At 36.3% G+C, this 72089-nt stretch overlaps 1 protein-coding gene across 1 annotated transcript; it reads right to left on the bottom strand.

The window, feature by feature from the left end:
- Positions 1-13072: 13072 nt before the first annotated feature.
- Positions 13073-65430, bottom strand: LOC141714770 (E3 ubiquitin-protein ligase RGLG1-like). Its single transcript, XM_074518269.1, is given in 10 exon segments — positions 13073-13247; positions 13337-13464; positions 13546-13651; positions 13734-13813; positions 13937-14034; positions 14118-14231; positions 14373-14435; positions 15157-15272; positions 15357-15432; positions 65391-65430. Coding segments are annotated over 10 exon segments (909 nt in total). The 3' UTR covers positions 13073-13159.
- Between the last annotated feature and the right edge of the window lie 6659 nt (positions 65431-72089).

The following is a 72089-nucleotide window of genomic DNA, read 5'->3' as shown; positions in this document are numbered from 1 at the left end:
ATCGTTTGAGGGATCATACCCGGGATCTTATTACTTGAGTTCCCTTAACCTTTCTCAATACATTATATTCCTTTTATGATCCTCTCTTATAATCCTTGAATTTAAATCCATTTTATCCTGTTACCTTTTACTCAATTCTTTCGGTATCTGGTGGATTTTCGGGAAAAATCAAAGTGTTCGAATTTGGACTCTGACGATCTTTACATACATTTATATACCATATAAAGTATTAATAAGATCTCAGAATAACAATAAAAGAACCCTACAAATTGTGGCATGAAAAGTTTTCTTATTCAGCATAATCAGCAAAATCACTATTCATAAGTGTTATAAAAAGTCCAAAATTTTGGGGTTATTACAGTCTCCCCTCCTTAAAAGGATTCCGTCCCGGAATCAGATAGAAAATGAATAGGGATACTCTCTTAGCATTGCACTTTCTAACTCTCAAGTAAATTTTCCCACATTGTGGTTCTACCATCAAACTCTGACTAGTTTAATAACCCTTCTCTTAAGCACTTGTTCCTTTTCAATCTATAATCCTTCCCGGTTGCTCCATATAGGTTACGTCTGGTTGCATGTCTATGCGCTCGTATGCCCCTATTTGTCTGGCATCCGAATTACACTTCCTTAACATTGATATGTGGAACACGTTATGAACTTGCTACATGTTCGGGGGTAGGGCTAGCTCATATGCTAACTTCCCAATACGTCTTAATATATCCAAGGGTCCAACAATTCCTGGGCTTAGCTTTCCTTTCTTTCCGAACCTCATTCATCCTTTCCAAGGGAATACCTATAACAGCACTAGGTCCCCTACTTCCTATTCTTTGTCCTTTCGTGTCAAATCAACATACTTCTTATGTCCATCTTGGGCTACTATTAGCCGTCCTCTGATTAGATCTAGTATATCCTTGGTCCTTTGGACCACTGCTGGTCCGAGCATCTTGCGCTCTGCAACATCATCCTACCATAAGGGAGATCAACATTATCTTCCCTCAAGGATCTCATAAGGCGACATCTCGATAATGACATATGATCTATTGTCATAAGAAAACTCAATCCGCGATAAATGATCATTCCAAATTCTTTCAAGTCTATTACACAGACTCTCATAATAGCTTCTAGCACTATAGCTTTTGCTTCTCAATACTCCTTATTTTCCAGTTCGTAGTCATTACTATCTTCCGTACATAATATTATACTGGTTACACTTTTGCTCGTTAGCATTCTATAACCTTTTAATAATTGCGTCAACCTTAGTATCATGAACGCGTTAGATTCGGAATACCACCGTACTGATACTACTTCCTTTAGCTGCTTCCATCTTCGAAAGCTTGATCCATTGTATAGAAGTAAAAGATTTTATTGAGTGATCACTATGATCAGGAACACTTGTTCTATTGCATAGTTAGTACAGAAGGTGGCCAACCTTTAGTACTTGACAAGCAATTAAACAACATGTGGTATCCTACTAGGCTTCTATCACACAGATAGATAGTCATTCGGCAATACCTCCCCTTCTGGAAGGGTTATTCTTCTCAGCTTATACAAAATGAAAAGGAGAGAAAAGAACGAATTGAAGAGAATTATATACGAAAATGATACTGCCACAAATTATCTGGCTTGGAATCTACCTCTGAACTATAGAGGTTTGTCATAGGAGAACAAAACATATGTGTATATATATCAACACCAAGTATTATAGCATCGTATTTCACATGCCTAAATATTTTTGCTATTCCGTCCATCATTCTATGGACCCCCGCTCTTGCTCTAGCTTATACACAATCACCTTTGAAACTCCCTCGACATCGAAAATCGAATCTGGGATCGCATTCTAGACATCATCGTTACCAGATTTCTATGCTTGCACCGCAACCTTCCTCGTATAATAATACGACTCTCTATTGATAAGAAGGAATAAGTATTCAATAGGTAGATAATCGACTTTATTAGTCTATCAATGATAACTTATACACCACCACGACCCAATTAGTGGTACTCAATCTCAACATCCATTCCAATACAACTCTCACGGTTGTAAGTAATCAGCTCATTACTCGCAGAATCATTCCTGCATTACTATGGCCCACCGTTGACCTACTGTAGTCATTCGTTTTCCTTGGAATCTTAATAGCTAACCATACGGAGTCCATACCTGTCGTATCGAATTCTTCTAAGGAGGTAACATGATCACCGTTCATGATTCATGAAGAACACTCCTGAACTTGATGTACATATGACATGAAGCAGATAAAATTGCTGAAGAGTTTCAATCAAAGCAACGATAGCAGGTTAATACCATTCTTAATCATATGCCTTCAATAGAAGACTCAACTCAAGGGTTTGTTTAGTCCTTTTTGAAACATGGTCCTGGCTTATTCTCAAGATAGTACCTTCTAAGATAGATAGCCCGCTCATGGCGATTACACGAATTAAACCTTTACCAAACAACTATTACGGTTGGGTATTGTACAGTCATCAGAAGGAATGTCAATCTTCCAAACCATAATACAACCTTCACGGCTTCAACCATTATCACTATATTCCTCTGGCACGAGCGCCTATAATTATCCTCTTATATTTAAAGTTTCGGCCACCTCATTGGCCTTTCCTGATAGTAATAGTTCCTTATAATCAATGTCTTTTGAACGATCTCCAACTAATTTTTTCTACCTAATTTCCAATCACTGCTTGTGTGAAGATGCTCTTCCTTAAGCTTTGGTGAAGAAAAAAATATTACCATTTTTGCATAAGTTATTGCCTCGGTCTTTAGAGGTGATCATTGTCACGACTGACTCTCGATCATACTTAGGACGTCTCCTATATTGGATCCTTCTTGTTTTCACCAATCTCGACCCTCATTGGGTCGATCTATACTTTCTTATGGTTCAACACGTGCCCCACCTGGAATCATTATAATTATGTCATATTTCCTTTATCAAAATTTCTATTCTTGAGAATTTTGAATATTACCTTTCTCCTTGTAAAACCTCTAAGGTTATCCTTCAATCCTTCATCAGGTACACCCTAGGCACAGGGCATATCAAGATACCATTTACTACTACTAGAATCATTGTCTTTATACTTCTGAAAATTTCTCCACTGATCCTTAAAGGTTGTTGTTACCTTAATCCTTTCCAATTCATACTGTCAAAACTCATATTGTCCCTATTAAGGGTGAAATGCCAACCTTTATGCATTCCCCTCAGATTCATCTTAAGTTATTGAGGTTATATCCTTAATTCCACCTTTTAAAAGGTACATGCATCCTTCCATGGATAAATCAAGTCATATATCCCTGATAAGGGTGTCTTATTCAATTATTCCCACCTCGATAGTATATTCTAAAAAAGTGGTAACGATAACAAGGATGTTCTGGAAGATATTGGTCGTGTTCAACATGAACTTCTTCCTAATAATTCCTCATTTACTTTTGTTGTTTATCTCAACAGTCATCTCAATGTTGGGATATCTTTCATACCCGGCGTCTCCCTTCCTGGGTATCATCCCACCGGTCTTACACTTCACATTCTTGAAGGTCACTTCCTTCATCCAATTTTCCTAATTTCTTAACTTCTTGTCTCCTTAGTCTATCCGCGTCTCATTATTCATCCTTTGAACTATCTCAAGGTTTCCTCGAATCCTCCCAACTCACAAGGGATAAAATATATGTACCTCTTATGCCTTAAACCATCAATTTTAACTCACAGTAAATCACCCTCATCCTGACGATTACATACTTTTCTATTTCTAATGCTACTAGTCTTAGGGTTTCCTCATACCCAACTCCCTTATCATTCCTCAAACTGTATTGCCTTTTTATTTTTTCCCACTTCAGTTTCTCTTTATTTTCCTTTCTCTTAAAATCATTTCATTATATTATGGGTTCTTTCTTTCTTGATGGCGACCTCCCTGACTATCACATTCAGGGTTTGCCCTAAATCTTATTCTTCGAACTATGGCTTTCATCTAAGATCTCGTCCTTAAGCCCTTGAACGTTTGGAACCCAAATTCAGTAGGAATACCTCATTATTCCCTTATCATCTTTCTCAGTATTAATCTCTTCTCCAGTCATTGGCTTTCTGCCTTCATTTATCATTTTTTTGCACCATATGATCTTTTCCAATAATTCGGGCTGCATTACAATCTCAAACAGCTTTTCAGTACCGGCTCCAGTTACCTTCACTTCTATTTCCATTTTTTTTCTTCAAAATCTCTTATCAACTCTCCCAAAGACATTTTCATCTTGAGTCTCTCTTTTATACTAAGGGCATTAGCCACCATTTTGGCTTTCCCTGGATGATAAAGAATCTCTTTATCGTAATCCTTGATTAGCTCTAACCACCTCCTCTGGCGCATGTTGAGCTCTTTCTGCGTGAAAATGCACTAGAGCACTTATGGCTTGTGTAAATCTCGCACTTCTCTCCATACAAGTAGTGCCTCCAATCTTTAGGGAAAAACTATTGCCACGAGCCCAAGCTCATGAGTGGGGATATCGAATTTTATATTCCTTTAATTGTCTTGACGCGTACGCGATTACCTTGTTGTGCTGTATAAGAAGCACCCTAATTCCTTATGTGAAGCGTCACTACACATCACAAAATCTCCTTTTCCATCCGGCAACGCCATCGTAGGGGCCTTCACAACCTTTGCTTCAGTCCTTAAAAGTTGTTCTCGCATTTCTCTATCCATTCGAACTTCTCATTCTTACGAGTAGCCGCGTTAAAGGGGCTACTATCTTTGCAAACTTGAACGAACCTACGGTAATAACTGCAAATCCTTTCTCTGGTAGTCACTCTGACTACGGTCATTAATTCCTTAGCGATCACCTCTTCAGTCTTGTTAGGATCCTTCACGGGATCCTCCACAACAACAATCCCTCCTAGGACAATATCCTCAACCGCTACATCCTCAATATGAACATCATCCGGTCCTGCGTTAGGACGCTCTATCGGATCCACAATCCGATCTCCAATTAGTAATAAAACATCATCGCGCTGTTTCTCCTCAACCTTAGGGTTCGGAGTCCCGTTACCATATACGATAACGAACTACGCTTCATTTACGATATTTATAAGGGTTCCCATAAGGGTTTTAACTGTCAGTACTATGTTAGGTATCCCGACTGTGAACTTGGCAAAAGTTCTTATTATCTTAGTGAACTTATTAACTTAATGCCACATCATCTCTGAGGTTTATAACGCTTAGCTCTGATACCATTTCTGTAACACCCCCAAATCCGGGGTCGGGGATCCGGGTTGTCACGAGTTCCATTTCCCTTAATAATACTTAATCTTAATAATCAACCAACTACTGTATACTGTGACCCCACAATATACGCACACACACCACAAGTTATAGTCTCAGAGATGAATACCAAAAATAACACAAGTCATTTTTTCCACAATTCTAAGTCATTACACCTCAAAAGGGCTTCTGAATAAATTTATATATTCTTTGCCATTATTACAATTCATAAATATACATAAGTATGGTACATCAAAAGTTGAAAGCCTAGCCTATTGGTAATTCCTACCTCAGCTACGACGGCATCAACGCTTCCAGAAAACTGCGGAACGTTTCCTAACCGCTTGCAAATTGGAAGCTTGGTCTTGTTCATCTTTTCTATCTTTTGTTGTGTGATGAAAGAAGAAAGCAAGGGTGAGCAACAAGCCCACCAAAATAATACGTATAATAATTTACAATATATGAGCATTCTCATAATACTCATTAAAGTCTTGGTCAAGAAGAAATGAACCGAGTTTGACCTCTTAATGCGACCAAGTCGCAAAATATTTAGTATATATGCATATATACTTTTCAAAATCTTTGAAATCCTCTACCATGCATAATATACGCAGAGTTCCAGTTTATAACTGTATAAAAATATCGTTGCAAGGTGATTTCATATATCTAACCTTGTCTCAACATTTTTCTGAAAATCTATGTCATGTATAAGATAATCATTAACCAGATATAAGTTGAAAAGGTGAAGTTACGAGATACTTCAATATACTTATATCTTTTCCGAATACTACTTGAACTACCACCGTTCAAGGTATAATCCGTTTCAAAAGTTCACCACATAGATGAGACTACAAGATAAGATTTGAATAGATTCAATCCTTGAAATATCATTATAAATAATGAAGTTACGAGATACTTCATTAAGTCCCGATATATATATACACCTATATATATACATTTCATACACTCCTTGAAAACCTCTGTTATGAAAATTATAAATAGAGTTGTAATATCCAATGAATTTGGAAAGGAGAAAACCTTGGCATAAACCTGATATCTTGCTGATCAGGCAAAGATACCAATAATTAACCTTTTCTACTAGTAGATGGATGAATCCCCCACTGGTCATCACCTTGTTCGTATTAGGACCTTATGCTGGACTGCCACTCTGCCACTTACGCATTTGATGGACTCCCACTGAGCCACTTACACTTTCATGGACGCCCATTGAGCCCATGTTGCTTATGCCGACTCAAATAGATGAACCTACTTCCCGAACGATGGGCAAGTAATCAAGATTTTTTCTCAAAACAGCAACCTCGTTGCGAATGTAAAATACACCACTGAGCCGGATCCCTCAGGTTTTGAGCGAGTATTTAAATCCCCTTCGAAAGGAAGATCTTAAATATCAAAATGAGTTTTGGGATCCACTCTAACTTTTAAAAATCATTTTGAAGACTCGAAAACATTTTTAAGAATGTTTGGAGTAATACTGATTTATGAAATAAATCAGTCCCGATATATTAGAAAACATCTGAATATTATTATTAAATAATATTCCCATAAAGGATAATCTTTATAAAAATAATTGAAATAGAAGTTTTAAAAAAACTCATACTTGAAATGAATAATAAATAACCAAAGATATACTTATACGAAAGCACGATCTTTATTTGAATAATCGAAAATAAGTTTGATTATCGAAACATTATTCTTTAATAAAATAAAGAATATTATTTAATAAAATAAGTGGAGTCATAAGTCCTCGAGTGAATATTCAAAATAATATTCATTAAATAAAGTAAGCGGATTCATAAGTCCTCGAATGAATATTCAAAATAATATTCATTAAATAAAATAAATTTATCGAATAAACCTTATTCGATTAATAGTTTTGAAAACTATATCCATATATATATAATATATATATATATTATACTCGGGAACATCTACTCCCGGTTTAGAAAATGTTCACATTTGGGTCCCCTATACTAAGGGTATACGCAACCACTGCTTATCTCTAGCATAGGTATTATGCAACTTATAAGCATTTAAATCAACAATTAGATATCAAGATTATGAAACAAACATGCATATATACCATATCAGCATGCTCCAATATATCGCAAAATTTGCTAATAACAATCATGCACTTATCACAAGATAATGCATATACATATATTTACATCACAACAACAGTATACGAGTAGAAAACTTGACTGAGTGCTCCGGGGCAGACTTAAGCTTAAAGTGAGTCCGGTAACCTATGAACAACAACATAAGCCAGAATTAAACCATGGTCGCTTAAGAAACTAGACTTTAACCAATTGAACCCTAACGTTTGCTTATGGTCATTTCTACGCTTAACAAATCACATAAGTCGTTCGAGTACCCTCGGCTCCACCATTTTTAATAAATTAACCGTTACGAAGTTTAAGGAGACGCTTTCGCGAATACTCTACCAACTGCCTAATCCACTTTACATAATTGTTTCATACCGCAATTAGTCATTTAAGGGCCTTAACCAAGGTCTCAAAGTAAGGTGAGGGGTAATGGTTCGTTCGGAAAATGCCGTTAGTTAAAATGGCCATTTCTCCTAAACCATACATCGGATTCAAGCGTACCACATATCAAAATGAAGCTCGAAACATGAACTATCTAACCATGGCAATGGTCAAAACCTAGCAGTGACTTAAAGGGTCCTGATGTTAAGAACAAAAGCAGTCTAAGGTAAATCAGACATTACGACGGCTATGTTTACGCGATAACCAAATTTATACCACTGCAAACAATTCACAATTCAACCCACAATCACCACTACAACCAAACTTCGTCCATACTTCATTACAACAGTCCCAACATCTCAAGATTTTCCAATTTATACTACCCCTAAACATGAACTAAAGCTATATATAAGTTCATTAACCAATAATCCAAGATTTACAACTCAAACTCATTACAAATCCATCCAAACTCTAAATATACAAGAATCATACTTCTCATGAACCATAGCAATCATAAAAACTCTAAATATATAAAAGTAGGGCTAGGGTATGAGATTATACCTTCCTTGGTGAGTAAAAGTAACTAAGGAGCTTGGAATCACCCTAGAAAATCCTTACCAAAGCTATATCTAAACAAAAACACAAGATCAAAATTCCAAGTTCTTGAAAAACACTATTCACTCTCTTCTTCCATGAATTATAGGAAGAGATTGTGAAGGAATTTGAAGCTTAGACTTATAGGATATCTATATCTATGTACAAGGAATCTTAAATAATTACCTCACTAATTAACAAGGCTTGGAACTTGAATTTGAGTTTTCTTCTGTCTTGAAATGGACAAAGGCCGAGAGCTTCTTTGCTTGGAAAGTGAAAGTCAACTTGTGTTTTGTGTTTTTGATTTGTTTTGGCTTGGTTGCTTTGTTTTTGTTGTTAATTAACCTTTTACCATGGTAAAATTTGTGTGGCTTATAATCAACCAACAATTCCTTCCCATTGTGTCATGCTTATGTCATCCTCTTATGTCATCTTCCCACACTTGTCTTCTTCTTGTTGGTGTGATGACATCATCATCACTAACCTCTTTGATTAACTCCTAATTACTTGGCTAATGATCGCTGATCTGTTATACGGTTCGCTTAACTTTCGTTTTCGTTTATCGTTTGAGGGATCATACCCGGGATCTTATTACTTGGGTTCCCTTAACCTTTCTCAATACATTATATTCCTTTTATGATCCTCTCTTATAATCCTTGAATTTAAATCCATTTTATCCTGTTACCTTTTACTCAATTCTTTCGGTATCTGGTGGATTTTCGGGAAAAATCAAAGTGTTCGAATTTGGACTCTGACGATCTTTACATACACTTATATACCATATAAAGTATTAATAAGATCTCAGAATAACAATAAAAGAACCCTACAAATTGTGGCATGAAAAGTTTTCTTATTCAGCATAATCAGCAAAATCACTATTCATAAGTGTTACAAAAAGTCCAAAATTTTGGGGTTATTACACCATGGGTGGATTTTCGTACTTCATTACTTTCATAGATGATAGATCAAGATTCGGATATGTGTATTTGATCAAACATAAGTCTGAAGCCTTTGAAAAGTTCAAAGAATATAAACATGACGTGGAGAAACAAACCAAACATAGTATTATAACTCTTCGATCAGATCGAGGTGGTGAATACTTGAATGGAGAGTTTCTAGATTATCTCAAAGAAAATGGTATAGTCTCCCAGTGGACTCCTCCATATACTCCACAGTTAAATGGGGTATCTGAAAGGAGAAATCGAACTTTGTTAGACATGGTTCGGTCCATGATGAGCTATGCGAATCTTCCAGTATTCCTATGGGGTTATGCATTGGAAACCTCAGCATATTTACTGAATAAGGTGCCTTCCAAATCTGTTCCTCAAACACCATATGAGATATGGAAAGAAAGGAAACCGAGTCTAAAACACGTTAAGATTTGGGGATGTCCAGCTTATGTCAAGAAAGTTGACCCAGATAAGCTGGAATCTCGATCAGTAAAATGTAATTTTGTGGGATATCCTAAAGAGACTTTGGGGTATTACTTTTACACCGATCATCGGGTGTTTGTCTCCAGACATGCTACCTTCTTGGAAAAGGAGTTTATCCTTGAAGGAAATAGTGGGAGCAAAATTGAACTTGATGAAGTTCAAGAAGCACAAACTACTACGGATCAAGTGGAAACACCTGTTCAGACTGAACAACCTTCTGTGGAACAGCCCATTCGTAGGACAGGGAGAGTGTCTCGCCAACCTGAGAGGTATTATGGCCTTGTCATTGAGAATGGCACTGAGTTGTCAATCATTGATGATGATGACCCTATGACCTATAATGAGGCTATGAGTAATGTTGACTCAGAGAAATGGCATAGTGCCATGAAATCCGAAATGGAATCTATGTATACCAACCAAGTATGGACTCTGGTTGAGGCGCCTGAAGGTGTTAAGCCTATTGGGTGCAAGTGGGTATACAAGAGAAAGATTGGAACAAATGGCCAGGTGGAGACCTATAAGGCCAGGCTCGTGGCAAAAGGATTCAAACAAAGGCAAGGGATTGACTTTGATGAAACTTTTTCTCCTGTAGCCCTGTTAAAATCAATTCGTATTTTGCTTGCGATTGCTGCTTACTACGACTATGAGATCTGGCAAATGGACGTGAAAACGGCCTTCCTCAATGGGGAACTTGAGGAGGAAGTGTATATGACACAGCCAGAGGGTTTTCTTTCCAAGGGAAATGAACACCTAGTGTGTAAGCTGCTGCGAACCATATATGGTTTAAGACAAGCTTCTCGTAGATGGAACATCCGTTTTGATGAGACAATCAAAGAGTTCGGTTTTATCACAAACATAGATGAACCATGTGTCTACAAGAAGGTTAGTGGGAGCGTGATAACATTTCTTGTAATGTATGTGGATGACATACTTCTTATAGGAAATGATATACCGATGCTACAATCAGTCAAAGTATGGCTATCAAAGAACTTCACCATGAAGGACTTGGGAGAAGCATCCTACATTCTCAGTATGAAGATCTATAGAGATAGATCTAGAAGAATAATAGGTCTTACCCAGGGTACATACATCCAGAAAGTGCTTAAAAGGCTTAGCATGGAAAACTCCAAAAGAGGTCTCATACCGATGAACCATGGAGTGTCCCTTTCCAAAAAAATGTCTCCTAAGACACCTGAGGAAAGAGAGCGTATGAGTAAGATCCCTTATGCTTCAGCAATAGGATCTATCATGTACGCGATGTTGTGTACAAGGCCTGATGTTGCTTATTCAATTAGTGTGACGAGCAGATATCAGTCCAATCCAGATGAAGACCACTGGAAAGCAATGAAAAACATCCTTAAGTACTTGCGAAGGACTCAGGACATTTTCTTGTTTTTGGTGGTGAATCTGAGTTAAAAATAGAGGGTTATACTGACTCTAGTTTTCAATCAGAAAGTGATAGCAAATCCATGTCAGGGTACGTGTTTACTCTGAATGGTGGTGTAATTCAGATTGTTGAAAGAGGAGATGTCAACGTCGAGAGAGTTGACACACATAACAACGTAGCAGACCCACTCACAAAACCACTTTCTCAGAGTCACTTTGATCGTCATAAAGACAAGATGGGTATTAGATACCAGAGTGATTGGCTTTAGTACAAGTGGGAGATTGAAAGAGATATGTTCTAAGTCCAATCATGTATGAGGATTTAGGAATAACTTTTATGTAATATGTTTTGATTTCATTGATATTAATAAAAGACTTGTTTTGTTTTTATTGCGGGCTCTATCTATTTAAATGTTTAAATAAGATATACCACAGTTTAAAGTAAAGCTTTTTATGGATTGTGATGAGATCATAATAATGAGACCTAAAAGATGATAACTCTAAACATAAATAGTTCCTGGTCATAGGATTACTAACTGGTAATTAATAATCCGCAAAGATCGGTACATACTATGCTTGCTTCATTATGAAGGATGTCTGTTCTCATAGATATTTGTGTGGTGACCCTATAGCTAGTATGTAGGTGCTTATTATAGAATAAGTTCACTGAACATGACTCACACAGCTGAACAACTGATGAAGTTCACTCACGTGTCAGCAGTTGTTCATATAGTGATAGTTATACAAGTATCCTTAGACTTGAGGTCATCATAGTCATCTTTTATACACTGAACTATGCTTTGGTTTAGTTCTTACACTACTAGAAATATGGGATCAGACATCGGTTCTGAACCGGTGTTAAAAAAAACTGAACTGATGTCTTCGCGTGTGATGTTAAATGTCATCAGCCTTTGACATCGGTTCACAGCCGATGTCTATTACAGTGCTATACATCGGTTTTAAGAAAATTTCTAATGTCTTTGCAACAAATTTCAGCTTATATTACAGTATTTCTAGGTGAATATGAGTATATTATGGGGTAATTATCCATTAAAACATGAAACCTACAAGCTCTAAAAAACATTTTTTTTAAAATCTTTTGAACAAACCGATGTGAAAGTCTAGATCAGACATCGGTTATGTTGTCTAACCGATGTGAAATGGTCCGTCAGACATCGGGTACTTTTATCAACCGATGTAAAATACTGGGTTAGACATCGGTTTCGTTCATTTTGTGATGTTAAATCCTTTTGTTTAACATCAGTGTTTTTTTCTAACCGATGTTTAATCTTTAATATTGTAAAATTTAAGACATCAGCTATTGAAAATTCGATGTTATTTGGCTTAAAATACATTGATTTTTTTACAGAACCGATGTCAAATGACTATTTGACATTGGTTTTTGTAGTTCTTTTTCTTTTAATATTGTTTCACCTGATGTCTTTTGTTCATTTTTACATCGGTTTTAAATTACCATTCTGATGTTAATGTACTATAAATTGCATATGCCATCCTGGTTCTATTAATAGCCCAGGGAACCAATTGCATTTTCAACCAGAAAAATACCAACAATATGCAATACATCCAACCAAATTTATAAAAACATAGAGGTATACATTGATACCAAATTTACTAACATTCAATCCAACAAGAGCTCAATTCGGACATTACTTTCCAAGTCTAAAATAAACATCCCAACTAAAAACAATAAAACCCAAATTCTAAAGTTATTACATCCAACATTCTAAACATATTTTACTAGTTAATATGTACCACCAGATAGTATCTGGAGGTAGTTACTGGAGGTAGACAACAACTGGAGGAAGATTCCTATAATACCAGATCCAACAGTAAAGTGAGAAGTGATACAGTAGGAAATTCCACTAGGAATGCACTTATATTGGCATCAGCTGAAGAACTTGGAGGCTCCCTACTAGGGACGGATGGAGTTTGTTTATATGAAGAAGATCCACTCGGACATAAAATAGTTGACTATGAAGGCTTTGATTCCCCTCGAGATGCCATGCCGTAGTGAGGTGGGAGTAGAGGAATCCTATCTATTGCCTTGCCTCTCTGTGCACTGATGGATAAATGCAAATATAATATGTAATGAAACCAAAAAAAGATAATCTAAAATTATTACTAATTGCGAATAAGTCCAAGTAATACTTCAATATATTATGCTCTAGTGTTGCTTTATATTGGGAAGGTATTTCCATTAAGGCTGCAAGAGCGAACTCTGCCTCTTTCCTGGATCGGTTCAGATTCTTTGACATAATTTCTGTAAAATTGATAAACTATAGAAAATAGAAATCAGTCAGTAACGGAAACATAAATGCAAGCACTTAAAAAGTAGCTAGGAGATTCCTGTTACTTGCCTAAAAGTTGTCAAAGGCTCAAGCAGGTATATTGTCATCAAATTCTCGCATCATGTCCCAGGATCCATCCCCAACACCAACTAATATGATCGATAAGGGGTATTCACTGTAAAAGTAAATGTAAGAACATCTGTAGGTGTTTTGGTATCAAAATCATCATCAAGAAAAAGTTAGACTGCCAAAATCACCTGGCTTTCACAATTGCCTCTACAGTTTTTCTATCCTGATGGCTTAGCTGACCACGTTCAGTATTGACACTTCTTGTCACCTATCATCAAAGGTACATTGTTAAATATACATTAAAACCATATGTCATATATATATTCAGAAAGCAATCATAGACATGTTTGTTTCAATAAATTACAATTCTCGGACTATAATTTTATAATACCTGCCCTTCGGCTAATATCAACGAAACATGATACTGGTCACGACTTTGTTCAATAATAGTAATTTCCATTTCAATAACGGGAGCAAAAGAAGTTGGACCTGTTCACATAAACCGACACCATGTTATAAGATACTAGCGCCAACCAAAAAGAAAACGGATATTAATTTAGTCAAGTTCAAACCTGCAAGTCTGAGTTGTGGGACTAGCTCTCTATATCGTGTCAACACTTCCTCGAATCCATCACAATATTTCTCATCTGGATATAAACTGAACACTTCTTGGTCATGCGTTGAAGCTGTAAATGAATAAATCAGTTAAAGTCCTTGGTTCAGTCAACTTATTTCAACCAACCATTGGTTGAACGCTGCATTGACGACAAACATCATCATAAGTCGTACTTTTAGCACTAACAGTGAAAGAAGAAATAAAGAAATACCATCTCCGAATCCAAAACAAGGAATTAAATTATCTTCACCAAAATCTGATAATAAAATACAGACTTATATAATAAGGTGTACAGAAAAAAAGTGCAATGATAACAGTGTAAAAATAGCCTTCCGGAGAGGAGACAAAGTTCGTGTAGTACATTAGGACTGTCCGTGGAAGATTATCCCATCCTCATATACAGTATTCAACAAAGGATCGGCTGAGTATCACCCAAGCTGAACCTGGATCAGGAATAGACCAACGGACATGTGCATTAAAAAACAGTTGACAAGGTACTAAAACATATAAACAATCAAGGCTTTGCAGACAGAAGAGCATCAAAATCGTACTACAATAAATTGGAACAGCATGATACTGATCAGAAAGGAAACCTTTCTAGCAGTCAAATTTAATAAGAGACAGAAGAATTGTACAGGAGATATTTGATTGACTGAAATAAGCTGAGCTGTACCAATTAATCACATCAAAACTAAAAGTACAATGTTATCTATTGCAAAGATTCAGATGTTTTTGGTCAAAGTGACTAAAGACACCACCGCTTTTATAGCTTTTATAGAGGCTACGGACATGTGAAGAAATATGGCCTACTTAACCAACAAAAAGACAAATTATATGGTTTCTTGCATAAAGTCTTAAACTTCACCATCCTAACAGAGACAAAACAAATATTCCAAACCACCAACGAACCAGTAAACTTGTCCCTAATACTTCACATCAGTCTTAAAAGTAATTACAGCATTCACAGATAATTTGTGAATTGTGTGTTAACTTACCGGTACATAACTTAAAAGTAGTAGAGAGGGATCTGCGCTGAGAAGTCCAAGTAAGGTCAGATTTCTTAGACATATAAAGACCAGGATCAACAATTATTGGCTTTGCCCTATGGTTTCTGCAAGCAAATGATCAAAGGATACATTAATTTACTTTAATTACAGAAAACATGTTGCAGTAGTGAAGTTGTAAGTCTACTTACAGTTTCCACCCAGAAATTTGTGTATGCTCTATAAAATTGAGATTTCTGGATATATTAGAGAACACATGAAGTATATCTGCAGAACAAGAAAACAAATTTAGAAAGGAGACCAGGTTAAATCATTGCGCAACCTCAATCATTTGCAAGACTTGCCAATTAGTGGCCCTCAAATAAACATGTATAGGATATAGAAGCAAATATGGAAGTAAATGTATATAAAAAGCTCTCTTTTTTTCAATTACCTTACTATCACTTAAAAAGGTTAAGAGGAATGCTGCAAAAAAGTAAGGAATCTGGAAAGCGTTTTCCTCTTATAAATTGGGGATTTGGTTTCCCTAGAACCGTATCATTTTTCAAACATGCTCTTGTGAAAAATTCTAATTCTCCCTAAACTAAATAAACAACAACACAGGAAAACTCCTAAGACTCCAAACAAACACCGTATAATATCCCCTGAAAAAATGCTAAATGGAGCCTTAGATTCCAACTGAATTGTTTTGGTTTGCACCAGAAAGTGCTCACCATCTCCACTTCTAGGTTATAATTCAACACAAATCTCCATATGTGGATTGTCATGTAGCAAGGATGTCTGAAGCATCTTTTACTATGCATAGGATTATTTGAAAATAACAGCAGTAAAATAGATTAATACCATTTTTTTAAGTTCCCTTTAGAATGCTTGACTTTTACGCGAAGTACTTTTCGTAGCAATTAATATTGGTGCAAATGTCAACTGGAAATACTTTTAACTCTTAGTTAAAGCAGGAAATTTAGAGTAAATCTATTATAGAGCTGGAAATTCTTTCCAGATAACAATAGTTTAAGATTATTAGTCCTACATACTAGATATGTAAATATAAAATCCCCTTCACTAGTTTTATGATCACTACGAAAGCTTAAGCACATACATTTCTTACTCTGTTCAGCGCCATTCGCTTGATTACTCAGAACAAACTATGGAAGAATAAAGTGATAAAACAAAAACAATATTGAAATCCATATTACTGATCACCACAAGAAATTTGCATAATTTTAGTAGTGAAACCAGAGTAGCTTTTTAAGGCTTCCAGCCTCTTATGCGCACGTCCAAACTTCTATTATCATTGCACCTATCTATAGTTCTGTGTTCACAGACACGTGATCCTGTAGAACAACATCAATTTTATACAACCTAAGCTTGCTCTAGTAGCAATTTTTATTATATATCAACAATTGAATGAGCATGTCAAAGTGCAATGAGTCAACTAGAACTAAGATAACATCAAATAGGAGTATCAATCACTGGGCATACAAGTAATAAACAACAAATGTATCCAAACAAACGGTACCAATCTTTTTTTAGGATCCACAAGTAAAGTGATATTCATTACTTATTTAACCAATCAATTTCACATAGAATATGTAATTTATTATTCATCATCACCAGTTTAATAACAAGCACAATTAAATAAAATATACTCACATCATATATATAGCAAATCCTTTAATCCGTACGATTAAATTACCAAAACTAACAACAAAACACATTATATAAAATGCAAAGAACCTTAAAAATTGTTTTCCACTACACCATAACATCAAAGCACAAAATCCCACGAGGAATCAAGAAACCCCATCTCAAACACACTTACACACACACATTCCAAGAAACACACGCTAAACACCTACCCTTTTCCAAAATCACGTACCTTATTATACTACTGAGTTGAGAGGCCGGGAGAGACTGAGAGAGATTGGGAGAGATGAGAGATAAACTACAGAAGTTGAATAGTAACGCAAGAGAAACTACGTACCTTATTATGCTGTCTACCTCCGGATACTAGCTCCAACCTCCAGATACTAGCTCAATTTCAAGTTTAATTTGCTCTAATTTGAAGCTCCAAATCTTGAATTAGAATTGGGGCTAAAATTAGGGTTTCGGAGAAAAGAGAGAAGAGACGGTTAACAGAGACTAAGGTAAGAAGAGAGAAGAAAGGTAAGAAGACTAAGAGAGAAGGAGGGGAGAGACGAGAGAGATGAGAGAGGCGAGGGTCGGGGAGAGATGAGAGGGTCGCGGGAGGTTTTTTGGAAAAGGGGGGAAAATATGTTAAGTGAATTTTTTGTTAAAATTAAAGGGGGAAGTGTACTGAAAAGCGGGGGGGGGGGGGTGGAAGTTAAGTAATTTTTATTTTTTTTAAAAGGCCATAGACAACGGTTAATAAAATGAACCGATGTCAAAGTTAAAAACATATTTGTGGCCTTTTTAATTTCTGAAGATAGACAACGGCTACTAAGTGAAACCGATGTCAATATGTGTATTCAACATCGCTTTTTACAAAACCGATGTTAAACTGCATTTTAACATCGGGTGCATACATGTCGATGTCTAAGGACCGATGTCGTATCTACTATTTCTAGTAGTGTTAGTCTCAAGGGACAATTATAAGGGCTCTACTGGGTATAGGAATTTGTACACGAAGATAGTGTATGATCAATAAAGGATCTACCCCTTCCAGTGTAGGAAGAGAATGTTCAATGCTGATCCACTTATGTTAGTTCAGGAATTAGAAAGGAGTTTCTAATTTATATTAAATAGAACTAAGCATAGTGAATGGGAAAGCAAGTGATTAAATAAGATAGGCTTGACACAAGTTCCATGCCTTGTATTTAATCGTGACATTGCAGGGTAGAAGGAATTAATTGTACGGTAACTACTCACTGAATAGGTTCTTGGTATTCTAAGCAGTGAATCCGTATTATCCGGATAGTCGCGATATGCTGAGAAGTATCCCTCACGATGTAGAATAAATATAATTAATTAATTAATCATATTTAATGAATTAGAGAATTTATATAAATAATGATAAAATAGTTTTATTATTATTTATTTCTACTACCGGCTTAATATTGAACCTACAGGGTCACACCATAAAAGAGAATGATTTAATGGTGGAGGAATTAATTAATAATGGCTGATAATTATTTATTTATGAAATAAATAATTAATTGGCAAATTTAATAATTGATTAAATGAGATTTAATTGATTATAAATTAATTAAGAAAAGGTTCTTAATATTATTAATTAAGAATTTAATTTTTGGAAATTAATTTAAGTGAGAGAATTATTTCTAAAGAGTTTAGAAAAAAGATTAATAATTAAAAGGTGTTTTAATTATTAGTGAGCATAATAAAGGGTTAATAATAATAATATTTTATGGGAAAATTTTCAGCTTTTGCCTATAAATATACTATTATAAACCCTATTTTTCCCTCAACCAAAAAGATTTACAAAACCCTAATTCTCTCCATCTCCTCCTCCTTCATTAAATTGTTTTGTTGGTGGATACCGGTGGAGTGCTTCACACTTGAGGAGCAGCTGCTAATGATCTCCGTTCATCGTTCTTGGATCGCTATTAAAGACCTCCATATTTCCATTAACGTAAAGCTTCTTAAGGTAAACATACTAAACTACGAATTAAATATTATTTTTTGCATGGATCCTGCGGAGGGTTTCGGTTTTTTTAAGATTAAATTTACGTTTTCGCTGCGTTTATGTGCTAATAACCCTTCAAACTCTTGGCTAGACAAGGCAATGAAAATGCAGAAAAGATGCTGAACTTGGTGCATAGTACTCAATCAATGCAAAGAGCAAAGGATGGTATCACAGCCATGCCACCTAGAGCTTGTGATGTTGTTGACTATGTTACTGGTGAGTCTGCATATTTCTTTGGAGATGATGGTGATGATAGTGAAAAGTTCATGGACATACGGGGAGAAGCAGGCCCTAGCTCCAGATCTGGCATGCCATCATGGGCATTCTCCAAGGAATGTGATATTCAACACTTCAAAACCACTCTCATCCATCAAATTCAAGAGACACATAATGATGTTCAATCCACTACAAATGCTAGCACCAGGAAGCTCTTACAGGCACATCTCAACTCTCTACAATTACATCAGATTCAAGCTCTTCAACACAATCAGGATCTCACTTCTATCAAAACTGAGATTGACCAAGTAAAGAAGGATTTCTCTAAAAGATTGGATGCTAAACTTCCAGATGCAACAATGCTTGACATTAAAAGAAAGCTAAGGAAGAATTCTGATCTTACCACTAAAGTGGATTCCTTGGATGCAGGCTAACTACAATAGAGGTATCTCTCACAGGTATCCAGCTATATCAAGCACAGCAAACTCAGTTGCTGTAAAAGCTGGTGGCTGCACAAACTTCTACCTCCACTCTACTTGATGATAACAAAAATGGGGAGAAAGATTCACCAATCCAAGTCAATCAAGCAGAGCCAACCAGTGAGGGGGAGCATATGGTAAATGTTCATGTCAGTCAAGTAATTGTTCCAGAAATTACTCTTCCAAAGCCACCAGTATTGGACAATATTAATTTGATCCAGATAAGAGCTGATAAACTTGATTCAAAGACAAATCCCAAGATGCTTAATGTTGCAGTTGTTGAGACGAAACTAGATGAGAAATGGAAGAAGATTGATGCAGCTATTCAGGAGAACTTTGGTTAGCTATAGAAGCTAGACAATACTTTTCATCACCATTCTCAAGTCAAACATATCTCATTGCATGAAATGAGTCTAGGCAACTTAGAAAAAGGCCAAACTTTCATGCATCAAATCTCCAAAAGCTAATCTGATTTTAAAGCCTAAAAGAAACTACTCAAAGTTCTCAGACAAAAATCATGTAGATCTAGTGTTTGAGACACCTAGGCCAGATGAACAGAAGCTGTTGGCTAGGTTAATTGCATTTTTCAAGGATTCAACTAATTCAGTACTTAAAAGAAGAATTTCCAAAATTTACAGAAATGGTAAGGAAATCTGTGTGGTGGCTGGAAACCCTCTGTTTGTGGAAGCTAAGAAGGAAGAGAAGGAAAGAATCAGGCAAGAAAAGAAGCAGACTGCCTTAGATGCTAAGAAGCTCAAATAAAAGAAGGAGTAAGCTGCTATCTTGGCCAAACTTCAAGCTGTGAAGACTACAACAGAGATTTCTGCACAACTATCTGTGATTATTGAAGCTAAAGATCAGAAAGTGCAAGATGCACCCCAACAGATAAAGAAACCAAGGTACAAGCAAAGAATCAAGAGAAAATTAGACTTTAGTGATGAGGAAATGGAAGACTACATTCCCAAACAGTGTACATCTACAACTCAGCCATCCAAGCCACCAGTGGTCCAGGAAGAATTCAAGGTAGATCCTACAAAGAACTTTCATGGTGAGCCCATAGTTCCCAAGGATGAGCCAATAGACTGGGAAAGTTTTCCAATTCCTGAACTCAACTTACCTATCTTCAAAAAGCCAAAGAAAACAAAGACTAGAGCAATCAAGAAAGTGAAGCCTGTGACTCTTAGATCCAAGACCCTAACCAAATCTCAACCTACAGTCAACAAGAGAGATCTTTTATACATCTGTGACATTAAGGAGTTCTCTAATATAAACCTCTACTTGGATGAATTGGAAGAAGTAAGAGGGATTGATGCTCACAGACATCTTCCTAAAAGGCTGGTGTTCAAGTACAAGGGAGGGAGAGAAATCACATGGCCACTTCACAGGGTTCTTCAAGAAATCCAATTTGTTCTGATAAAAGTCTTCTCATCCTTCAAAAAGAACTTTGGGTTCATTATAACTGCAAGGAAACTGGTTCTAAAGAAGATAGAAGAACTGAGGAGTAATAAAACCAAAAATGCACTTCCAAGAACTCTTAAAATCCCATTCACAGGAAAGAGAGTGCATTTAAGGCCTTATTAGCTGATGGAATTTATGGATGATAAGGGAGTAAGAAGATTCCTCAGACTGGATGATCAATTGAGTATCTCTAGCAATGAGACTCTATTGGGAATGCAAGAAATGCTGGATCTATTTGAAGCTGATGAACTTGAATTCCACAGACAACTTCAGAATTAAATAGAAGAAAACAACAGGAATCTTGGGAAGAAATCAAGACAATCAAGGAAATAGAATCATCTGCTCAGGCTAGAGGAGCACCTTGAAAATGATTGTGAGAACTCTATGTAGACTTTGCTTTGTTCAATTTTCAATAAAGTTTGTAGCACTTATCAGTTTTATCTACTACTTTTTAATTTGTATTTTTTTGGGTATTTTGTTATCATCAAGTTTCTCTTAATTTATGGCTACAATTACAGTAGACATAAATTGAGGGAGATTGTTAGGAATATGTTGTGAGCTTGATGATAAGTTAAACAAAACACCTTAGTAGATTTAACTTAGTGAATTCTGTAGCACTCGATGGATGATCTAATATAGTCCCGACGGAAAAAATTTACAGTCTCGATGGATGATAGATTAACATCCATCGAGTGAGTAGCTTATGTACCAAATAAGTTCTGTAGCACATTTCTGCAAGCAACATTGTGTAGATTCTGTAGCAGTATATGAGTCAAGTTGACTACTAGTGGATATACAGAATAGGGTGACTAATTATAAATATAAGATGTCTTGTAATTCTGTATAAATGAAGTGGAGTCAAGTGATAGAAAAGACTCCCGACGAATGATCTACAAGACTCCCGACGAATGATCAATAAAGTTCCCGACGGATGATCAGCAATGTCCCGACGGATGATCAAATTCAAATAGCTGTTGACAGTGACAATACAGTCACATACGTTGGGTGTTTATAAAAGGAATGTGGCAGCCTGTTAAGCAGGATTTCGAGAACAAATAAGCATTACCATTTCTATGTAATTGTGAAGATATTTAAAGATGCTGGAATAGAGTAATGAAGTAGCATGGAGTTAGATTGGATATGTTTTGTTTTATTATCTTATGTTATTGTCATGTAAACTTGGTGATATGTAAACCAAGTGTAGAAAGTAGAACAATTTAACTAAGCAAGCTTATTTTCAGGGAAACATATTAAGCTGTATTCAGTAAGCATTTCTATGTAATTTTAGTTGTTTAAACTTGTAAGTAGTTGTGAGCTATTCAAAGGTTCACAGAGTTCTCAATTTGATATATATCTCTGGTGGATACTTTCAAATCCACTAGAAAGTTTTAAAGGCTTGTGTTTTTATTACTTAGTGTTTTGATTTCTATCACTCTTTTATTCCGCACCATTGCTAATCAAACACTGTTATATTTATCAAGTTAGAACATTCTTTAAATTTAAAAAAGTAGCCAGAATTACATTCAACCCCCCTTCTATAATTCTTGTTGTATTGTTAGGGAATAACAATTTCGTAGAAGTTAAGTTTCTATATGCCGTTGCAAGGTATCATTTTTAGCATAAAGTGTGGAGCGACCTATACATTTATACCAATTTTACCTTTCTTGAGGCTGATCATGTTTTTCCAAACTTAAATCACAATTTTTTCAAAGAATGTCAAAAATCTTCGAGAGAGGGTGTCTTGGCCCTTTTAGTGGAACAGATTTGAGCTTCATGATCTATTTAGTTCCCCAAATATTGTCACTCTTATTATCTCAATTACCATAACGGGTAACTTGAAAACACCTGACTATAATATTTTGCCATTTTTCTATTTTTCCTGACTTTTTTTTAAATTTTCTGCTATTTTTTGACCAGGATCTACGAACTGAATTTCAACTAGGATCCTGGTCAAAATTTCAGTCATTTTGTACATCCTGGTCGAAAGAGCTTTCGACCAGGATCCATGACCTGGATTTTGACTAGGATCCTGGTCAAAATGTTGGTATGCTTTTACATCCTAGTCGAATGATTTCGATCAGGATTTATGACCTGAACTTTGAGCAGGATCCTGGTCGAAATTCTTGTCTACTTTTACATCCTAGTCGAATAATTTCGATCATGACTCACGACCTAGATTTCGACTAGATTTCCTGGTCGAAATTATGGTCATTTCTAACCTAGTCAAAATCTAGGTCATTTCTACATTTCTAGTCGATTGATCTCGACTAGGACTTACGACCTAGATTTCGACTAGGTTTCCTGGTCAAAATTATGGTTATTTCTATGTCTCTAGTCGATTGATCTCGATTAGGACTCACGACCTGGATTTTGACTAGGTTTCCTGGTCAAAATCATGGTCATTTCTACGCCTCTAGTCGATTGATCTCGATTAGGACTCACGACCTAGATTTTGACTAGGTTTCGTGGTAAAAATTATGGTCATTTCTATGCCTCTAGTCGATTGATCTTGACTAGGACTCAGAAACTAGATTTCGACTAGGTCTCCTGGTCGAAATTATAGTCTTTCTTACGTCTCTCATAATTTGGGCTTGGGCTGGGCCCATTTCTAAAATGTAACAGGATTTTGGGCTTAGCCCCTTTTACAAATCCTAATTGGAATTGTCCTTGGCCCATTTCCAAATCCTAACTTGATTTTGGGCTTAGCCTTTTTCCAAATCCTAATTGGATTTTGGTCTTGGATCTTTTTTCAAATCCTAATTGAATTTTGGGCCCGACCCAGTAAAGAATTTCTTCGATTTTTTTCAAAATTTTTTGAGATTTTACTAAATTTTATAGAACATTCCAAAAGATGGGCTTTTATTATTATGAGCCACAATTCTATGCCCAAAAATGTTTCCTCTTCTATTTATTGCTTATATAAAGAAGTGACCAGGGTTCACTACCTCACATCACTTTCTCATTTTCCAAATTACTCTAGTTTTCATTTTGCTCTAGTTTTTCAAGGTGATTTCCAGCAATCTCTCTTCCCTCAGTTTTTTAGGATTATGCTGTCAGGAGATTTCCGACAATCATATTTCCAATTTTTTGATTAAAATCTCCAGTTTCTGATTGTCTTCAAATCTTCAAAAAATTTCCATGTACTTTTTTCATATATTCTTGTTTTCCTGCACTTATTGTGGCGACCTCCAAACCCGGGTCAGAAGTTTGGGCTCCACAATACACACACACACACTCCATATATAAACTTGTTTATGATAATAATATATGCAAAGACCCTACGTACCATAACCACGGATCACAACAGTTTAAAGTATGCCCACAATCCACAACCTTATTTATATTACAACGTACCAAATACCAATTTATTTATCTTACAACTAGAAGTAAAACAGTCTTACAAACTTTCAACTCAAACTAAGACAAACACCTTCTGCTATATTATTCCATTTGAACCTGGAAACCTAGCTCGCACACTTGTCTGGGGATCCTCGCTACCACCAGTTTCCTTTTTAACCGGAAAAGAATATAAACAGATTTGTTTTAGTGAGCTAACTAGCTCAGCAAGTCGTAATGATAACACTAAGATTAAACCATGATCAATTGTAATGATATAAGGAATCAAGTTTCTCAATAAGCAATGATTAGATTGAATATTCACTTTTATTTTAAAAACTAAGGTTAGGCTGTTGATCAGTCACGCACTAACCCCGAGGAAGGCTCACAACTCTGCTCTTTATACTGGATCCAAGGCACATATTGACCTATCATGACCACGAATCTAATCCATATTTAAAAGCAATCCAATATTATAATAACAACATGATAAATAATGTAAATCAATAAACTGAATCATAAACAACATTTATCTCATGTCATAGGGTGATTCTTAATACCATGAAAGTATAACAAGGTAATATGAAGATTGGCTTCCATCCTAGGAAAGAATCAGAAAGTAGTAGACCAAAGGTTTAGTGGTTACAAGGTATAAACGTTCGTATGTTAAGCAATTCCATATCAGGGATCTGTATGTGGTATATATGTATTTGTGGAGTAGTATCGTATATGTGTGGTTCGTATCTGGGAATTCAACAATCAATGGTTTACAAAAAATAAGGTTTACGGCTCAAGATCAATAACAAGAATCAGGGTTTAGAGTTAAGTACTTCAAAGTACTTGTAATATAATACAGAACTATCTCAACACATATCAAGATGGTTCACTTTCACTTTACTTATACTTGTCTATTGATTCTCACTCACTGACCACTTACTTTCCTTTTTTACATCTCGCTTCTTCTGTTAGACATCACATGTATTTATCAATACTTATTCTCATCTCATTCTATTCATTACAAGCTTTAATATACCTATTGTTTCACCCAAATCTGACGCACGAATTGAAAGTTACAAATAAAACCGTAAAATAATGCACATACAGGCATATTATACATCAATCAGATCACGTATATCACATAGCATGTAAGATATTCAATCAAAATAATTTTCCAAAGAAGATTCAGGGTAAAAATGATTTTCTATGTATTTAATACGAATTTTAGAACATTTTTTGGAATTAAAACGGGTCAACGAATCTTTTAATAATTAAATAACAAGATTCGAACACCCGAATCTGACTTTAAAATCATTTAATAATAATTATCCACCCTTGAAAACAATTTAAAAAAAAAATTAAAACTCGAAACTATTTTTCAGAATTTTTAAATCAAAAGAAATAATTAAATTTAATTAAATAATCAATTAAAATTAATTAATAACTAATTAAATTAATAAATCAATTAATTTTTAAAATAATTTACTAATTAAATAATTAATTATCAACTAAAGTTGATTAATTAATTAATTTATATTTATTTTCAAATAAAAAGTATTTTTCGGAATGATAAATAATAAAATTTTGGAATTTTAAATAATTGAAAACAATTTTTTAAAAAGAAAATACTATTTTTGAAAATTATTAAAACAATAGGGACTGAAATATAGTTTTTTCCAAAATAAGGGAGTCAAAATGAAATTTGACCACCCCCCTTCTCTTCCACCTCGCCAGCCGGAACTCCATGGCCGCCCACCATGTAGCTTTTCCAGCGGCCTGAAAACACTCCAAAATAAGCCCAAATTAACAGAGTCTATTCTTCTTAACATCGGGAACTCAAATATAAAATCAGAATCTTCAGATAACACAGACTTTGGCCGGAAGAATTGGCCGAACTTTTACGCGGTTGTCGCCATCTATTTTCCGGCGAGCTCAACTAGTTATCGTCTGTTCAAGCCACCTGCATCATTCAATTGCTTAACACGCGATATATTTAATGGTGTATTCAATTTAAATCAATAACCCTTAACAAAGAAACGCCTAAAATTCAATTGAAAACATTCAAAGTATATAAACCTTAATTTCATTATTTCGAAAATCAAACTCATTTTTGTATATGTTATTGAACTCCAAATTCAACATATAATATACCAAAATGACCATGACAAAATTATCTACAAGATACAGTCATCAAATCATACAAACAACATCAAAATCAAAAATTCATATTTTAACCATAAATTAATTCGAATTAAAATAAATAAATAGGAAAATAACCTTGATTTCTTCACTGAAACTAATGGTTAATTCTTAAAGTACTTTTCGAGAGTTTCGATTCGGTTATTCACACGCTTGATTTTGATTTCGGTAACGCCTTCGTTTTTAGGTTTGATTCTCAAGAACGCAGCGAATTTTCGTGTTTTTCTCTGTAAATTATATGTTTTAACTGTTTATTTATGATTATATGAATAAAATAAAATAAGAAAAATGCTATTTATACTTATGGAATATTAATACCCATTGGTTCATATTGGATCCAAAAATAGGTTACTTAGCCGCCAAGTAACTGCAAAAATGATCTAATTTGATATCAGTTTTGGATAATTATCAAAACCGGGGTTCTTATAAAACACTTTACGAGAAAATAATGTGAAAATATCTCGTCTCTCGAGAATACGTGTTTTATTGATCTATTGAAATGACTATCGTATCGAAAATTTTGCGCTGGGATTCGTACGGGTCAAACCGTACTCTGGATCGAAAAAGTCAAAACACGGAAAATGTTCAGAATGATTAGATTAGGTTAGGAAGGAGTTTTCCAAAGAGTTTCGGGTTGTAAAAATGCAAAAACGTTTAAAGTTGGATGATTTCCGATTTTATAAAATATTTTTATAATTATATAGAAAATAATTAGTAAATCCATAAATCATTTATTAATTATATAACAACCTAATAATTACCATAAAAATACCAAAATTATCTATACTTTATTATGGACATATAAAAAATAAAATATTCAAATTTTATCATATATCAACATCCAAACATCAACTCCAATTACCAGATAATTTACCAAAATTCACATAAAAATCACATAATAATTATTTATTGATAAAAATATTTACACGATATATCCAGGATATTACATCCTTCCCCCTCAAAAGAATTCTGACCTCAGAATCTCTTAAGTAAACAATTGAGAGTACTTTTCTCGCATATCGCTTTCTAACTCCCAGGTTGATTCTTCAACCCTTGGGTTTCTCCACCATACTCTTACTAAATTTACAACTTTATTCCTTAATACCTTCTCTTTCCTTTCTAGAATCTCTATTGGATTCTCTACATAAGACAAATCTGCCTGAAGTTCTATCATTCGATTACAAATCTCTAGGTATACTCGATTACATGTCTAGAGTCTGGATTGTACTTCTTAAGCATCGATACATGAAATACATTATGAATGTGCTCCATGTACGGATGTAACGCCAATTCATAGCTACCTTGCCGACACGCTTCAAAAGTTCAAAAGGTCCAACGTATCTAGGACTCAGCTTTCCCTTCTTTCCAAATCTAGACAATCCTTTCCATGGTGACACTTTCAGTAACACTAGATCTCCTTCTTTGAATTTGATATCCTTCCTGGATGGTTCTGCATATTTCCTTTGACGATCCATTTCCACAATTAATCTTTTCTGAATCACTTCAACAACTTCTTTTGTCTGTTGCACCGATTCGGGTCCAAGTATCTTACGTTCTCCGACTTCATCCCAATATACAGGTGATCGACATTTACGTCCATAAAGAGCTTCATAGGGAGGCATTACGATATTGGTGTGATAACTGTTATTGTAAGCAAACTCCACTAAGGGCAAATGCTCATCCTAATTTCCTTTGAAATCAATTGCACAAACCTCTAACATATCCTTAATTATTTGGATTATTCTCTTGCTTTAGCTGTCAGACTGTGGATGATAAGTTGTACTCATTTTCAATTTGGTTCCCAAACATTCTTGAAAAATTCTCCAAAATCTTGAGTAGAATCGTGGATCTCGATCTGATACAATAGACACAGGGACTCCATGACGAACTACTATTTCCTTCAAATACATCTGAACCAACTTGTCCAATGAAAATCTTCTATTAATAGGAAATAAATGAGCTGACTTAGTTAGTCTGTCCACTATAACCCAAATAACATCGTAATTCACATTCGTCCTTGGTAATCCGACTATAAAATCCATAGTAATGTGCTCCCACTTCCACTCTGGAATCTCTAACCGTTGTAATAATCCAATTGGTCTCCGGTGCTCCGCTTTAACTCTTTGACACGTATAACATTTGCTAACCCATTTAGCAATTTCTCTTTTCATGTCTGGCCACCAATAATTCTTTAAATCTCTATACATCTTGGTACTTTCTGTATGGATGGAATACCTTGAGTTATGAGCTTCCTGTAGAATTTCATTCTTTAACTCTGCCACTGGTGAAATCCAAATTATGGAAAAAAATCTGAGAATACCTTGATTATCTTTTTGCATGCACAACTCTTCTCCTACCAAACGGTTGATATCCTGATCCATTACTTCCTCTTGTCATTTCCTTATCTTCTATAACAATTTTGGTTGAAAAGTCATACTAAACATCTTTACTTTATTGGGCTTGCAAATTTTTACTTCCAATTCCAACTTTTGAAATTCTTTATATAATTCCTCTAGTACTGTTAACACGTTCAGTCTTTCTTTTCTGCTTAACGCATTTGTCACTATATTTGCTTTTCCTGGGTGATTATTAATCGTGCAATCATAGTCCTTGATCATTCTAACCATCTTCTCTGTCTCATATTAAGTTCCTTTTGTGTGAATATGTAATTCAAACTCTTATGGTCCGTATAAATCTCGCATCTTTTTTTATATAGATAATGTCTCCAGATCTTCAATGTAAATACTTTTGCTGCTAGTTCCAAGTCATGAGTAGGATACTTCTGGTCATGAGGTTTCAGTTGTCTAGACGCATATTCAATAACTTTATAATGCTGTATCAAAACACAACCTAATCCCTTATGAGAAGCATCACTATAGATTACGAAATTTTCTTGATCATCTAGAAGTGACAAAACATGTGTCATGATCAATCTCTTCCTCAATTCCTGGAAACTTTCTTCACACTTCTCGTTCCATATAAACTTCTCACTTTTCCGAGTAAGCTTCGTCAAAGGCGTTAGAATCTTTGAGAAACTTGTACAAACCTTCGATAATATCTTGCTAATCCCAAGAAACTTCTCACTTCTGTTGGTATATTTGGCCTTTCCCAATTCATAATAGCTTCAATCTTTGCGGGGTCCACTTTGATCCCTTCATTACTTACTATGTGCCCTAAGAATTGAACTTCTTGTAACCAAAACTCACACTTTGAAAATTTAGCATACAATTTCTCTTTTCTCAAAATTTCTAAAGATATCCTTAGATGTTCTGCATGGTCTTCCGTTGACTTCGAGTAGATCAAAATATCATCGATAAACACAATTATAAACTTGTCCAAATATTCCTTAAATATTCTTTTCATCAAGTCCATAAATGTTGTTGGGGCATTAGTCAATCCAAAAGACATCACTAAGAATTCATAATGACCATACCTTGTTCTGAAAGTTGTCTTTGATATATCCTCGAGTTTAATCTTCAATTGGTGATATCCGGATCTCAGATCAATCTCAGAGAAATACTTGGCTCCTTTCAGCTGATCAAACAAATCATCGATTCGACGTAATGGATACTTGTTCTTGATAGTAAGCGTATTGAGTTCTCGATAGTCGATGCATAATATCATGCTTCCGTTTTTCTTCTTAATAGATAGTATCGGTACACCCCATGGGGATACACAGGGCCTAACACTCCTTTCTCCAATAACTCTTGCAATTGCTTTGCTAGTTCCTTCATTTCATCTAGCGCCATTTTGTACGGGGCCTTAGATACTGGTTCCATTCTTGGTGCTAAGTCGATAACAAACTCAATTTCTCTATCTGGAGGAAGTCCTGGTAACTCATCTGGAAACACGTCTGGAAATTCATTTACCACCAGAATGTCTTCTAGTTTTGCTGGCTCCTGATTTCCATCTATCACATAAGCAATGAAATGCTCACATCCTTGTCATAGTAACTTGTTAGCTTGAATCATCGTTAAGAATTTCTTTGCTTGCTTTTGATCTCTAAATGTCAACACTTCCTCATTCGGCGTCTTTAATATTACTTTCTTATTACGATCGTCTATCTGAGCATCATACTTAGATAGCCAGTCCATTCCTAAAATAACGTCAAACTCTCCTAACTTAAATGATATCAAGTCAGCATCAAACTTATTGCCAGAAATCTCAATCTCACAGCCCTTACACACTTGATTAACAGATACACGCTCTTGATTTGCTAATTCTATGGTCATAATATCATTTAGAAATTCAATTGGATAATTTAACTTATCAACGAAATCTTGAGAAATAAATGATTGAGTTGCTTCCGAGTCTACTAGCACTTTAGCACATAAAAAATTCACAGTTAGCGTACCTGCCACAACATCAGTGTCCATAATAGCGTCCTTCACAGACATGTCATAAACTCTAGCTCTGGGAGGTTCATTCACTGTTGGAGTAGCTCCCATGATTCTCAGCGTATTATTGATTGGAACTGGTGTTTTGCAATCCCTTTCTATGTGTCCTGGCTTTCCACACTTAAAACAAGCAAACCCAATTGCTGGAACCTTGCCTGGTTGATTCCCGGTAGGCTGATCCTTATTTGTTGGCTCTCTGGCCGATTGATTACGACACTCCCTTGAATAGTGCCCCTCTGGTTGCATCTATAGTAGAACACATTCAACTTGTTGTAAACTCCTTCATGCTTCTTTTGACATACCTCGCAGTCTGGTAAGACTGGCCTCTACTGGGTTGGCTGGTTCCCAGTGGCTGGACGGTTTCCTTGTCCTATGTCTCTGTATTCTGCCTTCTGAGATTAAGATTCCTTCCGGTCTGAAACTTTCCTTTCCTCTGATTAAAATTTGGAAACTTCCCTGCTTGTGATTGTTCTTCACCTCCCTCAAACTTCCTCTTCTTACCGTCCTTCTCCTTCTGTGACATTTCACTATCCGTTTCCGTGATCATAGCATTCTGCACAACTCCCGCGTATGTATCCAATTCAAATATGGCCACCTTTCCTCGAATCCATGGCTTAACACCTTGCTAAAACCTCTTAGCTTTCTTCCTATCAGTGTCCACGTATGATGGTACAAATTGAGGGAAATACTTCTCTAAGAACAACTCCATAAACCTCTTAGCTTTCTTCCTATCAATGTCCACGTATAATCTGTCACTGACATATTTCCCTGCTTTAACTCCATAAACTTCAATTCCATTTGATCCTGAACAAATTGAGGGAAATACTTCTCTAAGAACAACTCCTTTAATCTATCCCACATATTATCATCTATACCTTTCAATGTCTTAACAGTTTCCCACCAGTAGGTGGCTTCATTCTTCAGATAGTAACTCGCAAACTCAGTTTTATGTTCCTCTCTCACCTTTGTGACGGCTTCAACCCCGGGGTCAGGAGTTGACATCATCAACAACTATAAAATAAACAATTCAATAGTAGGATATATCTACGACCCCTTTACCAAGATCTGTGCCAGTTTTAAGTATGATTTAGGTTACAACTAACACAAACCAACTTACAACAATCATCTCGACGCAGCTAACTTAACCCAGCAACTCAACAGACCACCCTTGATTTAACACAACCATCTCAGAGGAGTCTGACACGAAGGGAACTGGAACTCTGCCCTGACTACCACGGAAGAATCTCCTAGGCATCTGCAATACATATAAAATATTCTGCGAGGGTGAGCAATTGCTTGCTCAGGAGCACCACTATATGAATAACCAGTAAAACAGTTTATGATAAAGTAGTGATAGGAACAGAGATTATAGCTCACTTGCAAATCATGTAAAATATTCCTAAACTGGATATTCCAAAACTAGCATGCTTTCAATAAAACAAATGTAGTAGTGTGTTGTGTACAAATAACAGAGTTTAATTCTAGCATGCCATTTTCATTTCCAAATCCACTGTATAAACTCACTTGTTCCGTTACGAGAATCACAAAGCCAAATTAGATACTTGGATATGTGAAGACAGCTGATTAGGCTATCAACACTGGACAGCTCCCACTGCCATCCTATATACCTGTTCCGGAACTCAGAGACTAGCTAGGTCTCTGACCTGCTGGACTAATCGGTTTTATATTGCGTGCAACCAAATTAGCCTCTTACGTCACCTCAATAGGCCTACTCTGGCCCCAATGTATCCCATATCTGACCGTTTTATCCAGTTTTCAAAACACTTGTACCTATCTGATTTTCAAAATCATTTATTTTACCAGCACACATATAAAATCCATTTCACAAATCATTTCATTCGAGATAGGTACCTTTCGAAGTTACTTTTCCCCAAAACAATTTGAAAACAGTGATTTATAATTACAGGGGATACGTAACTTAAAACATTTCTGTTCCATTATGAAAGTAAAACATTTAGTTATTCATACGTACTGAACCATAAAAGAATGGTCAGGGGTACTTGCCTTGCAGAGCGTTACAACTATCTTTGATTGAACTTGAACCGATTCGGGACACTCGGCTTTATCGCTTTACTATTTGACTATCCTGGATCCGACTTCAACGCTCAGGTCCTTCGCTTGGAACCTCGCCGCGCTAGTCGACTGATCACTAGGTTATCTTTAGTCCAACGCCCACTCTCGGGTTTTTCAACTAGAACCTACATAATCGAAATACCCTATGTTAGATGTCTAGGTATGGTTGACATATCCTCGATACCAGTTCTACCCAATGATATTCAAACCCGACTCGTAATTATGTACATTATAATAACACATGCAACAATTAGGGTTCATGTTCTCGGAAATCGGTTCGGTGTTCGTTTTCGGAAAAATACATATACTCATCATTTTACAAAATTAGGGTTATTTTTTTTGGTAAAACAGTTCACCACAACATAAAATCAGGTTTCGAATAAAATATATGTATATACATGTTTATACTTGCTCGACGTCCCAAAAATTACCGGATACGCCCCCGTATTTCCGTAGTTCGATTTCCCGGAAATTGGGCAACACTTCCTTTATTTATCGGCTAACCCGTCGAAGCAATCCAACGTCAATCACAACAACCCACAAATCACAATCCAACCAAATCAATTACATAATTTCACAATTACAATCCAAATTAACTTGTACGACAAAATTCCGCGGGTACCCGAGTAATTCCCCGGGTTTCCAACGCGAACTTCGCCGATTAATAAAATTAACTTCTCGTAAAATATGATTAATCACAAACTACAATCATTAATACCCTGCAGAAAATTAAATAAAAATTCCCAACAAAACAATCGAACAAGTACAACGGAGGCAACAGTAATCATCACACGCGCACAAAATCCATACGCGTCACCGCCTCCTTGCCGGAAAAACAAGGAGGGCAGCGCAACAACCCTCACCACTGACCACATACATACATGCACACACATAAACATATGTATATATATACGCGCATCAACAAGCAAGAGCAGAGTCGGAGAAATGACCGGAAATGGACCGGAAAGAAACAGAACTGTGGCAATTGAAACAATTACAGCGGCGGTGGTGTTACCACCGGAAAATCACGGCAACAAACCGCGTACAGGGAAGAGAAGAGATCAAAGTAGAGAGAAAAAAAAATGAGACAGGAAGAGTGATGGTGCAAAGTGAAGGGAAAGGAAGAATAAGGATGGTTGGTACCCTTTTCAATCCTTATCAATTAACAGCCAATTACAGACAGACACGAGATAAGAACACGCCCGAGAACAAAACACGTATACTGAATTTCAATTGCAGGCTTTATTGACCCGAACTAGACATTTAACGATATACTTGTGTGAATAAAAATAATCCTGGAAATTCCAAATAAAATCTTAAAATGTCCCGAATAATTCAAAGTTATTAAAAGTAGATTTTTCATAATTCTTAAAGTATATTTGAAACATATCTTGTACCCGCATTCAATGATTAACGAACCGAGCTGCACGCAAAATAATTTCAGAAAATTATGAAAATAGCCTTAAAATGTTACAAATATCCAGAAGTTAATAAAAACATAAATTTCGTAGTTTTAGAATAATTTCTGAAATGCAATTTATACTCGCTTTTATCAATTAAACGAAACAACGTGCGGGTGAAATTAATCCCAAAAATTTCCAAAATAATTTTAAAAATTCTCGAAATATTCCAAACTTAAATAAATAAGAGTTTCATATTTTTTGAAGAATTCGGGAATTAAATACAGATTTTACGAATAAATACAATCAGAAAATCACTCAGGGCTAAACAATTAATGAACTATTGATTTCTAACTTTTATAAAATCCCAAAAATAAATATTGAAATTATAAAGTCATAAAAACAATTTTAGAGATAATACACATATTTACACAAATAAACTTGTATAATATCCACTTTTAAAAGTGAAAGCAATTCAATACAAGTCCGTAATTAATTGCACGAACCACCCTGGACACCATAATTCACACACATAGATAATAATAAAACAACACATAGCGGCCAAAGCCAATACACATATTTGATTTATTTAATCACTCAATAATTACATATTTAGATATTAAAAAAAAATATACGAGTCGTCATATCCTTCCCCCCTTAAAAGATTCTGTCCTCAGAATCTGATTTATCTAAATAAGTGAGGATATTTGTCAAGCATATCTGACTCTAACTTCCAGGTAGACTCTTCTACTCGGGGATTTATTCATCACATACTCGCTATAGACATAAATTCATTACTGAGGACTCACTCTCAACGATCTAGGGTTTGGATCGATCATTCTACGCAGAATAATTTTGGATAAGAACATATTGGCTCCTAATCAATAATTTGATCTGAATCAGATACATATCACCTTAATATTGATACACAAGACACATATTATATATATATATACTGCAACTGCAGCAGCCATGTTAACTCACGACAACTATACCTATATTTATCAATACCTCGAATGATTCACTATATTGAGGACTCAACTTGTCCCTTTTGTTCAACTTAACCAATCTCTTTCAGGGTAAAACTTTCGCCTATATCCCGATCCTCATTCTATATATTCATATTCTCTCGATGCAAATCCGCTTTCTCTCTTTGTCTATCCCGAGCTGTTTGAACTCTTTTCTGAGTCAACACCACCACACTCTGGATGTACTGAATTAGTTTAGGACTTAACACTATCTCTATTCCCACTTTATCTCAATAGAGTGAGGACCCACACTTATGTCTATACACACTTCGTAAATTAACATTTTCTTACTAACATGATAGCTATTAGCATAGAAAACTCAATTCACAGTAGGTGATTACTTCAGTTTCCTTTGTCAACCCAACATATATACTCTCCATATTTCTTATATTGTCCGAATCATCTTCTCACTTTGACCCTTCATCTAAAGATGATAAGAAGTACTTATTTTCAACTTAGTTCCAACATTCAAACACCTCTTACTCATTCTCATCCGTCAGGGCTAGAAAGTAATTTCATATATTCACTTTTTATCAGCTTTCGGTATTCGAATTCCAACATTTACTCTTTTCAAATTCCTCAGAAATCTTAATCATGTTTCAATTCCTTTCTTGTACTCAGGGCATCTATTACTACACCGGTTTTGCTTAAATGGTCGTTAATAGGATAATCAGAATCGTTTGTAAATCTCAGCCAAAATCCATACTTGAAAACTTAATATATATTAGCTTTCCTTGTAATCTTCGTAGGGAAATCATAGGCCGTTCTACCCAGACTTCCTTAATTTTTTTAATAGCTGAAGAGGTTATCAATGAGTACAATTTTCTTACCCAAGGGTACCTTTCATTAATTGGGAGGAAACATGCAGACTTCGTCGACTTATCAACAATTGCCCAAAAGTTCCTTGTCATATCATGGTACGCCCGAATGCTTCCAGGTAAATAGGACCCTAGAAGTGTGGGCTTCTCTTTATAATTTATTCTTCAGCTTAGTCACATTGAAATTTATGAGCTAACGGAAAAATCCAAACATACCTCTACTGTCCTTTTGGATACAACTTTCCTTTCCATTTAAACTATCCAATTCTTGATTCATAACTTCTTCCATTCTCCCGCTAACTCTTCAATAATTTTAATAATATTCAATTTTCTTTTCTACTCAAGACATCTATCCCTGATGGACCCTTCTTGGTGGGTAATCACTTAAACAACCATGGTTCATAATCAGTTTTGATCAAATTCTCATACTTTTGAAGCTTAGTATACAATTGCTACTTCTCAACCTTTCGTAGACATTCTTTAGGTTTTCAACTTGGCCTTCCTTAGCCCTTAGATGGGCGAGGATGTTATCAATAAATACAATGGGATTTTTCCAAGTACTCCTTATACACCATATTCTTTAAATCTATATAGACGACTCATACACTTGTCACTCCACATGATATAACCAACCTTGCAACGCTCATAACTCATCCTAATCACAATCCTTGACATGCCCTCATGCTGTATCTTAAGTCAATCCCATAGAAATCACACACTCCTTGAATTAGGTCACATAAGTAAGTAATCCTTTATAGAGGTTACCTATTCTTATTTATCATTTCGTTAAATTCCCGATAATCAGTACACAATCTCATAATTTTCATTCCTCTCTCCAGCAACATCACTGGTGTATCTCAGGGGTCTCTATCTAGTATACTCACTTCCCTTCCAATCACTTTCACTATCATCGCACTAATTATTTCATTCCAGTGACCTCTAGAGACTCCAGGGCATTTATTTATTACTGTTACGACCGGCATTTTATGTAATATTATTTGTGGATTGGGTATAATATTAAAGTCAAATGAAAATATATTCAATGATTGTACGCTAGTGTGAGTGAAAGTTTCTGCATTATAAATTTACTTTGTGTAGTATATGATTTTTCAAAGCAAGAGTTTATTTAATTTCTTTATTTTTGATTTATAAGGAATATTCTAAGCTTTGGAAAATTTTTCTTTTAAAAGGTATTTTGTTCACAAATTTTGAAAATGATTTTATAAAGTCTCTAAAAATCCAAGTTATTTTATGGTATAAATTTTATAATTTTTGAACTTGTATTTTATTTTATTAAAATAAATCATTATAAATTTTAGTTGTCATATTTATCAAATTACATAAGAGACCATGCATGCAAATCACCCTTCTATTCTCTCAAAGGGAAAACAAGACTTTTCCAACCCCACTAACTCATTTGATTATTACCAAATTACTAACTTAGCCTTGCATGCAAAATGGCCTAACTTTAACCAAGGGACATTTTTGTAAGTTCTCACTTCCACTCATCATTTTTAAACCAAATAACATAAAACAAAGAAATCAAAATGGGAGAAGTCATTCTCATTCCACACTCCAACACACCACAAATTTTCTCTCCTCCCCCTCCCACATTGCTCTCGGCCGAAGGCCAATCCCCCCCTTCCATTTTTCAATTCATTCTTCATCTTCCCAAGTGTAAATCTTTTAGCTACATTCATCTTATATACTTTCCAAGTGTTTTGTGACTTGGAAGTTGAAGTTCCATGGATGTATGTGTAGTTCTTATGTGATCTCCAAAGAGAAACTCTTGATTCTTGTGAATTCAAGAGCTCTCTATGAGATATATTATGTATATGTGCTAACTAAGTGTTTTATGGAGATATCATGCTTTAAAATCCTTTGCATGCTACTGAAATTTCATTATATATTTATGTTTAGCCATGCATGTTAGTTTTAAGACATTAAAGTGATGATCAACCATGTTTTGCATGCTACTCTTTTCGAAATCATGTAGTTATGTTTAAAAATCTATAAATTCAAAATATGTGTGCTTAAAATAGATTGTTTCCATGATAAATTTCTTGTTAATACTTAAAAGAAGTTATATTTCATGATTATTAAGGATGAGCATTAGGTGCAAGTCGATTTTGCAAGCATTTAAAACTTTATGCCTAGCCGAAATCTTGTTATGTGCTTTCCATGAGTTGCATGTTATATATTTAGTTGCATGTTGTTGTTTTTGGGCATGGATGATCTCACCCAAGTTTATTTTAAGAATAAGGGACTTAGTTCAGTAGATTACCATGTATAAGTCTTGGTTTAAGTATTGAGTTGTTGTTAGTTGAGTTTGTCAAGTCAAAACCTTGGAAAATGAGAGTTATAGTTTCTGCAGAAAAATCAGTATAGCACGCTGAGGTTTAGAGTGAGTTTTGACCATGTCATTGGTGTGCACTTTGAGGCCCAAGCTACCAGAAGTTAGTATTGGGAGTATATAAAAGGTTTTAGGAGTTGGTTGGAGGTTTGCATGTCATTTGATTAGGTGCACAAGTAGAATAACAAAATCTGTCCAGCAGGGGACAGTTTTGTTGCAACTTAGAAATAGGGAGATTTGACCATGTCATGGGTAGGCCCTCATTAGGCCCAATTGGGACTTAGTTATAGGGTATGTCAGAGAATTTTTTCCAACTATAGTTCATAGGATATGAGTTAGAACCATGTGTCACAAGTTAATTCAAGTCAGGGCGTTTTCTGCCCAGAAAAACAGGGGAACCTTGGACTTTTAGCTTAGGCCCAAGAAGGCCCAAGCCAGGCCCTTGAGCCACATCAAGTTTGTGAGATTCCCTTAGGTCAGTAGAGTCTTGTGTAAAAGTTTTGAAGGAAAGCTTGTAGTTTAAGAGTGTCTAATGTACTCAAGAAACCATAGTTGTCATTCTGAAATTTGCACCAGTGAGCACTATCACTTATCACATAGTTTTAGAACACTTAGAAGTGAGTATTAGGTCGACCACCATAGTTTTAAGATAGTATAAGGTCAGTAGAGCAAAAGGCACAATTGAGGGTCAATAGGTTTTGGATAATTTAGGAAAGGCACATCGAGTTAGGAAGCCAAAATTAGAAGACCTTGTCTAGTTTAGCGACCAAGTGACTTAAGTTGTGAGTCGAGATCATCCAAGCCTAGTGTTGCATTATGGTATATATGGTGTTAATTGATGTTAATATATGATATGTGAATATGTGGCTATGTGTGTGCAATTATAATTTAAAGGAGAATATAAATTAAGTGCATATAGGCCTAAGTGCCATCCGTGTTTAATTTCGGGTTGTAAATAGGTTAAGATTGTAAGAATATATTATAATGAGGATTATTATTATTTATGTAGGATCTCGAGACGAGGGAAAACTTGCCATAAAAGTCGAGTGAAGCTCCAGTTATTGCTCCTACCAGTCAGACCAGACCAGCCTATCTCAAGGCAAGTGATTCAACCTGACTTTCGTATTCACTGCTAATAGTTCATACATTGTTGCAACTATCCTGAGTCATTTTGATATATTTAAATCAAGCGTATCTTATGTTTATCTTGAATCATATAAAAATGCCATGAACCCTCAAGTACTTATTGCAAGTAGATCAAAAGTCATACCATGCTAGTATACCAAAGTAATGGTGATGCCATGATAAAATAGAGATTTGTTATAATACTTTATTGATCCTTTTAATTATCATGCTATTGATTCCTGAGAAATCTTGATATTGCACCCTGATGCTTTGATTCAACTCTTGAAATAACCTCGATAAAAACTTTATCTTGATACCTAAAAGCCAATCATTTCTTAAATTCATTCATGATTGTTTGATAACCCTATCCTTACTGTAACACCCCCAGATCCGGGGTCGGGGATCCGGGTCGTCACGGTCTTTCTTTCCACAATATCACTTCACTTAATTAATAATAATAACCTTATGCTGTGACCCCACACTAACACACACCACAACCCGTTATAGTCTCAGAGATGAAATTTAAATAAGTACAAGTCTTTGAATCCACAATTTAAAAGTTATTACAACCCAAAATGATTTCTTGATAAATTTACAGTTAATTGCCATTATCTGCCACAAGTTATAATTATACGAATTGATTCTCAAAAGTAGATGGTCTGATCTACAATAGATCTACCTCTGCAGCTATAGCAGCTACAACATCAACGGGAAGATGCAGGACGCTTCCCACGCGCTTGCGCTGGGTCTGCTGGAGTCTGGCCATCTTTCCTAACTGTTGTTGTGTGATGAAGAAATAAAGCAAGGGTGAGCAGCAAGCCCACCAAAATAATATGTATAATGATTTACAATATATGAGCCTACTCATAATACTCATGAAAGTCTTGGTCAAAAGAAATGAACCAAGTTTGATATCTTAATGCGATGAAGTCGCAAAATATTCAGTATATATACATATATACTTTTCAAAATATTGGAAGTCCTCTTCCATGCATAATATACACAAAGTCCCAGTGTATAACTGTATAAAAAATATCGTTGCAAGGTGATCTCATATATCTAACCTTGTCTCAACGTTTTTCTGAAAATCTTTGTCATTCATAAGACAATTATTAATTAGATATAAGTTTAAAAGATGAAGTTACAAGATACCCCAAAATACTTATATTTTTTCCAAATACTACTTGAACTACCACCGTTCAAGTTATAATTAATTTCAAAAGTTCATCCCACTGATGAGACCACGAGATAAGACTTGAATAGATTCAATCTTTGAAATATTATTAAAGGAAATGAAGTTAGGATATACTTCATTAAGTTCTGATATATATATATATCCACATATACATCTTCTTTATACATTTCCTGAAAACCTCTGTCATGTAAAGTATGAACAGAGTTGCAATATCCAATAAATTTGGAAGGAAATGAATTTTGGCATAAACCAGATATCTTGCTGATCAGGAAAAGATACCAATAAGTAACCTTTTCTACTAGTAGATGGACGAATTCCCCACTGGTCATCACCCTGGTCTCAATAGGACCTTATGCTGGACTGCCACTCAGCCACTTATGCATTTGATGGACTCCCACTGAGCCACTTACACTATCATGGACGCCCACTGAGCCCATGTTGCTTATGCCGACTCAATAGATGGACTTACTTCCCGAACGTTGGGTAAGTAATCAATTCATTTACCAAAACTGCAACCTTGTTGCGAATATAAAATACACCACAGAGCCGGATCCCTCAGGTTTTGAGCGAGTATTTAAATCCCCTTAAAAAGGAAGATCTTAAATATAAAAATGAGTTTTGGGATCCGCTCTAACTTTTAAAAATCATTTTGAAGACTCGAAAACACTTTATAGAGTGTTTGGAGTAAAGCTGATTTAATGAAGTAAATCAGTCCCCAGAATATTTAGAAAATGACTGAATATTATTATTTAAATAATATTCCCATAAAGAATAATCTTTATAAAAATAATTGAAGTTGAAGTATTAAAACTTATACTTGAAACGAGTATTAAATAACCAAAGATATACTTATATGAAAGTACTATCTTTATTTGAATAATCAAAAATAAGTTTGATTATTGACATCTTATTCTTTAATAAAATAAAGAATATATCTCAGCAAATAATCAGAGTCATAGATCCTCAAATGAATATTCAAATAATATTCATTAAATAATATAAACTGAGTCATAAGCCCTCGAATGAATATTCAAATAATATTCAACAAATAATATAAAAGAGTCATAAGCCCTCGAATGAATATTCAAAATAATATTCATTTAATATAAAGGAGTCATAAGCCTTCGAATAATATTCGAAATAATATTCAATAATAAAATAAAGTTAAAGTTATAGAATAAACCTTATTCGATTAATAGTTTTGAAAACTATGACCATATATATATATATAAGTATATATATATATATTTATATCCATATATACAAAATCTACTCGGGATCCTTGACTCCCGGTTTTAGAAAATATTTTCACCTTTGGGTCCATATACTAAGGGTATATGCAAATTACCGCTATCCTCTAGCATATGTATTATCAACAATTGTATATGGAAACAATACGAAACAAGCATGCATATATATATACCATAGCAGCATGCTTCAATATATTGCAACATTTGCTAATTAACCAACATGCATCTATCGCAAGATAATGCAAAAACATATATACATCACAACAACAGTTATAACTGGTAAAAAACTTGCCTAAGCGACTTGGGGTGATAAAAGGCTCGGGATGAGTCTGGTAACCTATAAACAACAAGTAAGTTGGAATTAAACCAAAATCACTTGTAAATCTATACTTTAACTAACTTAGACTCTAACGCTTGTTTTGCGCTCACTGATTCGCTTAAGTCACTCGGGTACCCTCGGCTCCACCATTTTTAATAATTTATTCTTTACGAGTTTTAAAGCGATTCCTTCGCGAGTGTCTTACCAACTGCCTAACACACTTACCATAAATGTTTCATACATTAATTAACCCTTATTGGTCTTTAACCTATGTTTCAAAGTAAGGCGAGGGGAAAAGTTTCGTTCGCGAAACACCGTTACTTGAAACGGTCGTTTCTCCTAAACCGTGCATCGGAATCGAACGAACTACATATCAAAACGAAGCTCGTAACATGAGCTATCTAAACATGGTAGTGGTCATAATCTAGCAGGGGGTTCTCGGGTCCTAATGCTATGCACAAAAACAGTCCAAAGAAAATCGGACGTTACGACGGCTATGTTTACGCGATTTCCCAATTTTAAACCATTCAATCCAACCACAATTCAACCTCAAATCAAACACACAACCAACATCCATCCTTATCACATCATAACAGCCCCAATCAATTCAATTCCAACATTTATACTTATGCCTAAGCTTAACTTTAACTATACTTAAGTTCTTTTAATCAAAACCACAAGATTTACCACTCCAACAATACCACAAAACCAACTAATCTCTACAAACTCAACCAAACTTCAAATAATCAAGCATCATGCTTCAAATATACTATATCAAACATATTCATTCCTAATTACTCCAAACTAAAGCTAGGGTTTGTAGTTTATACCTTCCTTGGAGAGTGGAAAGTTACTAGGGAGCCTCAAAGAACCTTGATCTATCCTTATATAACCTTGATCTTGCAAATGAAATCAAGAACACAAAGTTAAAAATTTGAAAACACTATTCACCCTAATCTTTGGTGAATTAATTAGCTATGAAATTCATGAAATCTTGAGCTTAAACTTATGGCTCATTTAAGCTATGAATTATGGAAGCTAAAGAAACAAACCTCTTGATTTTTGAAGGTGTGTAGCTATGGTTTTGAAATTCTCATCCTTGCTTTTTCCAAGAAAAGCCGAGAGCAAAGGCTTGAAGAAGATGAAATGATTTTTGTGTTTTGCTTTGTTTTGCTTTTGGTTGGTTGCTTTTTATTTGTTTTAGGTTAATTACCTAATTAACCTTGATTTTGTGTGGTTATAATTCAACCACACTTCCTTCCCTCCTATGTCATGCTTGCATCACTTTGTGATGTCATCACCCTTCCTTTGTCCTCTTTCTATTGGTTGGATGACATCATCCCCACTAATCCCTTTATTAGCTTTTAATTGTTTGCCTAATGACCGCTGATCTGTTATACGGTTCGCTTAACTTTCATTCTCGTTTATCATTTGAAGGATCATACCCGGGATCTTATTACTTAGGTTCCCTTAACCTTTCTCAATACATTATATTCCTTTTTATGATCCTCTATTATAATCCTTTAATTTAAATCCTTTTTATCCTGTTACCTTATACTCAATTCTCTCCGTATCTAGTGGATTTTCGGGAAAAATCAAAGTGTTCGGATTTGGATTCTGACGATCTTTACATACACTTATATCCCATATAAAGTACTAATAAAATCTCAGAATATCCATATCAGAACCCCTACATAGTGTGGCATGAAAAGTTTTCTCATTCAGCATAGTCTACAAAATCACTATTCATAAGGGTTTCAAAAATTGGGGTTATTACAGTCTCCCCTCCTTAAAAGGATTCCGTCCCGGAATCAGATAGAAAATGAATAGGGATACTCTCTTAGCATTGCACTTTCTAACTCTCGAGTAATTTTTCCCACATTGTGGTCCTACCACCAAACTCCGCCTAGTTTGATAACCCTTCTCCTAAGTACTTGTTCCTTTTCACTCTATAACCCTTCCTGGTTGCTCCATATAGGTTACGTCTGGTTGCATGTTTATGCGCTCATATGCCCCTATTTATCTGGCATCCGAATTACACTTCCTTAACATTGATACGTGAAACACGTTATGACTTGCTACATGTTCTGGGGTAAGGCTAGCTCATACGCTAACTTCCCAATACTTCTTAATATATCCAAGGGTCCGACAAATTGTGGACTTAGCTTTCCTTTCTTTCCGAATCTCATCAATCCTTTCCAAGGGTTTCCAAGGGGATACCTTTAACAACATTAGGTCCCCTACTTCCTATTCTTTGTCCTTTCGTGTCAAATCAACATACTTCTTATGTCCATCTTGGGTTACTACCAGCCGTCCTCTAATTAGATCTATTATATCCCTGGCCCTTTGGACTACTGCGGGTCCGAGCATCTTGCGCTCTACAACTTCATCCTAACATAAGGGAAATCGACATTGTCTTCCCTCAAGGATCTCATAAGGCGATATCTCAATACTGACATATGATCTATTGTCGTAAGAAAACTCAATCCGTGTTAGGTGATCATTCCAAATTCTTTCAAGTCTATTGCACAGACTCTCATTATAGCTTTTAGCATTAGAACTTTTGCTTCTCAATACCCATTCTTTTCCAGTTCCTAATCGCTACTACCTTCCGTTCCTAATATTATACGGGTTATACTTTTGCTCGCTAGCGTTCTATAACCTTTTAATAACCACGTCAACCTTAGTATCACGAATGTGTTTCCATTCCGCATACTACCACCACTTTATTACTCCTTTTTCAGTTGTTTCTATCTTCGAAAGCTTAGTCCTTCATATAGAAGTAAAAGAATTTATTGAGAGATCACTATGATCATGAACACTTGTTACATTGCATAGTTAGTACAGAAGGTGGCCAGCCTTTAGTACTTGACAAGCAATTAAACAATATATGGTATCCTACTCGGCTTCTATCACACAGATAGATAGTCATTCGGCAATACCTCCCCTTCTGGAAGGGTTGTTCTTCTCAGCTTATATGAAATGAAAAGAAGAGAAAAGAACGAATTGAAGAGAATTGTATATGTGAAAAAAAAAATATACTGCCACCAAATATCTGGCTTGGAACCTACCTCTGAACTATAGAGGTTTGATATAGGAGAACAAAACATATGTGTATTTGTATCAACATCAAGTATTATCGCATCGCATTTCACATGCTTAAATATTTTTGTTATTCCGTCCATCATTCTATGGACCCATGCTCTTCCTCGAGCTTATACTCAATTACCTATGAAACTCCCTCGACATCGAAAATCGAACTGGAATCTCATTTTATACATCATCGTCAATAGAATTCTATGCTTGCACCGCAACCTTCCTCATATAGTAATACGACTCTCTATTGATAAGAAAGAATAATATTCAATAGGTAGATACCCTACTTAATTAGTCTATCAATGATAACTTATACACTACCACGACCTGATTAGTGGTACTCCATCTCAACACCCATTCCAATACAACTCTCACGGTTGTAATCAGCTCATTACTCGCAGAATCATTGCTGCCTTACTATGGTCCACCACTGACCTACTGTAGTCATTCATTTTCCATGAAGTCTTAATAGCTAACCATACGGAGTCCATACATCTCGTATCTAATTCTCTTAAGGAGTTAACATAACCACCAATCACAATTCATGAAGAACACTCCAAACTCTGACGTACTTTCATGATATGAAGTAGGTAAAATTGCAGAAGAGTTTCAATCAAAGTAACGATAGCAGGTTCATACCATTCTTAATCATATGCCTTCGATAGAAGACTTAACTCAAAGGTTCGTTTAGTCCTTTTGAAACATGGTCTAGGCTCATTCTCAAGATAGTACCTTCTAAGATAGATAGCCCGCTAATGGCGATTACACGAATTAAACCTTTACCCAACTACTATTACGGTTGAGTATTGCACAGTCATCAGAAGGAATGTCAATCTTCCAAACCGTAATACAACCTTCCTGGCTTCAACCATCGTCACTGTATTCCTTCGGCACACGCGCCTATAATTATCCTCTTACCTTTAAAGTGTCGGCCACCTCTTTGGCCTTTCCTGATAGTAAAATTTCCTTACAGTCAATGTCATTTTAACCACCTCCAAATAAATTTTCTACCTTATTTCAATCACAGCTTATGTGAAAATGCTTTTCTTTAATATCTGATGAGTAAAAAAAAATATCACCATTTTTCCATAAGTTATTGCCTCAATCTTTAGAGGTTAATCACTGTCACGACTGACTCTCAATCATACTTAGAACATCTTTTATCTTAGGTCCTAATTGCCCTGAACAATTTCGACCTTTACTGGTTCAATTCATACTTTCTCGTGGTTTAACACGTGCCTCACTTGGCAACATTATAATTATGTCATATTTCCTTTATCAACATTTCTATTCTTGAGAATTTTGAATATTACCTTTCTCCTTGTAAAACCTCTAAGGTTATCCTTCAATCGTTCCTCCTGTATTCCCTAGATACAGGGCATATCACAATACCATTTCTAATACTAAAACCATTGTTTATATTCTTCTGAAAAATTTCTCCGCTGATTCTTAAAGGTTGTTGTTACCTTAACCCTTTCCCAATCATACTGTCAAAACTCATACTGTCCCTATTAAGGGTGACATGCCAACCTTTATGCAGTCCCCTAGGATTCATTTTAAGTTACCAATGTTCTATCCTTAATTCCACCTTTAAAAGGTACCTGCATCCTTCCATGGATAAATCAAGTCATATATTCTTGATAGATTATCTTATTCATCATTCCCACCTCGATAGTCTATACCTAACTTCATAATAGCATCCTTATTCAAATTGAGGTCAATCCATATGGCCTCCAAAAGATAACAATGGTCATCCGCTTTTCTTTCCTGATTTGGTAATAATAACATGGATGTTCTGGAAGATATTGGTCATGTTCAACGTGAACTTCTTCTTAATAATTCCTTATTTACTTTTGTTGTTTATCTCAACAGTCACCTCAATGTTGGGATATCTTTCATATCTGGCGTCTCCCTTTCTGGGTATCATGCCACCGGTCTTACACTTCACCTTCTTGAAGGTCACTTCCTTCATCCAATTTTCTTAATTTCTTACTTTCTTGTCTCCTCAGTCTATCCGCGTCTCATTATTTATCCTTCGAATTATCTCAAGGTTTCCTCGAATCTTCCCAACTTACAGGGGATAAAATATATGTATCTCTTATGCCCTCAACCATCAATTTTAACTCATGGTGAATCACCCTCATCCTGACGATTATATACTCTTCTATTTCTATTTCTACGAGTCTTTAGGGTTTCCTCATACCCAACTCCCTTATCATTCCTCAAACTCTATTGCCGTTATATTCCTTTCTACTTCAATTTCTTTTTATTTTCCTTTCTCTTATCATTATTTCATGAACCAACACAACATAAGCATTGATTTCAAACATCCCGTCATTCTGGATTCGTGTCCTCAGAACGAATCTTGACAACTTTTACATCTTAGATTCATAATTCATCATACTCGTCTGCCTTTGTTCTGGCTCTAAAGCTTTTACACTATCTCCTTATCTTTGGGAATTACTTTCCCGAAAACAATTGACTGAACTTAAATCAGTTTATTATAGTCTCTTGCTCCGTGCCTTCCTTGGTCTTTCACCAGCGGGTGGTCTCTCTCTTAGGAGGGTAAGTGACAAAAACAGTCTTTTGTGGTTCGTCAATCATTCAGAATCTCAAATGATTCCTCTATTTCCTTTAGCCAGGCTCTTGCCTCGACTAGGTCAACCTGTTCCTTGGAACTCTGAGAGCTTAGAGACTTAAAGGTCCTGAAAGAATTTCCTATCACATTGTTTCCTCAAGATGGTGGTTGGGGATAATAGTCTAAGTTCTTTTTTTTTTTTTAGACAGGTCCATGAATTGCCGTATAGGAGTACCGTCTCGGGTCTCCTTTCCTTACTCGACTTTCTGTTTCCTTAGTATGAAATGTTTCATCCTACTCCCCATAATTGGGGTCATCTTTTAATTTAAAATCCTCATTTTCCACTCCATTATGTCATGGGTTCCTTCTATCTTGATGGCGACCTCCCTGACTATCACGTTCAGGGTTTGCTCTAAATCTTATTCCTCAAACTATGGCTCTCATCTAAGTTCTCATCCTTACGCTCTTGAACTTTCGGAACCCAAATTCTATAGGAATACCTCATTATTCCCTTATCATCTTTCTCGATATTAATCTTTTATCTAATTGTTGGCTCTCTGCCTTCATTCATAACTTTTTCTGGCACAATATGATCTTTTCCAATAATTCGGGCTGTATTGCAATCTCAAACAGCTTTTCGATACCGGCTCCGGTTACCTTCACTTCTATTTCCATTTTCTCAAAATCTCTTATAAACTCTCCAAAAGACATTATCACCTTGAGTCTCTCCTTTTTACTAAGGGCATCAGCCACCATATTGGCTTTCCCCGAATGATAAAGAATCTCTCAATCATTATTCTTGATTAGCTCTAACTGCCTCCTCTGGCATATGTTGAGCACTTTCTACGTGAAAATGTACTAGAGCACTTATGGCTTAGGTAATTCTCGCACTTCTCTCCATACAAGTAGTGCCTCCAATCCTTAGGGTAAAACTATTGCCACGAGCCTAAGCTCATGAGCGGGGATATCGAATTTCATATTACCTTAATTGTCTTGACATGTACGCGATTATCTTATCGTGCTGCATAAGCACGCACCCTAAGCCCTTGTGCGAAGCGTCACTATACTTCACAAAATCTCTTTTTCCATCCGGCAACGCCAGCATAAGGGCCATCACCAACCTCTTCTTCAGTTCTTCAAAGCTGTTCTCGCATTTCTCTGTCCATTCGAAATTCTCAGTCTTACGAGTAAGCCGCGTTAAAGGGGCTACTATCTTTATAACTTGAACGAACCTCCGGTAGTGACCGACCAATCCTACCTCTGGTAGTCGACCAAACCATGGTCATCAATTCCTCAGTGGTCCTTTATCCAATCCTGTCAGGATCCTCCATGGGATCCTCCTCAACAACTATCCCTTCTAGGACAACATCCTCAACCGCTAAATCTTCAATATCAACATCATTCGGTCCTGCATTAGGACACTCTATCGGATCCACAATCCGATCTCCAATTAGTAATAAAATATCATCGCGATGTTGCTCCTCAACCTCAGGGTTCGGAGTCCCGCTACCATATACGATAACGAACTTCGCTCCTATCACGATATTTATAAGGGTTCCCATAAGGGTTTTAACTGTCAGTGCTACGTTAGGTAGCCCGACTATGAACTTGGCAAGAGTTCTTATTATCTTAGTTAACTTATTATCTTAACGTCCCATCATCTCCGAGGTTTATAACGCTTAGCTCTGATACCATTTCTGTAACACCCCCAGATCCGGGGTCGGGGATCCGGGTCGTCACGGTCTTTCTTTCCACAATATCACTTCACTTAATTAATAATAATAACCTTATGCTGTGACCCCACACTAACACACACCACAACCCGTTATAGTCTCAGAGATGAAATTTAAATAAGTACAAGTCTTTGAATCCACAATTTAAAAGTTATTACAACCCAAAATGATTTCTTGATAAATTTACAGTTAATTGCCATTATCTGCCACAAGTTATAATTATACGTAATTGATTCTCAAAAGTAGATGGTCTGATCTACAATAGATCTACCTCTGCAGCTATAGCAGCTACAACATCAACGGGAAGACGCGGGACGCTTCCCACGCGCTTGCGCTGGGACTGCTGGAGTCTGGCCATCTTTCCTAACTGTTGTTGTGTGATGAAGAAATAAAGCAAGGGTGAGCAGCAAGCCCACCAAAATAATATGTATAATGATTTACAATATATGAGCCTACTCATAATACTCATGAAAGTCTTGGTCAAAAGAAATGAACCAAGTTTGATATCTTAATGCGATGAAGTCGCAAAATATTCAGTATATATACATATATACTTTTCAAAATATTGGAAGTCCTCTTCCATGCATAATATACATAAAGTCCCAGTGTATAACTGTATAAAAAATATCGTTGCAAGGTGATCTCATATATCTAACCTTGTCTCAACGCTTTTCTGAAAATCTTTGTCATTCATAAGACAATTATTAATTAGATATAAGTTTAAAAGATGAAGTTACAAGATACCCCAAAATACTTATATCTTTTCCAAATACTACTTGAACTACCACCGTTCAAGTTATAATTAATTTCAAAAGTAGAAGTAGAAGTATTAAAACTTATACTTGAAACGAGTATTAAATAACCAAAGATATACTTATATGAAAGTACTATCTTTATTTGAATAATCGAAAATAAGTTTGATTATTGACATCTTATTCTTTAATAAAATAAAGAATATATCTCAGCAAATAATCGGAGTCATAGATCCTCAAATGAATATTCAAATAATATTCATTAAATAATATAAACTGAGTCATAAGCCCTCGAATGAATATTTAAATAATATTCAATAAATAATATAAAAGAGTCATAAGCCCTCGAATGAATATTCAAAATAATATTCATTTAATATAAAGGAGTCATAAGCCTTCGAATAATATTTGAAATAATATTCAATAATAAAATAAAGTTAAAGTTATAGAATAAACCTTATTCGATTAATAGTTTTGAAAACTATGACCATATATATATAAGTATATATATATATATATATATATATTTATATCCATATATACAAAATCTACTCGGGATCCTTGACTCCCGGTTTTAGAAAATATTTTCACCTTTGGGTCCCTATACTAAGGGTATATGCAAATTACCGCTATCCTCTAGCATAGGTATTATCAACAATTGTATATGGAAAGAATACGAAACAAGCATGCATATATATATACCATAGCAGCATGCTTCAATATATTGCAACATTTGCTAATTAACCAACATGCATCTATCGCAAGATAATGCAAATACATATATACATCACAACAACAGTTATAACTGGTAGAAAACTTGCCTGAGCGACTTGGGGTGATAAAAGGCTCGGGATGAGTCTGGTAACCTATAAACAACAAGTAAGTTGGAATTAAACCAAAATCACTTGTAAATCTATACTTTAACTAACTTAGACTTTAACGCTTGTTTTGCACTCACTGATTCGCTTAAGTCACTCGGGTACCCTCGGCTCCACCATTTTTAATAATTTATCCTTTACGAGTTTTAAAGCGATTCCTTCACGAGTGTCTTACCAACTACCTAACACACTTACCATAAATGTTTCATACATTAATTAACCCTTATTGGTCTTTAACCTATGTTTCAAAGTAAGGCGAGGGGAAAAGTTTCGTTCGCGAAACGCCGTTACTTGAAACGGTCGTTTCTCCTAAACCGTGCATCGGAATCGAACGAACTACATATCAAAACGAAGCTCGTAACATGAGCTATCTAAACATGGTAGTGGTCATAATCTAGCAGGGGGTTCTCGGGTCCTAATGCTATGCACAAAAACAGTCCAAAGAAAATCGGACGTTACGACGGCTATGTTTACGCGATTTCCCAATTTTAAACCATTCAATCCAACCACAATTCAACCTCAAATCAAACACACAACCAACATCCATCCTTATCAAATCATAACAGCCCCAATAAATTCAATTCCAACATTTATACTTATGCCTAAGCTTAACTTTAACTATACTTAAGTTCTTTTAATCAAAACCACAAGATTTACCACTCCAACAATACCACAAAACTAACTAATCTCTACAAACTCAACCAAACTTCAAATAATCAAGCATCATGCTTCACATATACTATATCAAACATATTCATTCCTAATTACTCCAAACTAAAACATATTCATTCCTGATTTTTGAAGATGAAAGTCTTTAACCTATGTTTCAAAGTAAGGCGAGGGGAAAAGTTTCGTTCGCGAAACGCCGTTACTTGAAACGGTCGTTTCTCCTAAACCGTGCATCGGAATCGAACGAACTACATATCAAAACGAAGCTCGTAACATGAGCTATCTAAACATGGTAGTGGTCATAATCTAGCAGGGGGTTCTCGGGTCCTAATGCTATGCACAAAAACAGTCCAAAGAAAATCGGACGTTACGACGGCTATGTTTACGCGATTTCCCAATTTTAAACCATTCAATCCAACCACAATTCAACCTCAAATCAAACACACAACCAACATCCATCCTTATCACATCATAACAGCCCCAATCAATTCAATTCCAACATTTATACTTATGCCTAAGCTTAACTTTAACTATACTTAAGTTCTTTTAATCAAAACCACAAGATTTACCACTCCAACAATACCACAAAACTAACTAATCTCTACAAACTCAACCAAACTTCAAATAATCAAGCATCATGCTTCACATATACTATATCAAACATATTCATTCCTAATTACTCCAAACTAAAGCTAGGGTTTGTAGTTTATACCTTCCTTGGAGAGTGGAAAGTTACTAGGGAGCCTCAAAGAACCTTGATCTATCCTTATATAACCTTGATCTTGCAAATGAAATCAAGAACACAAAGTTAAAAATTTGAAAACACTATTCACCCTAATCTTTGGTGAATTAATTAGCTATGAAATTCATGAAATCTTGAGCTTAAACTTATGGCTCATCTAAGCTATGAATTATGGAAGCTAAAGAAACAAACCTCTTGATTTTTGAAGGTGTGTAGCTATGGTTTTGAAATTCTCATCCTTGCTTTTTCCAAGAAAAGCCGAGAGCAAAGGCTTGAAGAAGATGAAATGATTTTTGTGTTTTGCTTTGTTTTGCTTTTGGTTGGTTGCTTTTGATTTGTTTTAGGTTAATTACCTAATTAACCTTGATTTTGTGTGGTTATAATTCAACCACACTTCCTTCCCTCCTATGTCATGCTTGCATCACTTTGTGATGTCATCACCCTTCCTTTGTCCTCTTTCTATTGGTTGGATGACATCATCCCCACTAATCCCTTTGATTAGCTTTTAATTGTTTGCCTAATGACCGCTGATCTGTTATACGGTTCGCTTAACTTTCGTTCTCGTTTATCATTTGAAGGATCATACCCGGGATCTTATTACTTAGGTTCCCTTAACCTTTCTCAATACATTATATTCCTTTTTATGATCCTCTATTATAATCCTTTAATTTAAATCCTTTTTATCCTGTTACCTTATACTCAATTCTCTCCGTATCTAGTGGATTTTCGGGAAAAATCAAAGTGTTCGGATTTGGATTCTGACGATCTTTACATACACTTATATCCCATATAAAGTACTAATAAAATCTCAGAATATCCATATCAGAACCCCTACATAGTGTGGCATGAAAAGTTTTCTCATTCAGCATAGTCTACAAAATCACTATTCATAAGGGTTTCAAAAATTACCAAAAATTGGGGTTATTACAGTTACCCTAAAGCTTGATACCCTGTTATATCTTGAGCTGATGATCACTTTCTTTATATTTTAACACCTCTATCCTATTTGGAACCAGTGATTCTTATCTTCTTGATGTTCTAATACCTATACCTTGTCTACAACCATTGCTTTAAGCCTAGTTTGGCATTATTCTTTCATATTATCCAATAGCCTTGCTCAATTTCCTTGTCAAAGTTCTTGTTTATGGAAACCTCTCAATTACCCTAATATAGTAAAGTCTAGTGGATCATGGCCCTGAGATTTAGTGTCATATTTCCAGTATTTCAAGTTGATCTATAATCCCTTGATAAAAATGTTTACAGTCAAAAGAGATTTTGTCAAAAATCGGCATCAATTTTTAAAATGATTAAAAATGTGGATTTTTCAGTCCCAAAGGGGGATAAATGTTTTCTTTGAATGGTGGATCTGGACTGAGACGCGAGTCCTTTCCACACTTATATTAGGCTTAAAAGTTGCCTAGGGATTCCCATTAATGTTTTAGAACCCAGCGAGGTTCGGGATTACTTCGCGGCTGATCACCGGCTGTAATTCGTAGCGTCATAAAATGATTTTGATTAAGACATGATTTTAAAATTGTTTTGATGCAAGCAAAATGATGCCATCTCACATAGTTTTTATCTCTCGTTACCTTTGGTTATGACTTTCCATTGTCATTTTTAAAAGTATATCTCAATTTATGTTTTGTGTCGTACTGTTAGCACTTGTTGAGCTTTTGGCTCACTTCTTGCTTTACCCTGATATTACAGCTAGCAGCTATGGTTAGATTCAAGCAGACTGCCCGTAAGACCTGTGATGCTGATGCTTATGTTCGAGCGCAGGTAGAATAAGTAATAATAGTTGTGTGAGGACTCGGTATTTGTAATCAGATGTAATAGTTGGTAGTGTTGGGCTGTTCCAAACCCTAAACTGTAAGATCTTGGAGTTGGTTGTGTATTCTTCATTTAAAATATTGTAATAGCTATATTTATTTTGCTGTTTAAGTTGGGGGTGTGACAGGTTTTGGTATCAGAGCTATGGTTTAGAGTCCCTGGACAGCCCAAATAGGTTATAGGATTTGTGTGTAGGTTATAGATAATATGCGAGAGAGTAGGTTAAGTAAATTATTATTAATACTCCTCTTATTGGTTGTCAGCAAAGGGCGCATTCCTCGTCATCCTCTGGGTCGGACGACACTATTGCTTTCTCCGTGTATGCTGAGTTGAGGCGCGAGTTCGATATGCTTCAGGGCAAGTACGACCGACTGATAGACCGACTGAAGAACGTGTATCCGGACAGCCGAAACTACGAAGGGAATCCCAAGAAGCAGATGACTGCGAGACTTGAGACCTTGGTTCAGTACGTCAACACTAAGCTTGAGGAGATGCCAGCGCACCGGGACCGTACCAGCCAGTATGTCATTCAGATGGTGGCGGATGAGCTCCAGAGCACTGCGAAGACGCTTCGAGAGGAAAAGACTACCAAGCCCCATTCAGATGGAGTGGAGCCTTAGTTCTTTCCATTTACCTTTCATGTTGTTGTACTATCAGACTCTATGGAATCCCCAGTTGTTTCCGTTTTTCCTTTAAATAAGCCTGTTATTCCTAGAATCAGACTATGTCCCAATCCTATGTACTCTGACCTTTAAAATTTCAATAATTATGTGTTATTGTTCCATTTGCTCTCAACTGTTATTTTATGTTTTTATCATCATATCTGCTTAATTTAGAAACTTGACCCCATATGAAAATGAGAATGCCATGCGATACCCTCGAATCATTTTATCATTCATATCTATTTTGACACAACTCTTATTTCAGGATCATGCCTCCCAAAAAGAAGAACCCAATAACCACCTTCACCACAGACCCAAATATTCTTCAACTACTGGAAACCTTGCAACAGCAAACCAATGTTATAGCTCAACAACAACTAACTCTTCAACAACGAATTGAAAACCAAGATAAGCGTGAGCCATACCAACCACCTGAACCACCAGTACCACCTAGACAAATTGTCACTTTCAAGGCTTTTCAGAATGTGAATCCACCTGTATTTCATGATACGACTGATCCAGTGATAGCTAACACATGGATCAAGGAGATGGAAAGGGTTTTTGAGTTGGTACAGTTAGGAGACGATCAGAAGACGTCGTATGCTACTTACTTCTTGAAGGGAGAAGTTATCTATTGGTGGGAATCAGTAAAGGCTATGGAAGTCACTCAGCAGGTTTCTTGGGAGAGATTTAAGAAGTTATTTCTGGACAAGTATTACCCTAAGTACATGCAGAATCAGATGGAGCTAAAATTTCTTGAGTTGAAGCAAGGGAACATGACTGTATTGGAGTATGAAAGAAGTTCACTGAGTTGTCAAGGTTTGTGACAAAGTATACCAGCACTGAGGAGGAAAAAGCAAAGAAATTTCAGCAAGGATTGGAGCCTTGGATCAGAGATAGGGTGGCTATGTTTGAGCTTGAAACTTATGCGGGAGTAGTACAGAAAGCTGCTCTGATTGAGAATAATGGGATGCAGTCAAGGAAAGAGAGGGATAACAAGAAGAGGAAGGTTTCATTTTATGGAGAAAAGTCTGAAGCTGGAAGTTCGCAAGATCGGAATGTAAAGAGGATTGGTTTCCAGAAGGGCGGAAATTTTCAAAAGAAGGGAAATTTGGGCAAAAGGCAAGAATCAAAAGGGAACAACCAGGCAAGCCAAGGGCAAGTTGGAGAAAACAGGTTCCATAGACCGGAATGCAAGCACTGTGGAAGAAGGCACCCCGGAGTATGCAATAAGCTGAGCATGACCTGTTATAGGTGCAATCAGAAGGGACATTTGGCAAATGAGTGCAAGATGACGAAGCCAGGAGTTACGTGCTACAAATGTGGGAAGACTGGACACATGGCTAGGGAGTGTAAGGCAACAGGACCAGTCAAAGCTCTGATGAACGTGGCAAGTACCAGTGCAAGCGTGCCAGCTGAGGTATTGGCATTACCTCCACCACCCGCACCAACCCCGCAAGCAACAGCAAGGACATTTGATCTAAAGATGAAAGATGCTGTTCAGAATTCTGAGGTGATAGCAGGTACACTTTTACTCAATAATGTCAAAGCTAAAGTATTGATTGATTCGGGAGCAACAAGATCTTTCATATCAGAATCTTTTGTTGATAAGCTTCAATGTGAGAAAATGATTATGAGTGAGGTAGTAAATATGGTAATTGCGAACCAAGAGAAGATTCATGTGAATCAATTTTGTCCAAAGTGTGAGATTGATATTTCGGGGTATAAGTTTTCAGCCGACTTGATACTCTTCAAGTTGGGAGAGTTTGATATAATTTTAGGAATGGACTGGTTAGGAGAGAATAGCGCTCAGATTAATTGTAAGACCAAGAGAGTGTATTTAAAGACGAAGAGTGGAGAGAAGGTAGTATTTAAGGGGCAGAGGCAAGAGCAACTATTTTTTACAATCGTCCAGGCTAAGAAGTTGCTTAGAAAAGGTTGTGAGTCGTTCCTAGCATATGTAGTGGATTCAGAGAGAGGCAGCCTCAGCGTGGAAGATATTCCTGTAGTTAGTGAGTTCCCCGATGTGTTTCCCGACGAACTACCAGGCTTACCACCATATCGACAAATTGAGTTTGAGATCAACCTTGCTCCAGGCACGGAACCAGTTTCAAAGGCCCCATTTTGGATGGCACCAGCAGAAATGAAAGAGTTGGCGAGCCAGCTACAAGAATTATTGGATAAAGGAGTGATACGACCAAGTACGTCGCCATGGGGAGCACCTGTTCTGTTTGTAAAGAAGAAAGATGGGAGTATGCGTCTATGCATAGATTACCGGGAGTTGAATAAGGTGACGATCAAGAACCGATACCCGCTACCAAGGATAGATGACCTTTTTGATCAGTTGAAGGGAGCAAAATGCTTTTCGAAGATTGATCTGAGATCGGGATACCATCAATTAAAGATCAAAGAAGAAGATATTCCTAAGACCGCATTCAGGACCAGATATGGGCATTATGAATTCCTAGTAATGCCGTTTGGATTGACCAACGCTCCGGCCGCATTTATGGATCTGATGAATCGAGTATTTAAGAAGTATTTGGACAAATTTGTCATGGTATTTATTGATGACATCCTTATTTATTCTAAGTCGGAAGAAGAACATAAGAAGCACCTCTGGATAGCATTGGAGATACTCCGACAAGAGAAGTTGTATGCCAAGTTCACCAAATGTGAGTTTTGGTTAAAGGAAGTTCAATTTTTGGGGCATGTTATTAGAAATGAGGGAGTTAAAGTGGATCCGGCAAAGATTGAGGCAGTTATGAGTTGGGAGAGGCCAAAGACTCCTACGGATGTGCGAAGTTTTCTAGGATTGGCCGGATACTATAGAAGATTCGTCAAGGATTTATCGAAGATTGCCACGCCATTGACCAAGTTAACCAGAAAGAATCAAAAGTTTGAATAGAGTGCAGAATATGAAGATAGCTTTCAAGAGTTAAAGCGGAAGTTGGTAACAGCTCCGGTGTTGGTACTTCCAGATGATCAAGGGAATTTTGTAATATTCAGCGACGCTTCACATAAGGGTTTGGGTTGTGTGTTGATGCAACACAGTAAAGTGATCGCATATGCGTCAAGACAGTTGAAGCCGCATGAGTTAAAGTACCCGACGCATGACTTGGAACTAGCCGCCATAGTGTTCGCACTCAAGATCTGGAGACATTACCTCTATGGAGAGAAGTGTGAAATCTACACGGATCACAAGAGTTTAAAGTACATTTTTACTCAGAAAGAGCTCAATATGAGGCAGAGGAGATGGCTGGAATTGATCAAGGACTATGACTGTTTGATAAATTACCATCCTGGAAAGGCGAACGTAGTGGCCGATGCTCTGAGTAGGAAGGAGAGATTGAATATGATGATAACATCAAAAGAGTTAACTGAAGAAATCGAAAAATTGGAATTGGAACTTTGTGCTTATGGAAAAGTCGAGGAAGTTTGTCGTACAATGACCTTTCAGCCAACACTAGTGGAAAAGATAAAGAAGTGTCAAGAGGAAGTAATGGAAAAAGAGAAGAATCAGTTATCTGGAGAGGAGATTAATACTCAAAGGGATGAGCAAGGGATACTAAGGTTTTCATCCAGAATATGGATTCCCCATGTACCTGAATTAAAGAATGAGATCCTTCATGAAGCCCACAATTCGAAATTTTCAATCCACCCGAGAAGCAGCAAGATGTATCGAGACTTAAAGAAGAACTTTTGGTGGCCAAATATGAAGCGAGATGTGGCAGAATGGGTTGCGAAGTGCTATACTTGTCAGAAAGTAAAGGCAGAACATCAACGACCAAGCGGATTAATTCAGCCCGTGAAGATTCCAGAATGGAAATGGGAAAATATCGCTATGGACTTTATAGTAGGACTACCGCGAACGAAATCTGGATATGACGCAATATGGGTTATAGTTGATCGTCTTACGAAGTCGGCGCATTTCCTTCCAATAAATGAGAAGTCGTCACTGGACAAGTTGGTTCATCTGTATGTGCGTGAAATCGTACTAAGGCATGGAGTACCCGTATCAATAGTTTCAGACAGAGATCCCCGATTTAACTCGAGATTCTGGAAGCAATTTCAGGAATGTCTTGGCACAAAATTGAATATGAGCACGGCGTACCACCCGCAGACTGATGGCCAGAGTGAAAGGACAATTCAAATAATTAAAGATATGTTGCGCAGTTGTGCAATCGATTTTGCAAGAAGTTGGGACAACCATTTGCCATTGATTGAATTCTCTTACAACAACAGCTATCATTCCAGTATCGGCATGCCACCATACGAAGCTTTGTACGGGCGAAAATATAGATCACCAACAAGTTGGGATGAAATAGGAGAAGGAAGAATTCTCGGCTCGGATTTGGTACAACAGTTGCATGACTCGATCAAGTTAATTCAGAAAAGGTTGCTTGTTGCTCAAGATAGACAGAGGAAGTATGCGGATCCAGCGCGTAAGGACGTTCAATTCCAAATTGGCGAAGTTGTGTTGCTAAAGGTGTCACCTAGAAAAGGGTTGATAAGATTTGGCAAGAAAGGGAAGTTAGCACCTAGATACATAGGTCCTTTTGAGATTTTGAGTCAAGTGGGAAAGGTGGCCTACGAGTTGGCCTTACCACCTCAGTATCGGCATGTGCATAATGTGTTCCATGTGTCGTTGCTTAAGAAGTACAATCCTGACGCTAGCCATGTGATAGAATATGAACCTGTAGAAATTCAGGCAGACCTGTCATTTGTGAAGCAACCGGTTAAAATACTCGACTGGCAAGTAAAGAGTCTTAGAAATAAGTCGGTAAAGTTAGTAAAAGTACTTTGGAGGAACCCTAAGGTCGAAGAGTCGACTTGGGAGTTAGAGTCTGATATGCGTTCCCGGCATCCTCATCTTTTCTCTTAGATTCTGGGGACAGAATCCCTTAAGGGGGAGAGGATGTTATGACCGGCATTTTATGTAATATTATTTGTGGATTGGGTATAATATTAAAGTCAAATGAAAATATATTCAATGATTGTACGCTAGTGTGAGTGAAAGTTTCTGCATTATAAATTTGCTTTGTGTAGTATATGATTTTTCAAAGCAAGAGTTTATTTCATTTCTTTATTTTTGATTTATAAGGAATATTCTAAGCTTCGGAAAAAATTTCTTTTAAAAGGTATTTTGTTCACAAATTTTGAAAATGATTTTATAAAGTCTCTAAAAATCCAAGTTATTTTATGGTATAAATTTTATAATTTTTGAACTTGTATTTTATTTTATAAAAATAAATTATTATAAATTTTAGTTGTCATATTTATCAAATTACATAAGAGACCATGCATGCAAATCACCCTTCTACTCTCTCAAAGGGCAAACAAGACTTTTCCAACCCCACTAACTCATTTGATTATTACCAAATTACTACCTTAGCCTTGCATGCAAAATGGCCTAACTTTAACCAAGGGATATTTTTGTAAGTTCTCACTTCCACTCATCATTTGTAAACCAAATAGCATAAAACAAAGAAATTAAAGTGGGAGAAGTCATTCTCATACCACACTCCAACACACCAAAAATTTTCTCTCCTCCCCCTCCCACATTGCTCTCGGCCGAAGGCCAATCCCCCCCCCCTTCCATTTTTCAATTCATTCTTCATCTTCCCAAGTGTAAATCTTTTACCTACATTCATCTTATATACTTTCCAAGTGTTTTGTGACTTGGAAGTTGAAGTTCCATGGATGCATGTGTAGTTCTTATGTGATCTCCAAAGAGCAACTCTTGATTCTTGTGAATTCAAGAGCTCTCTATGAGATATATTATGTATATGTGCTCACTAAGTGTTTTATGGAGATATCATGCTTTAAAATCCTTTGCATGCTACTGAAATTTTATTATATATTTATGTTTAGACATGCATGTTAGTTTTAAGACATTAAAGTGATGATCAACCATGTTTTGCATGCTACTCTTTTCGAAATCATGTAGTTATGTTTAAAAATCTATAAATTCGAAATATGTGTGCCTAAAATAGATTGTTTCCATGATAAATTTCTTGTTAATACTTAAAAGAAGTTATATTTCATGATTATTAAGGATGAGTATTAGGTGCAAGTCGATTTTGCAAGCATTTAAAACTTTATGTCTAGCCGAAATCATGTTATGTGCTTTCTATGAGTTGCATGTTATATATTTAGTTGCATGTTGTTGTTTTTGGGCATGGATGATCTCACCCAAGTTTATTTTGAGAATAAGGGAGTTAGTTCAGTAGATTACCATGTATAAGTCTTGGTTTAAGTATTGAGTTGTTGTTAGTTGAGTTTGTCAAGTCAAAACCTTGGAAAATAAGAGTTATAGTTTCTGCAGAAAAATCAGTATAGCACCCTGAGGTTTAGAGTGAGTTTTGACCATGTCATTGGTGTGCACTTTGAGGCCCAAGCTACCAGAAGTTAGTATTGGGAGTATATAAAAGGTTTTAGGAGTTGGTTGGAGGTTTGCATGTCATTTGATTAGGTGCACAAGTAGAATAACAAAATCTGTCCAGCAGGGGACAGTTTTGTTGCAACTTAGAAATAGGGAGATTTGACCATGTCATGGGTAGGCCCTCATTAGGCCCAATTGGGCCTTAGTTAGAGGGTATGTCAGAGAAGTTTTTCCAACTATAGTTCATAGGATATGAGTTAGAACCATGTGTCACAAGTTAATTCAAGTCAGGGCGTTTTCTGCCCAGAAAAACAGGGGAACCTTGGACTTTTAGCTTAGGCCCAAGAAGGCCCAAGCCAGGCCCTTGAGCCACATCAAGTTTTTGAGATGCCCTTAGGTCAGGAGAGTCTTGTGTAAAAGTTTTGAAGGAAAGCTTGTAGTTTAAGAGTGTCTAATGTACTCAAGAAACCATAGTTGTCATTCTGAAATTTGCACCAGTGAGCACTATCACTTATCACATAGTTTTAGAACACTTAGAAGTGAGTATTAGGTCGAACACCATAGTTTTAAGATAGTATAAGGTCATTCAGCAAAAGGCACAAGTGAGGGTCAATAGGTTTTGGATAATTTAGGAAAGGCACATCGAGTTAGGAAGCCAAAATTAGAAGACCTTGTCTAGTTTAGCGACCAAGTGACTTAAGTTGTGAGTCGAGATCATCCAAGCCTAGTGTTGCATTATGGTATATATGGTATTAATTGGTGTTAATATATGATATGTGAATATGTGGCTATGTGTGTGCAATTATAATTTAAAGGAGAATATAAATTAAGTGCATATAGGCCTAAGTGCCATCCGTGTTTAATTTCGGGTTGTAAATAGGTTAAGATTGTAAGAATATATTATAATGAGGATTATTATTATTTATGTAGGATCTCGAGACGAGGGAAAAATTGCCATTAAATTCGAGTGAAGCTCCAGTTGTTGCTCCTACCAGTCAGACCATACCAGCCTATCTCAAGACAAGTGATTCAACCTGACTTTCGTATTCACTGCTAATAGTTCATACATTGTTGCAACTATCCTGAGTCATTTTGATATATTTAAATCAAGCGTATCTTATGTTTATCTTTGAATCATATTAAAATGCCATGAACCCTCAAGTACTTATTGCAAGTAGATCAAAAGTCATACCATGCTAGTATACCAAAGTAATGGTGATGCCATGATAAAATAGAGATTTGTTATAATACTTTATTGATCCTTTTGATTATCATGCTATTGATTCCTGAGAAATCTTGATATTGTACCCTGATGCTTTGATTCAACTCTTGAAATAACCTCGATAGAAACTTTATCTTGATACCTAAAATCCAATCATTTCTTAAATTTATTCATGATTGTTTGATAACCCTATCCTTACCCTAAAGCTTGATACCCTGTTATATCTTGAGCTGATGATCACTTTCTTTATATTTTAACACCTCTATCCTATTTGGAACCAGTGATGCTTATCTTCTTGATGTTCTAATACCTATACCTTGTCTACAACCATTGCTTTAAGCCTAGTTTGGCATTAGTCTTTCATATTATCCAATAGCCTTGCTCAATTTCCTTGTCAAAGTTCTTGTTTATGGAAACCTCTCAATTACCCTAATATAGTAAAGTCTAGTGGATCATGGCCCTGAGATTTAGTGTCATATTTCCAGTATTTCAAGTTGATCTATAATCCCTTGATAAAAATGTTTACAGTCAAAAGAGATTTTGTCATAAATCGGCATCAGTTTTTAAAATGATTAAAAATGTGGATTTTTCAGTCCCAAAGGGGGATAAATGTTTTCTTTGAATGGTACATCTGGACTGAGACGCGAGTCCTTTCCACACTTATATTAGGCTTAAAAGTTGCCTAGGGATTCCCATTAATGTTTTAGAACCCAGCGAGGTTCGGGATTACTTCGCGGCTGATCACCGGCTGTAATCCATAGCGTCATAAAATGATTTTGATTAAGACATGATTTTAAAATTGTTTTGATGCAAGCAAAATGATGCCATCTCACATAGTTTTTATCTCTCGTTACCTTTGGTTATGACTTTCCATTGTCATTCTTAAAAGTATATCTCAATTTATGTTTTGTGTCGTACTGTTAGCACTTATTGAGCTTTTGGCTCACTTCTTGCTTTACCCTGATATTACAGCTAGCAGCTATGATTAGATTCAAGCAGACTGCCCGTAAGACCTGTGATGCTGATGCTTATGTCCGAGCGCAGGTAGAATAAGTAATAATAGTTGTGTGAGGACTCGGTATTTGTAATCAGATGTAATAGTTGGTAGTTTTGGGCTGTTCCAAACCCTAAACTGTAAGATCTTGGAGTTGGTTGTGTATTCTTTATTTAAAATATTGTAATAGCTATATTTATTTTGCTTTTTAAGTTGGGGGTGTGGCAATTACTCCAACTTTCTCTTCTTCGTATCTTTACACATGGTGGATCTACCTTATATTCTTAGCTTATTACTCCTTTCCCAGCATGATTGGACGAACTTCTTATGTTGCTTCTGCATTCAACAACTTACCTTACTGTTGGCTTCTGTACACTTTACACTTTGCTTCTTCTAAAAACCATTCCTTACCTTACTACAGGACAACCAACTCGATCCAAAAATCGCATCGAACTCTTCTAGCTCGAAGGGTGTCAGATCAACTGCAACTACATCCAACTTTTAAATGCTTGATTTCTTGGTTCTTATGAAAATTCTATCTCTAACTGTGTTGGATGTTGGCCTTTGGGATGTAATATCTTGAATAATCGTTCTACAATTTCTTGAAATATGGCCACTCTTCCCATAATTACGATACATAACTCCTGGATTTTCTGGATTACATTCCGATGCATAATGACCCTTATATCCACACTTGAAACATTGCACATTCTTTCTGCACGAACCACTGTGTATCCTGTCACAGAACTTACAATCCACTGCTCACTCGACTGACTGGGCTGGAGTGGAAGTAACTGAAGTAGCACTAGATCTATCCTGAAATGAACTTTACCTCCGAAATCTCTTACTCATGTTCCAGCCAAGCCAATTCTCAAATCCTTAAATGGATTCTCTTTGGTTTGCTTTATCCTTAAAACCTTCCGACTTACTTTTCTTATCACTTTCGTCCCTAACAGTCAACTTCTGGTCACCTTCTATTACTAGGGTGGCCTGAACTATAGAGGAGTATGTCTTGAGTTACAATGCCACAACTCCTCTGTGAATTTCAGGCTTCAACCCTTGTTGGAACCTCCTTACCTTCTGACTCTCCGTACTTACATACTCAGGAACTAATCGGGCCAATTCTGTAAACTTGGCGTCAAATTCTAACACACTTCTTTCACCTTGTTTTAGTTCTAGAAACTCGATTTCTATTTGACTCCGCACACAATCTGGGAAATACCCTTCCAAAAACAACTCAGTAAACCTAGTCCATGAAACTTGGCCTTCTCCTTCTACACTCTGGTTGACTCCTACCAATAATTCGCTTCATTTTTTCAGGAAATAGCTTACATAATCGGTCTTAAGATTACCACTTACTTGCACGAGATTGAAAACTTCCTCCATTTCTTTTAACCATGCTCCGGCAGCTACTGGATTAGGTTCATCTTGAGACTCAGGAGGTTTGACACTCTAGAAAGATTTAAATCTAGTACTCTGATTCACTTCTTGCTGTTGCTGCTACAATAGTAGTTACCACTGATGAACCTGTTGGATTAACTACAATTGTTATTGCTGCTGCTGGCGCAACAAATCCAGAATTTCATTAATAACTAGACCCACAACAAAACTACTACTATTCTCTTTAGACTGGGTAACCTTGTTGGGTGGTATTTTCCTGAGCTATAGAGATGAGTTTATTCAAAATATACCAAAAATGTTTGACGGAAGATATCACCGTTTAAACGGTACACCTGTATCGGGAAAATGCTTCCCAATCAAATACCCATATCCTTAATATCAGGGTCCATTTATAAGAGGGATCTAGATTAACAGCACTAGCAACAATAGCAACAGTAACAGTAGCAGAATCAACAACAGTAAAGAAAAACTGAAATACAAAGATACTAAACACCGTAGTATGGCTCCTCATTATAACAGCAACTAACTAACTTCCCGTCACTACTCAATTACCACATCAACTTTAATATACCACAAGACTTGGCTGGCTATATCACCCACCTTATCTTCAGGGATGATTTCTTATCACCCTCAAGTGATTCATCAATCACTGAATTACCTTCCTTTCCCAGGGCGACTTCTTATCTCCCACCATTAACCTATCTTTCACAAAGTTAGCTTTTCTAAATCCGCAACCTTTAATATCGAATCATGAATCCTCTCTACTATTATCATTTCTGAGATAGCTAGCAACCCGATGAAAAACTTTTATTTCCTCCAGACAGTCAACTCTCATTTACTTTCAATAACCAGGACTATCTAATTACAAAAGCTACTGACAACTCATTGCCTCGGAACTTTAAATGAAATTTCAAAGTCAAAGAATTAATAATATAGGGAGGACAAGAGGAGAAAACATAGGTATGACTGAGAGCAACCATACAAGTACATAAGATGACCAGTCTTAGTACCGCACAGTTCACAATACATAACTTGGTGGCGTCCCACCAGACCCTTTTGTCACATAGACAAATGGTCAATCCATATGCATTGTTTGCCCCAATCAACCGAAAAAGTCACCGAGGAAAGAAACAATGTTTAAATAAGAAATTCACAAATAGAAAAGAAAGAGTTTGATTTGTAATGAGATCAACAGAACCCTAAGTAGCTTACTTCGGGTTCACCACTTTCTCAGAAGAAAATAAGCAACTTTTGGAATAGAAAACAATTACTCTGGAAACAAAACACATTTCAAGAAAGAAATAGAAGGGTTCGAAGATACCAACTCCCGTTCTGATCCATATTCACTATAAACTTGGTCATCATAGCAACCACTGACTATTATCATATTCTCCAAACTCACCGAGGTCGCATATTCGGTCCAAAAACATCCCTTGACGTCGAAAATGCTATAGTTAGGGATAATATGGGTGTCTCTATAGCTGGCAGACCAAGGTCCACTCAAAAGCTGAGCTCTCATAATCAGACTCAGATTCTCAGGAGGCAAACTAGAAATCTCTATCGGACATTACTAATAATACTTATGCGAAAGAAACGTACTCTAGGTTAGGGCAGTTCTAGTCAACCTCAATAGACGTCAGGGTTATACCTCTGAACCCTTGACTAAACTCAAAGACTCGCTCCTCTGGAGGAAGTCCTGGTAACTCGTCTGGAAACACGTCTGGAAATTCATTTACCACCAGAATGTCTTCTAGTTTTACTGGCTCCTGATTTCTATCTATCATATAAGCAATGAAATGCTCACATCCTTGTCGTAGTAACTTCTTAGCTTGAATCATCATTAAGAACTTCTTTGCTTGCTTTTGATCTCTAAACGTCAACACTTCCGCGCCCAGCGTCTTCAAGATTACCTTCTTATTACGATCGTCTATCTGAGCATCATGCTTAGATAGCCAGTCCATTCCTAAAATAACGTCAAACTCTCCTAACTTAAATGATATCAAGTCAGCATCAAACTTATTGCCATAAATCTCAATCTCATAGCCCTTACACACTTGATTAACAGATACACGCTCTTGATTTTCTAATTATATGGTCATAATATCATTTAGAAATTCAATTGGATAATTTAACTTATCAACGAAATCTTGAGAAATAAATGATCAAGTTGCTTCCGAGTCTACTAGCACTTTAGCACATAAAAAATTCACAGTTAGCGTACCTGCCACAACATCGGTGTCCATAATAGCATCCTTCACAGAGATATCATAAACTCTAGCTCTGGGAGGTTCACTCACTTTTGGAGTAGCTCCCATGATTCTCAGCGTATTATTGATTGGAACCGGTGTTTTGCAATCCCTTTCTACATGCCCTGGCTTTCCACACTTAAAACAAGCAAACCCAATTGCTGGAACCTTGCCTGCTTGATTCCCGGTAGGCTGATCCTTATTTGTTGGCTCTCTGGCCGATTGATTACAACACTCCCTTGAATAGTGCCCCCTCTGGTTGCATCTATAGTAGACCACATTCAACTTGTTGTAAACTCCTCCATGCTTCTTTTGACATACCTCGCAGTCTGGTAAAACTGGCCTCTGCTGGGTTGGCTGGTTCCCAGTGGCTGGACGGTTTCCTTGTCCTCTGTCTCCTAAATTCTGCCTTCTGAAATTAAGATTCCTTCCGGTCTGAAACTTTCCTTTCCTCTGATTAAAATTTGGAAACTTCCCTGCTTGTGATTGTTCTTCACCTCCCTCAAACTTCCTCTTCTTACCGTCATTCTCCTTCTGTGACATTTCACTATCTATTTCCTGCGATCATAGCCTTCTGCACAACTCCCGCGTATGTATTCAATTCAAATATGGCCACCTTTCCTCGAATCCATGGCTTAACACCTTGCTGAAACCTCTTAGCTTTCTTCCTATCAGTGTCCACGTATGATCGTACAAATTGAGGGAAATACTTCTCTAAGAACAACTCCATAAACCTCTGTCTCCTAAATTCTGCCTTCTGAAATTAAGATTCCTTCCGGTCTGAAACTTTCCTTTCCTCTGATTAAAATTTGGAAACTTCCCTGCTTGTGATTGTTCTTCACCTCCCTCAAACTTCCTCTTCTTACCGTCATTCTCCTTCTGTGACATTTCACTATCTGTTTCCGCGATCATAGCCTTCTGCACAACTCCCGCGTATGTATTCAATTCAAATATGGCCATCTTTCCTCGAATCCATGGCTTAACACCTTGCTGAAACCTCTTAGCTTTCTTCCTATCAGTGTCCACGTATTATGGTACAAATTGAGGGAAATACTTCTCTAAGAACAACTCCATAAACCTCTGTCTCCTAAATTCTGTCTTCTGAAATTAAGATTCCTTCCGGTCTGAAACTTTCCTTTCCTCTGATTAAAATTTGGAAATTTCCCTGCTTGTGATTGTTCTTCACCTCCCTCAAACTTCCTCTTCTTACCGTCATTCTCCTTCTGTGACATTTCACTATCTGTTTCCGCGATCATAGCCTTCTGCACAACTCCCGCGTATGTATTCAATTCAAATATGGCCACCTTTCCTCGAATCCATGGCTTAACACCTTGCTGAAACCTCTTAGCTTTCTTCCTATCAGTGTCCACGTATGATGGTACAAATTGAGGGAAATACTTCTCTAAGAACAAGTCCATAAACCTCTTAGCTTTCTTCCTATCAGTGTTCACGTATAATCTGTCACCGACATATTTCCCTGCTTTAACTCCATAAACTTCAATTCCATTTGATCCTGAACAAATTGAGGGAAATACCTCTCTAAGAACAACTCCTTGAATCTATCCACGTAATATCATCTATACCTTCCAATGTCTTAACAGTTTCCCACCAGTAGGTGGCTTCATTCTTCAGATAGTAACTCGCAAACTCAGTTTTATGTTCCTCTCTCACCTTTGTGACGGCCTCAACCCCGGGGTCAGGATTTGACGTCATCAACAACAACCATAAAATAAACATATCAATAATAGGATATATCTACGACCCCTTTACCAAGATCTTTGCCAGGTTTAAGTATGATTTAGGTTACAACTAACACAAACCAACTTACAACAATCATCTCGACGCAGCTAACTTAACCCAACAACTCAACAGACCACCCTTGATCTAACACAACCATCTCAGAGGAGTCTGACACGAAGGGAACTGGAACTCTGCCCTGACTACCACAGAAGAATCTCCTAGGCATCTGCAATACATATAAAATATTCTGCAAGGGTGAGCAATTGCTTGCTTAGCAGTACCACTACATGAATAACTAGTAAAACAGTTTATGATAAAGCAGTGATAAGAATAGAGATTATAGCTCGCTTGCAAAACATGTAAAACATTCATAAACTGGATATTCCAAAACTAGCATGCTTTCAATAAATCAAACGTAGTAGTGTGCTGTGTACAAATACCAGAGTTTAATTCTAGCATGCCATTTTCATTTCCAAATCCACTGTATAAACTCACTTGTTCCGTTACGAGAATCACAAAGCCAAATCAGATACTTACGAATATATGAAGACAGCTGATCAGGCTATCAACACTGGACAGCTCCCACTGCCATCCTATATACCTGTTCCGGAACTCAGAGACTAGCTAGGTTACTGACCTACTGGACTAATCGATTTTATATTGCGTGCAACCGAATTAGCCTCTTACGCCACCTCAATAGGCCTACTCTGGCCCCAATGTATCCCATATTTGACCGTTTTATCCAGTTTTCAAAACACTTGTACCTATCTCATTTTGAAATCATTTATTTTACCAGCACACATATAAAATCCATTTCACAAATCATTTCATTCGAGATAGGTACCTTTCGAAGTTACTTTTCCCCAAAACAATTTGAAAACAGTGATTTATAACTACAGGGGATACGTAACTTGAAACATTTATGTTCCATTACTAAAGTAAAACATTTAGCTATTCATACGTACTGAACCATAAAATAATGGTCAGGGGTACTTGCCTTGCAGAGCGTTACAACTATCTCAGATAAAACTTGAACGGATTCGGGATACTCGGCTTTTTCGCTTTACTATTTGACTATCCTGGATCCGACTTCAACGCTCAGGTCCTTCGCTTGGAACCTCACTGCGGTTGTCGACTGATCACTAGGTTATCTTTAATCCAACGCCAACTCTCGAGTTTTTCAACTTCGGGTTTTTCAACAAGAACCTACAGAATTGAAATACCCTATGTTAGATGTCTAGGTATGCTTGACATATCTTCGATACCAGTTCTACCCAATGATATTCAAACCCGACTCGTAATTATGTACATTATAATAACACACACAACAATTAGGGTTCACTTTCTCGGAAATCAGTTCGGTCTTCATTTTTGTAAAAATACATATACTCATCATTTTACAAAATTAGGGTTATTATTTTTGGTAAAACAGTTCACTAGAACATACAATCAGGTTTCACACAAAATATATGTATATACATGTTTATACTTGCTCGACGTCCCGATATTTACCGGATTCGCCCCCATATTTCCGTAATTCGATTTCCCAGAATTCGGGCAGCACTTCCTTTATTTATCGGCTAACCCGTCGAAGCAATCCGACGTCAATCACAACAACCCACAAATCATAATCCAACCAAATCAATTACACAATTTCACAATTACAATCCAAATTAATTTGTACGACTGTCATATTTAATAAACGACTGGCCCGATTCTCAAAATAACTTTTATGAACTAGATATTATTTATTTATAATTTTAGGACTCAAAAATAACTCATCACCGTCCACCGTCCGCTCGTAAAACTTCATCGTGGACGGCGACAAAATTCCGCGGGTACCCGAGTAATTCCCCAGGTTTCCAACGCGAACTTTGCCGATTAATAAAATTAACTTCTCGCAAAATATGATTAATCACAAACTATAATCATTAATACCTTGTAGAAATTAAATAAAAATTCCCAGCAAAACAATCGAACGAGGACAACAGAGGCAACAGTAACAATCACATGCGCACAAAAGCTACACACGCCACTTCCTCCTTGCCGGAAAAACAAGGAGGGTAGCGCAACAACCCTCACCACTGACCACACACATACACGCACACACATAAACATATGTATACATATATATACGCGTATCAACAAGCAAGAGCAAATTCGGAGAAATCACCGAAAATAGACCGGAAAGAAACAGAACCGCGGTGATTGAAACAATTGCAGCGGTGACGGTGTTACCACCGGAAAATCACGGCGGCAAACCACGTACAGGGAAGAGAAGAGATCAAAGCAGAGAGAAAAAAAATAAGACAGGAAGAGTGATGGTGCAAAGTGAAGGAAAAGGAAGAATACGGATGGCTGCTACCCTTTTCTATCCTTATCAATTAACATCCAATTATAGTCAGACACGAGATAAGAACACGCCCGAGAACAAAACACGTGTACTGAATTTAAATTGCAGGCTTTATTGACCCGAACTTGACATTTAACGATATAATTGTGTGAATAAAAATAATCCTAAAAATTCCAAATAAAATCTTAAAATGTCCCGAATAATTCAAAGTTATTAAAAGTAGATTTTTTATAATTCTTAAAGTATATTTGAAATATATCTTGTACCCGCCTTCAACGATTAACGAACCGAGCTGCACGCAAAATAATTTCAGAAAAT

Source organism: Apium graveolens, chromosome 3 (genome assembly GCF_009905375.1).
Source record: "Apium graveolens cultivar Ventura chromosome 3, ASM990537v1, whole genome shotgun sequence".
Lineage (NCBI taxonomy): Eukaryota > Viridiplantae > Streptophyta > Magnoliopsida > Apiales > Apiaceae > Apium > Apium graveolens.
This window is presented reverse-complemented; position numbering and strand designations above follow the sequence as displayed.